Source organism: Schistocerca piceifrons, chromosome 4 (assembly GCF_021461385.2).
Source record: "Schistocerca piceifrons isolate TAMUIC-IGC-003096 chromosome 4, iqSchPice1.1, whole genome shotgun sequence".
NCBI lineage: Eukaryota > Metazoa > Arthropoda > Insecta > Orthoptera > Acrididae > Schistocerca > Schistocerca piceifrons.
This window is the reverse complement of record NC_060141.1, coordinates 296054377-296126465: the sequence shown is the minus strand read 5'-3', so window position 1 is coordinate 296126465 and position 72089 is coordinate 296054377. Positions and strand designations below refer to the sequence as shown.

Genomic DNA, 72089 nt, shown 5'->3' with positions numbered 1-72089 from the left:
GTAGCCTCCTGCCCAGGTGCTTCGACAGAATTTGTCTTGATCGCAGCACACGCAATAGTATATTTTTCACTAAAAGATGATTTCTCTAACCATAGTGTACACTCGTCAAAACAGCAAGTCCAAGGAGCTCGTAGTAACAGAATCGGTGCAATAAATTCGCCGACCGGAGTGTGTCTACGGAAAACTACCACGAATTTTGGCCCCGATACTGCACTCCAACACTTAGTAGCAGACCTATGGTGCGGCAACAAACCAATCATCTCAACGTAGATGAACGGTCTCCATTCAGTAAGCAGGTGTATGTCTTGCATCAACGACCCCGCATACTATTTTAATATCCTCCTATCAAACCGACAATTCAACAAATCGTGCTGAATCCACAGGGAAGAAGCTGCAGGGCAACGAAGTGGCCGCGGTCACCAGCTATTAACACCTGACTGACCAGACTGCGCGCTAAGACGGCACTCGAAGTCAGCTATTTATTCAAATCGACCCACAAATATGCCCAGCAAACCTTCGCCGGACTCCGTGCCCAAGACGCTTGCCCAAGTGCTCATTTTAGTGGCCTCAAACCAGAGGAACATCACACTACACATGAAGCTGGTGGCGCCCGGAATTCTCTCAAATTGGGCTGTGTGCTTGTGTGTGTGTGTGTGTGTGTGTGTGTGTGTGTGTGTGTGTGTGTCTTGCACACAGCGCTTCGCAAGGGTCAGTCCAAATGCCTTTCAGGCTAGAGGTTAGTGTATGATACATTTTCTTAAAAAGGAAACTTCCACTTTCACTGAATGTGTTGTGGATTGTAGTGGAGCCGTAGTTAAGGCTATCCATTACTGTTTAATATCAAACTAAATTTTTGCTTTCGAAATATTGTGGAGCCACGTAATGACGACACTGGTCCCAATAAGTGGTCTTTTGCTTTAGGTTAGACAAGAACCAAATTCATTTTTTTCCCTTCGTTAATATCTTCGTTGTTATTGGAACTAGTTGGGATAGCGCTAACTACAAGAGATCTGTTCGTTTCACGTGCATCATTTATTTAAATAAAAGGGTACAAATGCCAGGTAGGGGATTACAAATCTCGACATTAACTGTATGCTTATGCAATAAATGCTAGCTCCAAATGGAGAATTGGTTCCTTCAGCCGCGACCAGAATGAGTAGGTAAGTGTTTGAAAGTTGCTTTCAGACTAAGATTGCAATTCTGTCATAGCTAGTAACCATCAAAACGTATTGTTTCCCAATATTCTTGTAAAATGGACCTTAACAGGTCTGAAACGTAAGATGATAAAAATAGAACCATATATCATGATAGTTGTCACCTCACGACACAGAAAATTCTGCTGGAGCATTATGTGCAACTAAAGCTAAAGAGAAACCTAACTTGTTTGCCACAGAGGTACGCCATCGTAATAACCATAATTATGTTGATTTTTGTGAACTAGGTTAATGGATATAAATGACCACTCTGAGGTTCTTCATTGTTCTGTGACTCCATATAGCCCAAATAATGCTGACAGTTTAAAATACTTTATATAACAGAACCTTCTCTGGAGAAAAAAATGGATCCGCAAGATTCGCCTACTTCTTGGATCCCATGTTTGTACTCGAAAGCTAATCATAAGCCCAGATATATGCGGCGATTCTGTAGCTGTCCGAGATAAGTGGAACAGAGAAGGAAGTACCGGCAAAAAAGTCTGAAAACGAAGGATCACAGCTTGGGGCAAAATATAGTATAGCAGCTACAACAGCACATTTAAATATATAAACCAACATTTTATGTTTGTAGCAGACAAGAAATCGTTATGAGATTGCCTCAAGCAAGAAAAAACTGTTAAGGTTGAAATCACTTGAAACAGTGGAGATTCTTCAGCATAAAACCTAGAAGCAACTATTCAGATAACCATTTCGAAATTATACATTCACAGGGAACTTAGTGGCATCCTAGCACTTTCAGACTATTAATTATCGTCTCCTTTACACAATCCGTTATGGGAAAGCTTGCTTAAAATGTCGCTCCATAGCTGTAGTGGATTATTACATCATTACCGAATAACGAGAACTCAGAGTTGCAATTGCAAATGAAATATAGTCTCAGTGAAATATTCATGACCATTAATAAACGGTTCCTAGACAGTTCTCTGTCACTGAACTTTGAAAAAAACGAACCATGTACAGTTCAGAAGTTGTAAGATGTTTCCCGCCAGTGTATGCCTAAAATATGACAACAAGCAGATGCAAGAAGTTGACAATGTTAAATTCTTCAAATTATAGCTTGATAATAAATTCAACTTGCAGTATGCACCTAAACAAATCTACATTTGTAATGCAAATGTTGTGAAACATGGGTGATGTAAAAATAAAACCGGTATCACAGTTTTCTTACATTCATTCCTTGATGTCATACGGGATAATGTTTTGGGGTAACTCATTAAGTCAAGCTAAAGTTTACCTAGTACAAAAACGTGTAAAAAATGGCTCTGAGCACTATGGTACTCAACATCTGTGGTCATCAGTCCCCTAGAACTTAGAACTACTTAAACCTAACTAACCTAAGGACATCACACACATCCATGCCCGAGGCAGGATTCGAACCTGCGACCGTAGCAGTCGCGCGGTTCCGGACTGAGCGCCTAGAACCGCGAGACCACAGCGGCCGGCCAAAAACGTGTAATGAGAATCAGTTGTGGTGTGAATTTAAGAACAACTTGCAGAGGCCTGTGTAGGCTAACTAATGCTTCCCAATATATTTATTCCTTAATTAAAGTTGTTATCAAAAATATCTTTTTTTTTTAAACCAACAGTTGAGTTCATGGTATCAGCACTAGAAACAAGAGTAATCTTCACAATGATTTAGTCACTTACCTTAGTCTCGAAAAGTGTCCATTATTCAGGAACATATATTTTCAGTAGCTTGCCAGCAGCCATAAAAGTGTTACTACTAATAAAGTTCGGTTTAAGAAGAAAGTAGAAGATTTGTTGATGGACAACTCCTACAACTCCAGTAATGAATTTCTTTGCAGGGCCGACTGATGTTGTTGGTAATATCAAATAATGTGAATGTTTCTTAGAATCTGAATTTTGTACAAATTTATTACAGCAATGAGATCATTGTAACAACTTCCGTGAAATAACTTTTCTGTCTAACCATGCATTGGTACAGTAGCCTAAGTACACGGAAGTGCCAAAGAAACTGGTTCAGGCATGTGTAAACAGGCAGAATACGGCGCTGCGGTCGGCAACGCCTATATAAGACAACAAGTGTCTGGTGCTGTTCTTAGATTGGTTACTGCAGTTACAATGGCAGACTATCCAGATTTAAGTGATTTAGAACGTAGTGTTACAGTTGCCACACGAGCGGTGGGACACAGCACAGCGAGTCAGTCGGGATTTTCCCGTACGATCATTTAACGAGTGTACCGTGAATATCAGGAATCCGGTAAATCTCCAACATCGCTGCGGCAGGAAACACATCCTGCAAGAACGGGACAAGAATGACTGAAGAGATTCGTTAAACGTGACAGAAGTACAACCATTTCGCAAATCTCTGCAGATTTCAATGTTGGGCCATCAACAAATGTCAGCGTCCGAACCATTCAATGAAACATCATCGATATGAGCTTTCGGAGCCGAAGTCCCACTCGTGTACCCTTAGTAACTGCACGACAAAGATTTATGCCTCACCTGGGCCTATCAACATCGACATTTGACTATTGATGACTGGAAACATGTTGCCTGGTCGGACGAGTCTCAATTCAAATTGTATCGAGCGGATAGACGTGTAACGGTATGGAAACAGCCTCATGAATCATTCGACCCTGCATGTCGGCAGGGGACTGTTCAAGCTGGTGGAAGCTCCATGGTGTGAGGCGTGTGCAGCTGGAGTTATATGCGACCCTGATACGTCTAGATACGACTCTGGCTGGTCACACGTACGTAAGCATCCTGTCTGATCACCTGCATTCACTTATGTCCGTTGTGCGTTGCGATGGACCTCGGCAATTCCAGTAGAATAATGCGACACCCCGCACATCCATAACAGTTACAGAGTGGCTGCAGGCACACTTTTCTGAGTTTAAACACTTCCGCTCGCCACCAAACTCCCCATATATGAACATTACTGAGCATATCTGGGATGCCTTGCAACGTGCTGTTTAGAAGAGATCTCCACCCCGTCGTACTCTTACGGACTTATGAGCAGCCCTGCAGGATTCATGGTGCCAGTTCCCTCCAGCACTACTTCATACATGTTCGAGTTCATGCCACATCGTGTTGCGGTATTCTTGAGTGCTCGCCGGTACCCTACACGACATTAGGCAGGTGTACCATTTTCTTTGGCTCTTCAGTGTGTCGTCAAATGAACCCTCGTGTACTAGCCATTTACAAGTTTGTGTCAAGTTTGTTATTATCTATTAAATGATAATATGTTCAACACTTTCTGACTGATACCAAATTTAAGAGGACCATTTTAGTTGGGATCTGAAGGAGGTACTTTGGCATCTATGGTTTTCTTTGTAAATATTTATTCTGTGTTCTTATTTTTGACACGTTTTGCATCCTGGATGATCTCCTCATTATGGATTCACTTGAACAAATACTACATCTAATCTAATCTAATCTCATCACATTTTTGACAGTTTCATTTCCTTTAATAACACTCTACGTGTTTCGAATGACAGAATCATGTTAAGAATTGTAAGGTAGGTTTTTATATTGTACCCAATGTTGTTTTACCGAGGGAAGTGGGACAGTAGTAAGACGCTCGACTCACACTCCAGAGGACTGCCTTTCAAAGCTCCATGTGGCCACGCAGTTTTAGGTTTTATGCCCAATGGTAGAATGGAAACGGAATGGCAGATTTCATTCTTCATGAATCCCCAGTCTGATTTCGTGCCCTGTCGATAATAATCTCGTCATTGTCGGACGTTAATGTTCCTCCCATCCTTCCATTGACTTTTAACGTGTGCATAGAACAAGTACGTAGTCAGTGACAAAAGCTTCGAAGAAAACAAAAAGTATCAGTGAGCAAATACCAATGTTAATGCCATTTTGCTCCTCAAAATACTATCACTGAGCAGCCAAGTAAAAGTCAAGATGTCTTCGCCGGTAACGCGAGAAGGCACGGAAGGGAGAAATGATGAGGAATGACCATGTCCAGGGCACTGAACCATATGGTGACAATGCAGCAAAACGACGTCATATGAAGAGAGGTTCTGTGAGAGGTTCCATCAGTTTGGTAACGATAAACAACTGATCAAGAAGTTTGGTGACGATACACAACTGACAAAGAACATGTAAGATGGACATAATGTAACTACTCAGTACACCTGCCAGAGCGCCTGAAACGTTTAGTTGGGAAATCGCGAAGCGTTCAGGGAAGTTCACTATAAGGGAAAAGCAGGCCAGGTGATGTCAATTTCGTCTTACGTCCAGGCTCGTATAAATATTGCTAGTTTCCAGTGGATATATCTCAGTCTACTGGCAATCACCCCAATTGAAGATCTTTGTTGGTCTGCCATATGCTCATCTAGTCGTCAACAAGCGTCTGTGGAACAGCAGGTACCACCGTGGACACTTATACAATGTTAGCCACAGTGTTATCATCTTTTCTGATTCTGATGAGAAAAACTTAGGCCTCTTTGACCAGTAGCCAACTGGAGGGCCCCGCTACAACTGCTGCTGTCTTCAATCCTAAGGGCCTCTAATTCTCATGCGGGATGTGCAGCTGCTCTTCTATTAACATGAGGGTCAAGCCTTCATGCATACCTGGCAGACTCTGCTGCTGGCGGGTGTTTTCCCTGTTTACAGTCTACTGCGTGGCCATGCAGACCCTGCCCACTGACTTCAAACCTGCTAGCTGCATTGGACAGTGCTGATAACACTGCGAGATAGCTGCGAAGGGCCAATGGCCTTACGACGTCCCTGGATCTGACCCCACTGCTGTACCTGTGAGCTGTCCCTCGGTCAGCACATACCGGACGTATTCCTCCTTCAAGTCATCCCATAGACGCATGTTACCTAGAATGTCAATACTTCAAGCTGTGTATTTCATGAACAATTAATTTTTGGTGTTTGATTACTGTTTTACTCACATCCATGGGTGTCAGACTGGAATCCACTCATCAAGCCACTGCCTACCCACCCCTGACGTGGTGGTCGGACAGGCTCCAGACCTCGACCTGCTCTCAACTGCCATCCGACGTTACTTCTGGCCCCATAGGCCTTACAGCTCGCAAACGATAAAGCCATTCCGGGCATTCTGCTGTAAAGGGATGCTAAATGTTATTGTTGCCATTGTGGTCTTCAGTCCAGAGACTAGTTTCATACACATCTCCAGACTAGTCTATCCTGTGCAAATCTCTTCAACTCTGCGTAACTACGATAAGATTTATATTCAATATTAACAAATTATCTTCTTCAGAAACGCCGTTTTTCCTACTGCCACTCTGCATCTTAAATCATCTCTTCTTGGGCCATAGTGATATATTTTGCTATCTAAATAGAAAAGTACTACTTTTAGGGCCTCATTTTCTAATTCCATCATTATCAGAGTTATTTCTACAACTATCCATATTTCACTGATATTAATCTTACAATGTCGTTCCAACACACTATCCATTTCAAGTCGTTCTTCCAAGCCCTTTGTGCTCTCTGAGAGAATTTCAATGTCATCGGCAAACCTCCATATCTTTATTTCTTGCACCCGACATTTGATTCGTTCCCCTTTATCCATTTCAAGTCGTTCTTCCAAGCCCTTTGTGCTCTCTGAGAGAATTTCAATGTCATCGGCAAACCTCCATATCTTTATTTCTTGCGCCTGACATTTGATTCGTTCCCAGCGATTTTTTTCTTTAGTTCGTTTGAATACTTGTTAAAGTACAAACTAAATAACGTAGGAGATAGGCAACGCTACACCACTGCGCCCCTTTCACGTCCTTCGGCTCTTACAACTTAGTCTGGCTTCTGTAAAAGTCGTAAATATCATTGTCAGAATACAGTACTGTTAAATGTAACGATTATCGTAAGGGATGCGAGTGCAACATATGCTATTATATAAAAGTTATCTCTGCGACAACAACACGTTAAAGAAGGAGCAGCAAAGAAGCCATACAAGCCACATCTCTGCGAACCACAGCCTGGTTACGACGAAAATTTTCAGTAACTTATCTGTACTTTAATAATTTCAGTCGTACAGTTGTGGCTCATAATAAGTAACAGCCAAGATATATAAATGACGTATAAAATAAAGCTGCACTCTTCATTAATAAACAGTGAGTCAGTTGAATTTGTACTTTATCCACTGCGCCTAGTCAATGTCGGGTTTAAAAGCAGATCACTAAAAAATGTAAAGAGGACATCACTTATAGCCACTATAGAAGGTTTAAGTACAAGAGGAGGAGGTGCTATTATAACATTTCGCTCCCTGTATTTTATATCTGCTGCCTTCAGATTTCCAGATATTCCAGTGAACAGTGTCAAAATCTCTCGAAATCTAGAGATGCTGTAAAGCAGGTCTACCTTTCTACAGCCCACCTTCCACGATCATCCCGAGTTTCAGCTTCAGCCAGTTTTATCCCAAGTTTTATTGACAGGTAAATCACGAAAAAAAGAGTTCTAACAATTAGTAGACAAGAAATGATGCTGGAGCAAAATACTGTAGCAGTAACCAACATAGAAGATAAATCGCAGGAAAAAAGAATTAAAGCATATGGAAAGAAGTTGATTTTGATCCGATGGCAACATATGCCGCCTTGTGGATAGTAGATGTACTTGCAATGGTTTCAACGTCATCCGCCAACAGATAGTACAATGGCATAGCTACTAGAGCGCCATCTGTGTCTACCCTTTAGTAGGGAATGCTCACTGCCAGAAGGCTCAGTGTGCTGTGAACGAGTGAAGCAACAAGACAACCATGTCACGGAGATACACACATGCTTCCTGCAACCAACTGTGCGAGTTTGAAAAGGGTCAAACTATGGCCTTCCCAGCAGCGGGATGGTCTTTTCGGAGAAATGCCACACAAGTTGGACTTGGTGCGTCAGTTGCGCTCTGATGCTGGTGACAGCTCTCACGTGAACATTCTGACACCCGTGGACGGGGTTCTGAACGTCCCCGCAGCACAGCTGCCCGCCAGGAACATCATATTGTAAGGGTAGCAGTGGAATATGGTACATCTACCACAACCCAGGTGAGAGGGTTTGTGAACCGCGACTGTCAGCACGAACCGTTGCGAACTGGTTATCACCTGTGGGACTATGGGCATGCACGCTTCTCGTGAAACTCAACGTGCTCTGCAAGATGTGCAGCAATATCCCTGGCCAGCACGATCTTCGAACTTGTCTCCAGCCGAGCACGTGTGGGATATGATGGGGTGAGAAGTGACTCGTGCGACTCGTCAGCCAACAACTCTTACAGAACTACGTGAAGAAGTCGAGCAGGCTTAGCGTAACATGTCACAGGACAGTATTCGCCATCTGCATGATCGACTTGATGCCAGAGTCAGCGCTTGCTTTGTCGCCTGTGGAGGCTACACCACATACTAAATTGGGTATTTCAGCAGGGGTCGATACTGGTACCTCATAATTTCATGTACTCCGTATGCTCTGTTCCATCAAGAAAGCTTGAGTAAATTGGAATCTTCTAAAAGGGTGTACTTGCTTTTTAGTTTTTAGCGTAGGTACGAGGACGTGCTAAAAACTAAAACAGATTATCAAGGATGTTGGTCGTAGTGGATACCAAAGATATTAAAGGGTTCCCAAAAGACAGGAGGTGGCGCAATAGCCGCATGAAAGTTGATACGTTGCCCTGATGCCTAGTCCACGTTTCCAGTGCCTTTACGAAGACCTGGCCAGGGGTATGACCACAGCTAATATCCACCAGCGTTGATTAGTGCCTCTCGAGCGCTGCACCTCTTCAGAGGCTGTAAGCGGCAGCCGCGGCCGGTGCCGGTGTCTCCAACCGTCACGCCTCTACCGTACTGGGCAGCCGCCGCCGCCGCCGCCACCGCAGCAGACGTCGCTGTGTGGCCGCCGAGGAACTCGCGGACCGCTGTCGCCGGCGGACCGTGAAATTGGAGCCGCGCACGCAGATACGGCCACGCAGACTCCCGACGTGAGCAAATAGCTGCCGCGCTCTCCTAAAAGAACAGCGCAAACCCGAAACCGTCTGCTTCTTTTTCTCTGAATCCACCACGAGTATATCACAGCAAGAAGAAACATACGTCGGTTTATTTTTGAGCGTGCCATTTCATTTATTTAATGAACAGTACTGAACTGTCCTCTTTGTTCTTTGTTTTGCAATTTACGTCTCAGTTCCTAATGGATGAGGCGTAGTCGCCTACTGGACATCGATGGCTGGAAATCCTAGCTTTCAGGCTGGGGCAACACATAAAGTGTAGAAGAAGGATATACGTGGTTCACAGTTAGAGAACATGTGATCTTGCCACGAGTCACCAGCAAGCCGCACGCCCACGTTGATACCCTGCAGATATACAGGGTGAGTCACTAACTATTGATACCTATAATATCTCCGAAAGTACGACTGTAGCTGAAGGGTTTGTGGGACTGAAGTTGCGTGGGACAACGGGGGACCATAATATGACGTTGGTTTTTTGTTGCTAGGTGGGGGCGCTTAAGAGATATGAAGGTCACCTTTGTTTTTTTGAATGGTATGCTTCAGTTTGGGACTTATTTTCTGATAGCGGCTATCGAGACGAATGGTTCAAATGGCTCTGAGCACTGTGGGACTTAACATCTGAGGTCATCTGTCCCTAGAACTTAGAACTACTTAAACCTAACTAACCTAAGGACATCACACAAATTAATGCCCGAGGCAGCATTCGAACCTGCAACCGTAGCGGTCGTACGGTTCCAGACAGAAGCGCCTAGAACCGCTCGGCCACACCGGCCGGGCGAGACAGGATTCGAACCTGCGACTGAAGCGGTCGCGCGGTTCCACACTGAAGCGCCTAGAACCGTTCGACCTATCAAGACGAATCAAATGTGTAAGGTCTTTGAAAGTTAACGAAGGTCAAAAGCCGGCCGATGTGGCCGAGCGGTTATAGGCCCTTCGGTCTGCAACCGCGCGACCGCTACGGTCGCAGGTTCGAATCCTGCCTCGGACATGGATGTGTGTGATGTCCTTAGGTTAGTTAGGTTTAAGTAATCCTACGTTCTAGGGGACTGATGGTCTCATATGTTAAGTCCCATAGTCTTCAGAGCCAATTGAACTTTGAAGGTGAAAAATGTAGCATGAACGCCCATTTACAGAAGTGTTCGAAGTGATGACCATTGGTATCAACGCAGTGCTGCAATCTGCTTATCATGGATTGAGTTGTATTCCTTATGACTTCGGCACTTATCGAAGCACTTACGGTCGGCTGGGGTTTGGCAGTTTTGGTGGGACTTTGTGTGGTGTGACAGCTTGCTTTAGGCTACCACAATATTATTGCACCTGGGACTCTCTTTGGTCGTGATGTTAATGGTGATATTACACGAAGACACGATGAACCACTTGATAATATATGCACATCTGTCTTGGAATCATTCACAATGAGATGCGTTTTCAGTAGTCTCTACTGGTTTATTGTAACATCACCTCGTTTTTCTGATAATGGCCATGGGTGGTTAAGTGCAACAATATTGTGGTCGGGTAGTGCTTCGGAGCCATTTTGAATGTCCATCGTTGATAAATGTCGTGTGACTAGTGCCTCCCGTTGGGTAGACACTTCGCCAGGTGCAAGTCTTTCGATTTGACGCCACTTGGGCGACTTGTGCGTCGATGGGGATGAAGTTATGACGATTAGGACATCACAACACCCAGTCCCTGAGCGGAGAAAATCTCCGACCCAGCCGGGAATCGAACCCGAGCCCTGAGGATTGACATTCTGTCGTGCTGACCACTCAGCTACCGGGGGCGGACGATGCTCATCGTGTTAGTATTGTTGATGTATACTTTGCGGATCGAGCCTTCATCTACTGGGGAGTTGCAACTATATCTGCCTGTGGCGTGACGAGCTGTAATCTAGAGTTGGGCTTCGAGCATACACTTTTTTTTTTTTTTTGTAGTGTTGGTCTGGATTCGCCTCCATGTGCTATCACATTTGAGTATCAGTTGTTATTTTGACATCAAACTGATTAAGATTCTTCTACAGGCCATGTTTGGCCGATGCCATTATGTATAAGCATCCTGGCCATAATAATCTGACTCAGACAAATACTCATTTAACTGTAAGAGGGTATAGGTTTCAGGAGGCGTATGTGTTCACTAAATTAAGGGTTTAGTGTCTGTTACCTCCTGTGTTTAAGTGCCTTTTAATATTTATTTTCTTATCTGATACTACCAAACCAAATGGAGTCAGTTGTATGTCCTCATGATTGTGTTGTATAACACAGCAAGAATTTCTACACTGTGTGTGTGTTTTGAATATAAGGTCGGCCAAAATCGAGTCGTTACTGTATTTGCCTAATTTGTATGCTCCAGCCGCTTCGCTTGTCTGAGAATTCGTAGCTCATAAAAGTGCTTGGTAAACCCCACAGTTTGCTTTACTGTCGAGTGCATTTTAAATTCTCTACTTTCTATGAACAGACATATTCATGAAATAGACTGATTCATTATCCTGTGCATGAAGTTATAAATTTTTTGTCGGCGTCAGCTTTTTAAAGTCTGTCTTTCATGTAACTGATTTTTATTGATGAAAATGTCGGCCTTCACAAACGTGTAAACTAACTTAAATTTCTGCTTTCCCTGATTGTCCAAACTAGTGCTTGGATTTTAGCTGTGCGTGTAAACCTTTTTTAGTTTTTGGTATTTATGATGTTGCTATATATTCTGTATTCCCTGCTTCACAAACGTGTATATATACAGCGCGATTCAGCTGAATCGTCTTGTATATTATTTCCTGTGTCACCTGCTTGCCGATGTGTATTTTGAATCTCTTTGAGTAAACTATGATAAATTTTTGGGGATTTCTCAGAACCTAATGATCTGTTTCCAAACTAGGTCTCTGGAATAGATAGATAGATTGATAATTTTACTACTGATGTAAGGTGGCAGATTCAAGAACCTTACAAAAGACTGAATCAGAAAGTAAATGACAAATGCCACGCGGACAGGTATAGCCATTAGGCACAATAATACTAATAACAAAACCAAGGTTCATACTGGCACGTATGATTTTGAGAACTTTGCCTGCTTTCATTGGGAAGATGGTTTGGACGGACACAGGCAAGAGCTGTTTTGAGCTGTAGAGCAAGCGAGGTGGCGGGCGGCTGGCCGGAGCTTCACACGGCGGCTGCTTTATTGGCAGAGTGTCACCTGTGGCCGCGGGGGAACCGGGCGAGCCTGAGACAGGTGGAAGGAAAGAGAGAGAGAGAGTGCGTACATGTGAGACAGAGAGAGACAGCTTCTCAACGCTGCGGCTCTACAACGGTTGGAACGGGACACAAATACGGCGCGCCCATGAAAGGTGGGAGAAATGTGCGAAATTTCAAAGTCCTGCTTGGCCGAAAACGCTTTGGGATACATGTGAGAGGAACTGGAAAGTTTGGCGGCAACGAGAGGTATGGGACGAGGCTTTTTCTGGTGTCGTACTGGGTAAACACGTAGTGTCTCGTCTGCGAGTGGAGGCCTAGATATAGTTAGGTTTGGAGATATTGCAGGCATTGCGACTTGTAATTCCTCTCCAATTTTTCAGAGTTAGTGCATACATCTTCACAAATGCAGAAACATCTGTTGTTCTGAGAAGAGAAATTTGTGCTTGCTTGAGGCGATCGAATGCAACAGTCTAGCAACTACTCCTGGCATTTGTACAGGTAGATTGTGTATCGAATCGTGACGGACTCCGCAATTGAGCAACTTACAGTCAGGAGTTTTCTGATGGAAATCACGTCTACGTTTTTAGATAAAGTCGAGATTTTACAGGGGAAAGACGATATCACACCGGTGCCTGGGACGACCTTCGTGATCTTCACACTGAATTACGGTATATTAGCGCAAACAGCTGAAAAAATAGGGCACTGTAATTGTAAATGAGTACGTGTTCCACTAGCTCTTTGCTTGAGCTCTCTGATTCTGTGTCCGTCTAGGTGGAGCTTCAGTGGAACAAAGACTTGCGTGACCAGTAGCAACCAACATAAGTTAGAGAAAGGGGCGCGACAAGGAACAGAGTTTCCATTGTGCCAACGGTAAGGCAGTTAGTTTAAGAAGTTTATTTGATTGGTGTTGTAATGTCTTAGGTTAGTAACATTGCTCATCCTGTTTTTAACTAATAAATTTGTGATTTGATTACATACCATACCTAAATTTATTATCATTTCCGTAGGTTAGTACACCACTTATTGAGAATAAGAGTTTCTGTTATTCAAAATTGATGCAAACGGTATTGGGGGTATTATTCTCACAGTTAAACAGAGTCAAATTCGGATAGTACTAAATAAGTAAGGCTGTTGTATATACATTATAACCCCATAGGTTGCGCTGACATTTTATTTTTCCTTGGCGTCTTGCTACTCCCAGATCGTAAATCCCTACCGGTTCAGGGAACATCAGTTTTTCGACTTGTTTCTTAGTGTTATGTGTGTTACATATCGTCCATCTTTCCTACAATTCGTTCCTATGATTAGGTGTTACTCTTCAAACACGGAGACTTGTCATGAAACCTGTATCCCAGATAATGACAATGACACGCAACAAGGAAGAGTATTCACCTGCTGTAACTTTCTGGAAGCCGCCAAGAGATAAGCCTCGTGGACGACGAGGAAGGATTTCCTGACATCGTGACGGCCATCTACGAATGTCGCCTTGGCAGCTCAGCGGTACAGCCCCTCTGAATACTGAGTAGCCCCTCAATGTTCCAGGCTCTAAGGCTCCAGACAAATGAGTCACCTGGTTTCGTTCTCTTACCAAGTACAGTAGTAGTAGAGTGTAGTGCAGAGATTAGTTGTGCAGCATACTGTAGTCTAGAATAATAAATTAGAAAATAATCATGTAGCATTGTAGCATAGTAAAGTAGAACGGCAGCATGAGACTTCTGGATTCCAGTCGAGCATAATTATAACTGTGCATCAAATAGACAAAGGGTAGTATGTAGATTTTCAGAATTATTTATATTTTAAGTATATATTTTGTGTACTTTTTTTCTTAAACAGTATAATGCTTAGTTATACTACCTCATCCGAAATTATGTTATATGTTATATTCATATATACGTACTTACTCGTGTAGTATATGATCCGCTCTTGTTTCTAGATAACGGACTAAACGAAAATCGTAAAGAAATAAATAAATGAATATCTAAGTAAATCATAAAGAATCGTCACCGTGCATGTCTCTTCCATCTGCTGTGCTTTCTTGCTCATGCAGTCAAACTTTGCAGATTGGCAAGATGAGGCATTCCTTCTAGCACACTCAGCTAAAGACCAGGAGGCACGGTCTACCCAGTCCCAATCTTCTCTTGTTAAGGAAGCTGCCATGTACAGATGAATGTGTAACAGCTCCCTGGCCACAACATCTAACCTGTGGCGCATATCTCGAATCCTCTCTCTCACCAGTGCCATGCTAGCTCTGCGTTTTATCTTGTTCGCCGCTCTGGAGTTGATGTGATGTTTAATTCTGGCAAATACTGGTACCACTTCTCCATCTCGACACCTCAGCAAAAAACTGAGAGAACTCAGAAACTACGGGAAGACAACAGCATTGTGGTACTGCCAGCAGACAAAGGGAACGCCACTGTCATCTTGCAGCGAGTGGATTATGATGAGAAAGTACGCCAACTTCCGGAGGACCCTGCATACAGAATTCTGGAGTGTGACCCCACGGACAGGGTGGCCAAGAAGACTAGTGCTCTCTTGAAGGAAACAGGGATGCCCGATAAGATCATCAGACAACTACGGGAAAAAGCGCCAGTACCACCTAGACTGTATGGTGTGCCTAAAATACACAAGGAGGGTGTGCCCCTACGTCCTATTGTCAGTAATATTGGGGCACCTACGTACACAACAGCCAAGTACTTGAAAGGTTTCCTGACTCCATATGTGGGGAAATGTATTCACCACATCCGCAACTCAGAAGATTTCCTGCAACGCCTCAAGCAACTGCACATAACAGATTCGGACATCATGGTTAGTTTTGATGTGGTATCGCTGTTCACCAGGGTCCCACTGAAGGACTCACTAGAACTGATGGCAGAGAAATTTGATGGTGCTCTGTTGGACCTGTTCAGTCATACACTGACATCCACGTATTTCCTGTACAGAAACCAATATTACGAGCAAACTGAAGGTGTAGCTATGGGCAGCCCACTGTCCCCTGTGGTTGCCAACATGTTTATGGAGAGTTTTGAGGAGAGGGCATTGGAGACAGCCACATTTAAACCCACATGCTTCTTTAGGTATGTGGATGACACTTTCGTGATCTGGCCACATGGGATGGACAGGCTCAATGAGTTTCTTGAACATCTTAACTCATGCCACCCTAATATCAAGTTCACCATGGAACTGGAGAAGAATGGCCAGCTGTCATTTCTGGATGTACTAGTCCAGAGGAAAGCAGATGGATCAATTGGCCATAGTGTGTACCGAAAACCTACACACACTGATTTATATCTGCAGGCCAGCAGTTGTCACCACCCTGCACAGAAGAATGGGGTTCTGAAGACTTTGGTCCACAGAGCACGTGCCCTATCAGACCAAGAGAATCTACCCATAGAGATACACTCCTGTAAATTGAAATACGAACACCGTGAATTCATTGTCCCAGGAAGGGGAAACTTTATTGACACATTCCTGGGGTCAGATACATCACATGATCACACTGACAGAACCACAGGCACATAGACACAGGCAACAGAGCATGCACAATGTCGGCACTAGTACAGTGTATATCCACCTTTCGCAGCAATGCAGGCTGCTATTCTGCCATAGAGACGATCGTAGAGATGCTGGATGTAGTCCTGTGGAACGGCTGGCCATGCCATTTCCACCTGGCGCCTCAGTTGGACCAGCGTTCGTGCTGGACGTGCAGACCGCGTGAGACGACGCTTCATCCAGTCCCAAACATGCTCAATGGAGGACAGATCCGGAGATCTTGCTGGCCAGGGTAGTTGACTTACACCTTCTAGAGCACGTTGGGTGGCACGGGATACATGCGGACGTGCATTGTCCTGTTGGAACAGCAAGTTCCCTTGCCGGTCTAGGAATGGTAGAACGATGGGTTCGATGACGGTTTGGATGTACCGTGCACTATTCAGTGTCCCCTCGACGATCACCAGTGGTGCACGGCCAGTGTAGGAGATCGCTCCCCACACCATGATGCCGGGTGTTGGCCCTGTGTGCCTCGGTCGTATGCAGTCCTGATTGTGGCGCTCACCTGCACGGCGCCAAACACGCATACGACCATCATTGGCACCAAGGCAGAAGCGACTCTCATCGCTGAAGACGACACGTCTCCATTCGTCCCTCCATTCACGCCTGTCGCGACACCACTGGAGGCGGGCTGCACGATGTTGGGGCGTGAGCGGAAGACGGCCTAACGGTGTGCGGGACCGTAGCCCAGCTTCATGGAGACGGTTGCGAATGGTCCTCGCCGATACCCCAGGAGCAACAGTGTCCCTAATTTGCTGGGAAGTGGCGGTGCGGTCCCCTACGGCACTGCGTAGGATCCTACGGTCTTGGCGTGCATCCGTGCGTCGCTGCGGTCCGGTCCCAGGTCGACGGGCACGTGCACCTTCCGCCGACCACTGGCGACAACATCGATGTACTGTGGAGACCTCACGCCCCACGTGTTGAGCAATTCGGCGGTACGTCCACCCGGCCTCCCGCATTCCCACTATACGCCCTCGCTCAAAGTCCGCCAACTGCACATACGGTTCACGTCCACGCTGTCGCGGCATGCTACCAGTGTTAAAGACTGCGATGGAGCTCCGTATGCCACGGCAAACTGGCTGACACTGACGGCGGCGGTGCACAAATGCTGCGCAGCTAGCGCCATTCGACGGCCAACACCGCGGTTCCTGGTGTGTCCGCTGTGCCGTGCGTGTGATCATTGCTTGCACAGCCCTCTCGCAGTGTCCGAAGCAAGTATGGTGGGTTTGACACACCGGTGTCAATGTGTTCTTTTTTCCATTTCCAGGAGTGTAGAACGTATCAAAACAGTTTTCTCCAAGAATGGATACATGGACAGACAAATTGAGAGGGCACTCCGACCAGCCACTATACCACAGGTTCCTGAAGAAGACCAAGATGAAACAAGGAAGGTGGTATATCTGTCCTATGCTGGCTCTATTTCTGCCAGAATCAGTAGGATCCTGCGTAAACACAACATCAAGTGTGTTTTCTGTCCATCCAACAAGATCGGGGGACTGCTGGGGAGTGTCAAAGACGACCTGGGGTTACGAAAACCAGAGATTTACAATATACCTTGTCATTGTGGCATGTCCTACATTGGCCAGACGACAAGAACTGTGGAGATCAGGTGCAAAGAACATCAGAGGCACACTAGATTAAGACAGGTGACTAAGTCAGCCATTGTTGAACACTGTCTAGAACTAGATCATGCCATGAAGTATGAGGATACCAAGATTCTAGCACAAACACCCAGATTTTGGGACAGTGTTATAAGAGAATCGATTGAGATTAAAATGGCTGACGATCTTATGAATCCTGACACAGGGTACCAGCTAAGCAGAGCCTGGGATCCGGCTCTGGAATTGTTAAAGGAGCAACGGGGCCAGCTGCAACACTACACAAACAGAAGAACCAGAGACATGGAGATGGTAAACGAGCCCCTGACGGACTGCCAGGAGCACCAGACCGAAGATGGAACACCCAGAAGTGGGACTGGTGGGCGCGGACCGCAGAGGGAACATCCAGAGCCGCAGCAACGCTCCAACAGGTCGTGGTGAGCGGGCGCGGACCACAGGGGGAACGCCTGGTACCCCAGACCGTAGATGAAACCCCCAGGAGCGGGTTTGGTGGGCGCGGACCGCAGAGGGAACACCTAGAACCGCAGCGGACGGAAAACGGAGCAGCAACGCTCCAGCAGGTCACAGGGAATGGGCGCGGACCACAGAGGAAGCGCCTGCAGCCGTTGGTGGAGGGGGAGGGCCATAGGCGTAAATACTGGACCAGGTCCACTCGAGGAGCAGATTCCCGCTCACGCCGCGGTGAGGTACGCATAGCTGACTGTCGCTGTTGCTACTGGAGATGGCTCGACGCGGAAGGGGACGCAGAGCTGCTGCCTTGGCGGAGTTGCTGCTCACGATAGCAGGGACTTCCGGCAAGAAGAAGAGGAAGACTGCAGCGCAGTGCTTTCGCTGCCAAAAGCTTGGCCACGTCGCCAAGCACTGCAGCGGAGCAGTTGCGTGTTTGAAGTGTGCGCAAGCACACGACACACGTGACTGCAAGAAGCAGAAGGACGCCCCCTGCACCTGCGCCAACTGCGGTGGCGCACACGCGGCCAACGCCCGTTCCTGCGCCTACAGAAGAAATTGGCGCGGACCGGAGAAGAAGACGCAGAAGCAAGTGACCACCGCACACGAAGAGGTGGTCACTTGCACAGAAGACGTCGTCACCAGGCGCCTTAGCGACGCCGTACAAGAAGCCATGTCCGCCTTCAAATCCGCCATGGCGGAAGAGAGGGCGGCCATGCTGGCGGAACTGGGCGAGGCTCGGCGTCAGATTGCTGTGCTGACGCAGGAGCTTCGCTCAGTCAAAGAAGTCCCCGCCACAACAGAGGACACCGCCACCCAGACGACTCCTCCACGCGAGAAGAGTTCGCGACGGTGGCCACGCAGACAGACGAGCCTGCCGAAGGGAAGCACAGGGAAGCACAAGGACACCGAAGCAGCAGCGCAAGAAGAGGAGTGGGAAGAAGTCCCATTCCTGCCGCTTCCAGACATGTACAGCGCAAGCGCTGTGACGAAGAAGATCGCTGACTCGCTTCGCGATGGTACATATCCGCACCACGACAACCCTTATTCTTTCGTTCCACCTAACCTTTCTAAACCTTCATCCCCACACCAACCAGTTGAGTATCCAGAAGGCCTTGTTGGTCTTTCTAGGGAGGATTACGATCTGATCAATTCCTTCCCTATCTTCACAGAGTGGCAAATGCGCTACGTCATCTTCGCTCTGGTCCACGGAGAGTATGAGAAAGCAGGATACACTATATCCACTATCCCAACCGAGGGAGAGCCCTCAGCAACAAGTAAGAAGAAGAAGAAGAAAATTCGTCATATCGACAAAGTCAAGAAATAGGACATCGTCACTCCTTGCCAGAATAGATCCAACCAACAGTACAGACAGAAGACTCTACAAGATTCCCAGGGGAGTAAAGGCCGACAGGCCACAAACTTCCACACGAACCTCCTCACAGTAAGGAAGTCACAAAAGGAGAGCAGCACTCGAGGAGCAGTCTCAGGTCGCACCTGATGAAGGTCTCGAGCTACGTGACCGAAATATCGTGCAAGTACGACGCTGACATCCGGCAGAACACCCGACAACCCAAGATGTCATTAGATCGCCGGGAAAGCCTGAAGAGTTACCTCCAGTTATTGCTTCCATAGATCGCCCTCCTCATTTAAATTTGTACTCTACCTTTAATGACCCAACATTCCCGTTTTTTTTCCTTTTTCTCTCTTGCGAGAATCCAGTTATTAACGGCAACATTCCGTAAATGTAAAGGCGCCACGATTGCAAACTTTTGCTGTTGGTAATTGTCAAGTGAACAGCTTACCTTACCTAGCGAACGCCATTTACATTATTAGCGAAGTATTGTGTTACTTGTGTGTCTGAAGGATTGTACTAGATTTATAAAAGTTCTGATTGTCTTACTTTACGTTAAACGCAATTATAATTACCCTCTTAACGATTCAGATGTAGTGTTTCCCTGAAACATGTCAGCCAACGCATTTTAATTTAAAACAGCAAATTCTAAGAAGCGTGGATTCATCTTGGTGCAAAAATCTGTTTCAGTATGGTCTTACAAATAGCACGTACAACTACTCGTCAACCTTAATCTTCTAGTTCTCCTGCAACTCTTCTTTATTCTGTAAAATTTTCGTCTTTCTAGAGTGCATACATTTTTGAGTTTGATTCCTTTCAAATCAGATGTTTTGGCGTGGACGGAAGATTGTCTATCTGCTGTCTGTATTTAACTCTTATAGTTTCCAGCGAATGAATAGCGGTTTGTATCAGTTTGGGCCTTGACTAACCATTGTACATTGATTTATTGGGTCCTTTATCTTAAATATTTTGTGTGTGAATCGAAGGTGTCCATTTGTGCTACACTGTATGTGGGCAAAATTTCGGATGCCTTTTCTGTTCCGTTCTTTTACGGAATTCAACTCAGCTTTTGCTTAACCATGCTTTGTACCTCGGGCTCGAATATTTTCCACATCTGCCGTTCTATTACGATGGCACTGCATAGAGTGCGTCTGGTAGAACAGCTGTCTGGTAGCGGTGAAGTTTGGCTTTGGTGTAAAGGAATTTACTGTTGTAGATATTCCAGGTTAATCATTCACTAAGTAATTGTCTGCTCAACTTCTGTCTGTCTGTCTTTCTCTCTCTCTTTCTCTCTCTCTCTCTCTCTCTCTCTCTCTCTCTGATATTCACAGTAATTTCACCTCAATAATGTAAGTGTTTAGCCAATGCGATATCGCCCCATCTCGCCACGAGGCATCCTAGATCTTTCTGCTGAGAGTTCAAGTAAGTTTGTTTCTCTTGAGAGATTTGGTGGCACGTCTCGATTTCATGACTCTTGTCTATGGCGTGTCTGGAAAGCTCATCAACAAAACAATAGCATTTGATATTAATTAGTTCACTTTTTTCATATATTGTTCCAGGTGTTTTTTTCTGCCACGTTCCGTGATCATGTCCAGCACCATATTGAAATTTAGTGCAGATAGTTCATCACACTGACTTACGTTCTCTATACTTCGAAAGATTCGGAGATACTGCACATTAACATTACTTTAAAATGTTATATTTTAATAAAATCTGTTGGAATAAACATGTTGTTGTGTTATACTCACCACTTTGATGTAGTTACTACGGTGTAGTACGCTAAAGATGATAGTTCGGTCATTCGAAATATAAGCATTTTCCAAATCTACAAAAGAGACCGCCATGCGAATCGACTGACTGTGCTGTATACAACAGTGTACTGAGATTCTAGATTCGTTCTGCCGACTGGTTCTGACCTACCTTCCGCTCTGTCTGTTGTTCTGTTCTGGAAAGCGGAGCACACGAGAACACGTTGTGATTTAAAATGCCTCCAAAACTATTTGGGTATAACCTGTAATTTTGTACGTGAACTTATGTTCCGTCTAAATAACTAATTATGTTACTTGGTTTCGCAGTGAATGTTTTAAGACTAGAGAAAATAGCAAAGATAAAACTGTACTTCCACATGAACTTGAATTAGCTTGAACCCGGTTTCGCAAGATAAACTTCAGATTGTGTAGCCGTAAGTAAACACAAACATGGTACATGTCAGGTGTGAATTTGGCGTCCTGTACAACTTCACATTTTAGGGCCGGAGTTAGGTTCATTTGTGCGTGTAACAGAATGTCAATTATTTTTGTACGAAATAACATAAATATTTATTATGCAGAAAAATAAGTAGTAAAAAAAATAAATATTGTCCGTGTACACCATGGTGCTGCCAATCGGATCGCCTTTCTTCTGCTGACTTGCATAGCGGCATCAACCTGTAACAAAAGTATTCATTCACGTAACGAAATAGATTTTACATTAAATGCTGTGTGATGCACAGTGCCCTGCGATGCCGCAATGATATACTAATACCTGCTGTTGTCTGTCGCTAGTTCTGCTGACAAAAGTTCTGTTCGGTTCACTGATCTAAGTTGGAAAGTGCTGTTTCTAAAATAGTGTGTAAATTGTAGAAAATTTTAGCAATTAATTGCGCACCAGGTCAAGCCAGTCATTTCAGGTCTTTTCATTCTGTTCGCTTCTGAAGATATACTGGAACAATTAGAAACATGTAGCATTCTTTTCGCATTTATTACGTACCGGAAAACCATGTAAGGTAAATTCAGAAATTGGCGACAGTCGTCATATACCATTGATTGAGATTTTTACGGAATCTTTGTAACATAACCGAAAGATACATAAATTTCTGTATTCTGTAAAAGCTATGCACCATAAGGTCGTATCGTAACTCTTGATAACACTCTGGTAAATAAGACAAAGCCTCGAATAGCTTTTAGTCAGTATTGGCTGAAGGAGAATTAAATCAGTTTTCCTGAACGTGTGACTGGATTTAGGTTGACAATAACAGTGAAGATCTATAAGTCGCAATTGGTATAGCAATCTGATACACCATTTTAAAAACAATAAAAAAGGAGAATGGTTCCTTCTCTTAAGACTGCAACCATTTTTGCTGGGGCTAAGTACAATAGATCTGACGAGGACGACGATGAAAATGTTTAAGATTGATATTTGCATGTCGTGGTCTGAGAAGGGAGATGATAATTACAGAAAAGCAATGGAGGTCGCATAAGTCGAACAACACACAAATTATTGACAAAGGGAGATCGCTCTTGTTATTCGTTACAGGTTAAAATAGATCAGATACTTAATTTTTTTATTTTATACTCTTAGGAAGCTGCATTTTGAGGTACCGCAATGGACCTTATTGTGAGTTACTTTAACTTTGGCGCGTCTAGCATTGCCCAGCCTCGGTACGATAGGAGTCTACTGTACGGCTTCTTTCCATACTACCAAACGTAGATGTATAATTAAAGAAAAGAGCTTTTTGATGCAATAGCTATTCTTTAGTGCCAAATTTAAATAAATTTCCCAGTTTTAGTCTCTTTAGTTCAGCGAAAAAGTGCCTCCATGTGCTACAGCATCTTACGTACAAATTACTTGTCTAGAGACAATACGAGCACATATTTTGTGCAAAAGATCCTTCCCAGTTTCCAAGTACACTCCTGGAAATGGAAAAAAGAACACATTGACACCGGTGTGTCAGACCCACCATACTTGCTCCGGACACTGCGAGAGGGCTGTACAAGCAATGATCACACGCACGGCACAGCGGACACACCAGGAACCGCGGTGTTGGCCGTCGAATGGCGCTAGCTGCGCAGCATTTGTGCACCGCCGCCATCAGTGTCAGCCAGTTTGCCGTGGCATACGGAGCTCCATCGCAGTCTTTAACACTGGTAGCATGCCGCGACAGCGTGGACGTGAACCGTATGTGCAGTTGACGGACTTTGAGCGAGGGCATATAGTGGGCATGCGGGAGGCCGGGTGGACGTACCGCCGAATTGCTCAACACGTGGGGCGTGAGGTCTCCACAGTACATCGATGTTGTCGCCAGTGGTCAGCGGAAGGTGCACGTGCCCGTCGACCTGGGACCGGACCGCAGCGACGCACGGATGCACGCCAAGACCGTAGGATCCTACGCAGTGCCGTAGGGGACCGCACCGCCACTTCCCAGCAAATTAGGGACACTGTTGCTCCTGGGGTATCGGCGAGGACCATTCGCAACCGTCTCCATGAAGCTGGGCTACGGTCCCGCACACCGTTAGGCCGTCTTCCGCTCACGCCCCAACATCGTGCAGCCCGCCTCCAGTGGTGTCGCGACAGGCGTGAATGGAGGGACGAATGGAGACGTGTCGTCTTCAGCGATGAGAGTCGCTTCTGCCTTGGTGCCAATGATGGTCGTATGCGTGTTTGGCGCCGTGCAGGTGAGCGCCACAATCAGGACTGCATACGACCGAGGCACACAGGGCCAACACCCGGCATCATGGTGTGGGGAGCGATCTCCTACACTGGCCGTACACCACTGGTGATCGTCGAGGGGACACTGAATAGTGCACGGTACATCCAAACCGTCATCGAACCCATCGTTCTACCATTCCTAGACCGGCAAGGGAACTTGCTGTTCCAACAGGACAATGCACGTCCGCATGTATCCCGTGCCACCCAACGTGCTCTAGAAGGTGTAAGTCAACTACCCTGGCCAGCAAGATCTTCGGATCTGTCCCCCATTGAGCATGTTTGGGACTGGATGAAGCGTCGTCTCACGCGGTCTGCACGTCCAGCACGAACGCTGGTCCAACTGAGGCGCCAGGTGGAAATGGCATGGCAAGCCGTTCCACAGGACTACATCCAGCATCTCTACGATCGTCTCCATGGGAGAATAGCAGCTTGCATTGCTGCGAAAGGTGGATATACACTGTACTAGTGCCGACATTGTGCATGCTCTGTTGCCTGTGTCTATATGCCTGTGGTTCTGTCAGTGTGATCATGTGATGTATCTGACCCCAGGAATGTGTCAATAAAGTTTCCCCTTCCTGGGACAATGAGTTCGCGGTGTTCTTATTTCAATTTCCAGGAGTGTATTTAAAGGAAGAATACACAACCCCGAAGAAACTGCAGTGTGGCTATTTATTTACAAGTGGGTTCTACTGTACTATTGTCGTCTGCTTGAGGTAATCTATTCTTTATGGCTCACTATAGAGAGCCGTCACGATCATATTCCATGAAACGATGTTGCCTGGCAACGAGTGCTATTGAGCTGTGCTAGAGTATGCGGCATGCCCCACTAACTCAATATGAAAGTGCTGCATACAATGTCTCAATGTGTGTTTCTCACTTAGTGTCTTTAAATCTAATGAGCCACAAAACTGTAGCAACTGTGATTCAAGTGCTTTGTTGGAGAGAGCAATGTTTTTCTTTGTGTTGTATGTAAAGCCCGACATCATTGTCTGCCTTCTGTCAACTTGAGGCACACAAGTTCGATGCTTCCACCTCCTGGCCCGTTGGAGAAGACACACGCGGTATGCTGCATCTGAGCTGACCTCTGCCTGAACATGCTGTAGTCTGAAGGTTCGGGCAACTGGGACTCGAACAGCAGCTGTCCGTAAACCGGCGGTAGTTCTCTACTTCGTTCACTGCACCGTGAGTGGAGCACTGTAGAAAATTTAATCCGTCGAGAAAAATTTTGATACAAAACGCTTTCAACTTTCGTGTCTGTCACACTAGAGTCACTTGTGTGTGTCTCTGTGGATTGTTGTTGCAATAGTGACCTTAGTTGACTTTGTATTTCCCCAGCTTCATTTAATCTTTCAGTGTCTTACTGTGCTGTTTTCGGCATTATAATGGTTGTAGTTCATCTGTCAGAGTGTAAAAAGGAAAGTGTGTTAAGTTCTAACTGATTTCGTGGGGATTAGGAGCACAAGTTATTATAACGTATTATGTATGTCATTGCTTACTACCAGTGGGTTTAAGCAGTGTTTCTATATACAGGGTGAATCTCCTAAGACTTGCACCGCAGATATTACGGAAATGGTAAGTGCTATTGATGTGTGGTTTTCACAGAGTGGGTTGGTAGTCAGGGGCTCGCATTGTTAGCCGATCAATATATTGTAATAATACGTAGAAAGTGTATTTTTGTGCAGACATGCACTCCTGAAACCGAACAATGCCTACTGGCATTAAAAAACTGAATGTAAGCTATATTAGAACGTCAGTGATGTCTGTTTCAGGATTCTCGTGCGAGTCGTTTCGAGATATCGTAGTCTGAGAAGTTCCCACACCGACGCTTGCACAATACCTTTGCTAGCACACACTAAAGAACAGCACAAGTTCATCCACTACCTATGTGAATTCTGACCAGTAACGAGGTAGTTAAGCATCACAAGTTGCGTTCAAAATTACCACCGGCAACTCCAGTACGCGCTTTCACTCTGGTGGAACGACGGGTTACACGTGCTAGCATTTCCGTGGAGATGTCCGAGTAGGCTTAGTAGTATGTCGCTGAATATATCATCGGGTGTAGTTCGTTGGTCTTTGTAGACGGCGTCATTCAGCTTTCTCCCGCTGAAAAAATTCTACAGGCGTCAAATACCGGGAGTGGGCCAGCCAAGGTACAGGTCCTATGAAACTAATCCAAGGCTGTAGAAAGATTACGTGAAGACACGCTGTAGTGCTTCCTACACCGTGGGCTGGGCAGTCATCATGTTGCAACCATAGATTCCCTTCGTCTGTAGTGTAACGCCTTCTAGCTTCCATGGAAAACTGCCTTTTAGAAGGCTGCTATTGCGATACTTGGGCTAGTTCAGTGGGCCGTCTACGGAAAACGAACCTATGAGCAGATGGTTCACTATTCCATACCACACCTTTACATTCCCTGGACTCTTACACTCCATCTGACGAAGCCAACGGGGATTGTCAACAAACCAATAGCGCATGTTCCAGAGGATTACTTTGCCATGACTGATGAATGGGGTTTCATCACTAAGCAAGATACGTGATACAACAGTAATATCCTGCCTTAGTGGCCACGTAGAGGACTTGCCATAATCATTTCCATGCAACTCTCGATGGAGAGAAATGTGATAGGAATGGAACCTATGTCGATGAAGAATGCATAGGGAACTTGCCTGAATCTGCGCTGGAGCTAACGTGTGGGTCAACTGTAACAGCAGCAAGAACATTAATTTCCTCTCTTCTTTCGTCATTTGTTTCCTTCTGTTAAACTGTCTAAGTGTTACACTACCACTTTCACGTAATTGGATGAGGAGGTTGATAAATAACTGCCAAGGTGGTTGACGTGTATTGGGATATCTTGCCGCATACACCGTATCAGGAATAACTTCATTCTTTCTATACTCTCCATACACTATGACCATATCGACTTTTTCTGCATTGGTAAATCCCACCATCCACTCACGACCTGCTGCTTGAACTGTCACGCACTAGCTGACTAGCAAGTCAAGCAAGTCACAATATACTCACAGAATACACACACACTCTGTAAGCGAACATAACATCGTACCTAGCAACTACGCAGGTTGAATGGCACGAACGAGTGCCGGTGTGGAATCTTCGCACAATACGGTATCTCGTAAACGACTCGCACTAGAATTCTGCAACAAAAACCACTGGCATTCTTGTTTACTACACTTTTATGTTGTTGACGTTAATAGGAATTGTTACATTTTGAAAAGTCTACTTTTGCACAAAATTCACTAAGTATTATTACAGTCTGTCTGTTGAGTAATGGCACGATCCGCGGACTGTCAATCCATTCTGTGAAAACCGCACATCAACAGCACATCATTTCAATAATATATGCGGTGCAAGTGCTAGGTGTTTAGCCCTGTATACACCCATATACATGTAAGCATGTGTTTTTGATGTCAGCATTAATTATAGCCAGTGATTCTAATTCTCATGTGCAGGAGGATTATAATGAAAGTTCTAGTTTCAGAAAGCTGTTAAAAAGAGGACCGCTGGTCAGAATGACGTCAAATTTGAATGAAATAGTATCGAATAACGGAGAAACGTTACGGAAACAAAAACAGCAAAAAAGTTGCAAAATAGAATATGGTTGAGAGGCAGGATACACGGCTATTCCTCAGTTTATGTCTTAAATGCTTGGCATAACTGCCACAATACAGGACCGCACGCTGCTGGTTAAGCTCTCTGGAGAAGAGCTATGTTGGCTCTATAGCCGTCCACAGTTGCGGAAGTGTTGCCGCTACAGGACTTTGCGCAGTAACTGTCCTCTCTGTTATGTCCCATAAATGTTCGGTGGCTTTCATGTCGAGCCGTCTGAGTGGCTAAATCATTCCCTCGACCTGTCGAGAATATTATTCAAACCAGTCGCGAACAATTATTGCCCGCTGACACGCCGCATTATCGCCCATAAAAATTCCATCGCTGTTAGGTAGAAAATTGTCTCCAAGTAGCAGTGCATAACTGATGATCGATTCAGTGCGGCCAAAGGACCCAGGCTATTCCAGGTAAACACAGCCCACACAACTTCAGAGCCACCAAAAGCTTGAACAGTGCCTTGTTACAAATTTGGGCCCATGGCTTCGTGGGGTTTACGCCACACTCGAATTCTACCATCAACTCTTACCAAATGATATCGGGACTCAACTCACCAGGCCACGATTTTTCGGTCGTCTAGGGTACAACCAATATGGTCACAAGCTCAGGAGAGCCACTGCAGGCACTGTCGTACTGTTAGCAAAGGCACTCGCGTCAGTCGTTTGCTGCCATAGCTCATTAACGACAAGTGTCGTTGCACTGTCTTAACGGGGTCGTTGTGGTACGTGGCACATAGATTTCTGTGGTTATTTCATGCAGTGTTGCTTGACTGTTACTCTGACAACTCTACGCAAACGCCGCTGAAGTCGGTTGTTAAATGAAGGCCGTCGATCAGCGTGTTGTGCGTAGTGTGAGATAATGCTTGAAATTTGGTATTCTCGGCACACTCCCGACACTGTGAATATCGGAATATTGAATTCAAAAATGGTTCAAATGGCTCTGAGCACTATGGGACTTAACTTCTGAGGTCATCAGTCCACTAGAACGTAGAACTACTTAAACCTACCTAACCTAAGGACATCACACACATCCATGCCCGAGGCAGGATTCGAACCTGCGACCGCAGCGGTCGTGCGATTCCAGACTGTAGTACCTAGAACCGCTCGGCCACCACGGCCGGCGGAATATTGAATTCCCCAACGATCTTCGAAATGGAATGTCCCAAGCGGTCAAAGTCTGTCAATTCCTGTCCTGCGACCATAATCACATCGGAACCCTGTTCACATGAAATCATACGAGCGCAAATGACAGCTCCGCCAAAGCACTGCCATTTTATGACTTATATACGCGATACTATCGCCATCTGTGTATGTGCATATCGCTAGCGTCTAGCTCTAACGACCATTCCGCGGTCAAAGTCTGTCAATTCCTGTCCTGCGACCATAATCACATCGGAACCCTGTTCACATAAAATCATACGAGCACAAATGACAGCTCCGTCAAAGCACTGCCCTTTTATGACTTATATACGCGATACTATCGCCATCTGTGTATGTGCATATCGCTTTAATCATACCTGGTGTTGCAACATTAATGACCAGCGGTTTAGGTATTTGGGGAAACCCTTTCCGTAAATAACTGCGAGTTGAAGTCTATTCCTGCACCTAAGACGGCATGATCGAATGAATGCTGGAGAGCCGGCCAGTGTGGCCGAACGATTCTAGGCGCTTCAGTCTGGAACCGTGCGACCGCTACGGTCCCAGGTTCGAATCCTGTCACGGGCATGGATGTGTGTGATGTCCATAGGTTAGTTAGGTTTAAGTAGTTGTAAGTTCTAGGGAACTGATGACCTCAGATGTTAAGTCCCATAGTGCTCAGAGGCATTTGAACCATTTTTGAGTGTTGGAGGCGCGAAACCTACCTTTTAACCATAGAACGGCCCGGGCAACGGGCGACCATAAGCGGGCCGTTGGCCGTAGACACCTCGCCCGTAGCCGTAGGCTGGGCGCCAGCGGCCGTAGACAGGGGACCGGCGGCCCCCGGAGGCGGCGGAGGCGGCGGCTGCAGAAGCAGAGGAGCCCCAAGGTCCGGATGAAGCGGAGGCGGCGGCCGCCGCTGCGGACGAGGACGCGCCGCGTCGGCCCAGCCGAGACACCTGGCGGCGGTGCCTGGAATGAGTGTCCGGCGAGTCCTTCGTGTCCTGCGCGTCCAGTTCATCTTCTGCCGATACGGGCTCGTCCGCCTGCTGTTCACCGACCTCACCCCCTGGGAGCTGCATAATCAGCTGCGCCGCTTCCCCGAGATGCGGCGGCAGAGATGTCGTATATGTGGAGGCAGAAGCATCGCTTTCAGGGATGGCTGTTTCGTCCCTGATGGGGTTGTTAGGCGACGGATGTTCTTGAGGCTGTTCCTGGACATGACTACACGCCACTCCAACTGGAACGCTCACAGCTGTATTCCCTGGACGGGCTTCCCACCTGCATCTGTAGCCCGTTCTGAGATCGATAGGAGCTCTCTGAGTCGGAATTTCTCTTCTTTTGACGGCCGGTTTCCAGTTTGCCCTGCCAAAGTAAACATCAGTTATTTCGATGGATAAGAAATCGTGAAATAATCGTCATGTGCATCAGTCATGAACAATAACATGAATGAACTAAGAACAACACATTAACACGAATGCATTAGGCGTAAGTTCGTAACGTTTTTGCATTTTTCGTGTTGGTATTCCGGTTGGTATTGGTTTATCTATCAGTTTCCTTTTAAATCTGTAGTTCACTGTTGCCATTTGAGTTTACGCACTGGCATTTTGTCATTTGCAATAATGAGCGTAACTGTGGACTCTAGAACATTGATTGTCAAATGGAGAAATCGGAACATTTCCGCCATATCCTTCTGTTTGAGTTCAAAAGAGGGGTGACAGCAGCGAAGACAGCCAGAAACATTTTCACTGTGAACAGGGATAATGCCACTCGACAGAGCACGGCAAGAATTTTTTTTTTTTCGTTTCGATGACGTTCGTTTGAAATCAGGAAGACCTTCGAGGATTGAAGAAGATCGTTTAAACGCAGTAATTCACGATGGGCCATGTCGGTGTACTCGAGAACTGGCAAGAGTGATCAACTGTGACCACCAACATCGTGCGACATTTGCATGCATTGTGCAAGGTTAAAATATGGGTACTATATACCAAAATCCTAAAAAATCAGCGGCTGGCCTTGCTACTTGTCATGAATTGGTTCGTGAACAACACTGACCATTCCTAGCCGGCTACACCAACCGTGTAGTACGTGCCGACGTTATGGACATGAGGCACATCAGTGCTGAGAGTGTCGATGGGCTGTGATCCATCGTAACGGTATATCGGTTTCTTGTATTTACGCCCAACATTTTATAGAATCTGTCCCTCCGTAATTAATGTGTAATGTACTTTAGGTAGAAATGTTGCTAAGCAGATATTGCATAAACGTCAAAAATCAATCATGACGCAAAAAGCAGTTGAAACTTTTCTGAAGTAGTCAGCAGGTCGTGATCTTGTGTTTATCGTTCCCTACTCTCGGTCACGGGTTCGATTCTCGCCCGAGACAGGGATTTTCCGCTTGGGACTGGACGTAAGTATCGTCGATGTGCATGTCGCCGAAGTTGCGTCAAATAAAATTTGCTCCAGACCGTCGAACTCTCCAGCAATGAACTCCTAGCCAAAAAAAGCTATACGCACGTCTTTCAGTTTGGCTAAACAGATGGTCGAACTCTCGGAGCCGGCCGGAGTGACCGAGCGGTTCTAGGTGCTACAGTCTGGAACGGCGCGACCGCTATGGTCGCAGGTTCGAATCCTGCCTCGGTCATGGATGTGTGTGATGTCCTTAGGTTAGTTAGGTTTAAGTAGTTCTAAGTTATAGGGGACTGATGACCTCAGAAGTTAAGTCCCCTAGTGCTAAGAGCCATTTTTTGAACTCTCGGAGAGGAATGCCATGCTACAAAGGCAAGGGGAGATTTCATCAGCTGATAATGTGCATAGGTAGGGTGAACTAGCTACGATAGTAGAGGCAAATGCTTCGTTAATGTACCTGTTCCTCCTGTGGACTCTATTGAAGCTAGTATAGTGGTATTTTTTCTTTCTTATAAAGAGATTGAGGATGTGTCAGCATTTATTGACAGTCTAGAAGCTACTGCTAGTCTGGATCGTTGGTTGAACGAAGTAAGTTTGACACAACCAAGTTAGATTGTGGGTGAAACGTCATGAATATTGTGCGGTTGAACAAGGTGCTCACATTTCAGTAACTCAAGAAAGGACTCTATCAGCGCTACTGCATGCAGATTAGTGTCAGATTCTTCAGGCAATAACTCAATGGGCTGTCTCAGAAACGAAAGGAGTCGGTTGAAACATTATTAGACAGAATTAGGAAAATTAATATGAAAATGTATGAGTTAACGCAGAATGAGGAGTCTCATAGAATTATTCAGCACGAAGTAAAGCACGTGTCCGGGAAGGTATGAATGGAGAACCTAAAGGATCTGGCTGTTATTTACATCTACATCTACATTGATACTCCGCAAGCCACCCAACGGTGTGTGGCGGAGGGCACTTTACGTGCCACTGTCATTACCTCCCTTTCCTGTTCCAGTCGCGTATGGTTCGCGGGAAGAACGACTGTGTGAAAGCCTCCGTGCGCGCTCTAATCTCTCTAATTTTACATTCGTGATCTCCTCGGGAGGTATAAGTAGGGGGAAGCAATATATTCGATACCTCATCCAGAAACGCACCCTCTCGAAACCTGGCGAGCAAGCTACACCGCGATGCAGAGCGCCTCTCTTGCAGAGTCTGCCACTTGAGTTTATTAAACTTCTCCGTAACGCTATCACGGTTACCAAATAACCCTGTGACGAAACGCGGCTGCTACGCAACTGGAAGAAGCGGACATGATGACTCGGTTGCCGGATAAGCAGAGCATCTTTTCTGAGCATCAAAGTGCTATAGATATGAATATGCGTGCCACATTCGGAAACAATATAGTCCACCACAATGCTGTGGGTGTGGGGCAGTAGGACGTCGGGTGAAGTATAGGAAGCACTGGGCGACGTCGGAGTAAGGATCCGTTAAAAACCAACGGAAATTCATCTGCCAGACGGCGTTACCAGTAAGGAATAATGCTTCTAAGGCGTATGCAGAGGTGAAGTGTTTCGTGGTGGGCATGGTGAAGGGAATGGGACATACGTTTTTAGTGGACGTACGGACTCAAATGTCGGCATTCATTCCGTACGTCTTGGAGACGAAAAAACAAATTACGTGGAGTATACAACCATGATGTGGTATCATTGGAATCAATATTGCTCATTTTCTGTATTGGAGCAAAGAATTTTCGGGAATATATGGAAGTATCTCCCCACGTAACTGAGCGCTACTGCGCAATGCAAGGGCTGGATTTTCTGAAGAAGCATCATACAATACTCAGTCTTTCACAGTACACCACCAAACTCATTGCGAGAGTGTTCCACCTAGGTACGACTGTCACAAATGACACTTTGTCGCAAGGCACGTCGATCATGAAGGTGGAACTGAACAAACTGCGTACACCTACATAAAACTCAATTTGCGTGATAAAGAACTCATGTAACGCTTTCGAGTGAGTACATCATGAGTATTACTCATCAAATACACCTCATAATGACAAGTTCAAAACACGTGCATTCCAAACTACGTATTATGAAAAGCACAAGTTGTTACGTGCTCGCTCTACAAAAGTAAAATTGTTCTGCTGCTCATGTTTGCCCTTAACCACAAGAAAACCTGTGTCATACGCTGAGGCTTTCGAAGATCTCAAGAAAATGTCTAGAGGTTTAGCAGGGCATTCTGCTTTGAAAGACAATCTAAGCAACTTAATTTCATTTCTAGAACTAATCAAAGAAGCGTTTAGTATTTCAGAGCTCCTTCATGAACGCCATAAAGTGATGAAAACCAACACAACAATGAAGTAAAAGCCAACAGAAATCACAAGTGTTTTGTGCAACAGGAGCTACATAGCTTTCAGACGTCATGATGAGAGCCAAGATTCCTAGAATACCAGCACTTGTGGTAAATGGAAACGGAAGATTTTAAAGCATTCTGGAAGAAAATGGGCAGTTTCGTGGATTTCCAAAAACTGCGGAGAATGAACTGATTGAATGTATAGCAGAGTCCATTTTTGAATATACACTTTGTATTGTGAACGATGCAACAGTCGTTTTGGACAAGTCAAATGCTCTATTATTGTGGGACTTTATAGTCCACCAGCAAAGGCGACATTTAAGAACATTTTCAAGATTTTCATGATTTTAGCCAAGTTGCTTTGCTTACTGTTCTGAGTGGCATGTTTCAGAGATAGGATATGAAAAACAAACTAGTGGCCCAAATCTATGAAGGTCCTTCCGCTCTGATAGGAAACTAAATGACCTGAAAACTACGGTCCGTGTAATTACCTCCCCCCTCCCTCCCCAAGTTCTTTTTAGTCACTTTTCGCATATCTTTTAAATTAAGTTTTCAACAGGGATGGTCTTGTATAAAACCAGTAAGGATTTTTTTCCGCTCTTCAGGATATGCCTGCTTTCTTCCGTATCTTCTAAACCGACAGGATTTCTCGCCAATGTGGTTGGTAAACGCATTCCTTCGAATAGCGAAAAGAGATGGAACTGTAACTCCAGAATAGTATGTAATTCACGAAAATCGTCTGGAGAAAACTGAGGTTTTAAGTGAAATAATTGACGGTTCAGACTTCAGTGCAACAACTACGAGAGAAGTCTACGGTTTCAAAAATAGCCTCCTAGACTTCAACTTTATATTTTTTTCTCTGTGTTTTTAAAAACACATTTCAACATTCGCAAGGAAAGAAACTGATACACAGTTTTTCAACAGAACTGTCTCAGCATGCGTAACTTGCACGAGAAGCATAAGAAATTGAGATAAACTGATCGAATTTTTAAATTCTACTAAACACACGACCTATTCCCAACCTGAATCTTCCATGAATAGAGCTAAAAGGATGAATATATTGGCAATCCACTGATGTCAAAATACAAATGGGTGTACCTCAAGGTACGGGATAATTCTGTACCACAAATGGAAAGAAGATTTTTCACATTATGACAAACAGCCCTTTTCAAAATTTGTCGGTACTACTCAGTTCGCTAGTAACACTCAGCATTTGTCCGTACACGGTGTAGATTCTGTATTACAAACAAATGATTCGTCCTTCAGTCGCCCGCAACTGCGTGTAGAGCTGGAGACTGCATTGCCTTCCCAGCACAAAGAAAAGTTTCACTCTGTAAGTCTGGAGAAGCAATCAAAAGAAATCTTTCAAATTATTTCGTTTAATTGCCACCGTTTCTGCAACAAGTGCTTTTGTATAAAGGAGTTTTTCTTGTCTGAAACATGTAAAAATTTATTTCAGAAACCGTATAGCCCAGGATCGCTTATCAGCTCTTGGTTGTATTCAATAGAAAAACGAGCACTGCGAATACTTCAAAGCCGAGACATATTGTAAGAAGATGTCATCGAAAGATGTGGGAAGAAGAAGAACCGTCGAGTTAACTTGTTTTACAAGTAACAACGCTCACACACCCAGCCTACCAGTTTGTTTGTATATAAAAGTGAGTATCAGTATCATTATTATTAGTAATAGTACTCGTAGTAGTAGTAGTAGTAGTAGTAGTAGTAGTAGTAGTACTAGTCGTAGTCTTTGTAGTCGTCGTCTTAATAGTACTACTACTAGTAGTAGTAGTAGTAGTTGTTGTTGTTGTTGATGATGATGATGACGACGATGATGATGATGTGGTGGTGGTCGTCGTCGACATCGTCATTATTTTTGAACGTTGGGTACGCATGCATTACAATGGAAGGAATGGGGATTTTCCAATATGTTTCCTGGCCTTCCCAGAGTTTAGGCCCATGATCCGCCACTGAAAATGCAAGAGATAGCGGAAGCGAGTGACTTCGGGCTGATCAGTTGAAGAGGCATCAAGGGCTACCTTATGATATGGAAAGTACTGCCAGAACATGCCGAGCAGTCATCACATTGCCCACCACAACAGAGGGAGAAGGGCATAACAGCATTGACCCAGCAGAAAGGCAGAGCGACTCTGGCGTTGGCGTCTGATTGCTTCACCCTGAAGCTGTAATTACGTTACGGCTTATTTGATTGATACTGATACTTCAGCAAAACAAAGACTGACCAAGCTTATATAAACATTCCTGTTTGATAGTAGTATTGCCGTCTGCCAGCCACCAACTCCTCGTAGCTATAATTATGTAATGGCTTACGTGATAGAAACTGTAGTTTTCCCAAACCAAGGAGTGGCCTAGCCTGTACAAACACTGATCATTTCCAGTAGTATTGTAGTCTGTAAGGCACCAACTCCGAGTGGGGACCTGAGATGGTCTATTGTCTACGTAGGTCAACCGGTCTCCATCTTTGGATTCTGCTGAAGCTATTTGGGGCGCTGCTGCTCGCGCTGAAACCAAAGCTGTGGACTTGGTTCTCTCCAACCGAAGGGCCACCTGATGGCCTGCAGTTGGAACCTAGGGCAATGCAGCCGTTCAGCAAATCCTTCCTGAATGCTCCTTCCCATGTGAGTGGGTGCTGCTGCTGCTGTTGCTGCTGCTGTGAGCCGTCTCATCCACAATGGGTCCACGACATGATTATGTGTGTCTCAGCACGCCCCCTCCTATGTAGCCGGGAAGCCTCTAGTCAGCATTGTGTGCTGCTGTGCTCATGAACCTTGCTGAGTCGCTGCCATCACCACTCCACCATCCACACGACGCTACAACGCTGCATACCGCAGGGCCGCTCCTCCGAGTTATCACCTTTATTGTGTAGTTGAACAAGAAATGAATGTTTTAACAGTGATGTTTTCATGACGATATCTGTCGGATCAGCAGGCATAACCGCTCAAGTGTACCACGCCATGGTAGAGGTAGCTGTCCTGTCTCTATAGCACCAAAAACCAAAAAAGAACATATATATATATATAAGGGTTCAGGTTCCTCGCTGTCCTCTCTTCTGACATTATAAGGTGTTCCCTCGACCTTGTGCATTCAGAGCTCATTCGACGTGAATAAGATGTTGGTCTGACACTGCTTACAATTTTAAATCAAATTTGTAGAAGAGTTATGTCGGATACGAAGTACAAGCTTCTTCCAGGTTTCAACGAATAATGTCGTCAGAGTGTTCATAGAAGTGTAGAATCACATGGCATTTATACAGAGTACTTAGTATGCTTGGAATATTGTCCGATTGGAATTTCCCTGATGGTTTCTTCTGTTTGATAGGTATCGAGGTTATCCATGTCTCAAAAGATGTTTCAATAAGTGTAATACGTACTTTCACAGCCCAGCAATACAGTTTCAGATCCCCCAACAACCCGGAAATAGAATCCAGCAACCTGAAATACCTTATAAGATGCAGTAAGGCGAGATGAAGGGTAAAGGAAACGAAACAGCAAAGTTGTCAGAGCAATAGCTGGTATGCAAAAGGAGTGTTCAAAGCGGATTGAGTTAGTTTCGAACTACTTCAATACTAAAGACTAAACGTCTGAACTACTGAAAACAATATCAAATACAGATAAAATTTATGAGTAACTCAACCAGACCGCTACTACTGAACTTCGTTAGACGAAACCAGCTGTTACTGAGGAATGATGTCATTCAAAACCATACCCCGCTAAATTTCTAACACTCGCAAGGAGACCAGAGTCTCACGTTGGCAAATAGAGACGACATACTTTGCACGTTAAACCATCAGAAGTTGTCCCAGACACTCTCTCTCCTAAACGACAAATGCTGGACACGTGGTTCTCCCGTCGAAACTGGATCGCTCCTGGTTGCAAACACCTCACTTAAAGAAGACTATTTCAACAGACACAGTCAGTTACTCAACATACTACATGAGTATATTGCAAAGACTTAACGGATTTGGATTGTAATGCCATATCAGAAGTAGGTGTTAATTTACTATTTTAGATATACACTGAAGCACCAAAGAAACTGGTATAGGCATGCGTATTCAAATACAGAGATACGTAAAGAGGCAGAATACGGCGCTGTGGTCGGCAGCACCTGTATGAGACAACAATAGTCTGACACAGTCGTTAGAGCGGTTACTACCGCTACAACGGCAAGTTATCAAGTTGCATGTGAGTTTGAACGTGGTGTTATAGTCGGTATACGAGCAATGGGACACAGCACCTCTGAGTTAGCGATGAATCGGGGACTTTCGTGTACGACCATTTCACGAGTGTACAATGAATATCAGGAATCCAGTAAAACATGAAATGTCTGACATCGCTGCGGCCGAAAAAAGATCCTGCAAGAACAGGACCAACGACGACTGAAGAAAATCGTTCAGCGTGACAGAAGAGCAACCTTTCCACAAATTGCTACAGATTTCAGTGCTGGGCAATCAACAAGTGTCAGCGTGGGCGAAACATTCAACAAAACATCATCTATATGGGCTTTAGAAGCCGAAGGCTCAGTCGTGTACCCTTGATGACTGCATGACACAAAGATTTACACCTCGCCTGGGCCCGTCAACACCGACATTAGGAAGTTGATGACTGGAAACGTGTTGCCTAGTCGGACGAGTTTCGTTTCACATTGTATCGAGCGTACGAACGTGTGAGAGTATCGAGCAAAACTCATGAATCCATGGAGCCGGCATGTTAGCAAAAGATTATTCAAGCTGGTGGAGGGTCTGTAATGGTGTGAGGCGGGTGCATTTTGAGTGATATGGAACCCCTGATACGTCTCGATACTACTCTGACAGGTGACACGCACATAAACATCCTGTCTGATCATATAAATCCATTTATGTCGATTGTGCACTCCCATGGACTTGGACAATTCCAGCAGGACAATGAGATACCCCACATGTCCAGAACTGGGGCTCCAGGAGCACTCTTCTGACTTTAAACACTTCCACTAACCACCAAACTCCCCAGACATGAACGTTATTGAGTATATCTGGGATGCCTTGCAACGTGCTGTTGAAAAAACATCTCCACCCCCATCGCACTCTTACGGATTTATGGGCAGCCCTGCAGGATTCACGGTGTAAGGTCCCTACAACACTACTTCAGACATCATTTGAGTTCATGCCCCTACGTGTTGTGGCGCTTCTGCGTGCTCGCAGGGACCCTATAACTTATTAGGCAGGTGTTTTCTTCGGCTCTTCATTGTATTCTAGATAGAACTTAAACACCATACTACAAATAGAATCACCTATCGTCCAAAATACTTATGTCTCCTTATATGCTGTTCTTATAGTTCTAACAGACAAGTGGAACACAATAAGTCCTTATTATTGTAAAAAAGAAAATTAAAGGAAAACTGCTTTTGTAATTGATATATCAGTTGAGAATGATTGATATGGCGTGTAAATTGCATAAAAAATAAAGGACTACAAAACAATTAGCATTTTCATAAGAGGTTCCCTTTTGTGGAAGACACCGGATGTTGTAATCCTGGGAAGGACACCTTAGTACTCGAAGATACTGGATAGAGGAACACAGTGGTCGGAAATCACCGATAGTAGATGTGCTTAGATCCCTGCCCAGTTGTGTTTCATTAAAAGATACCACTCTTTTATTCGAGCTGCAATCCCACAAACGACGATTTTATAGAAGAACAATTAGCTCTGCCGATATGAATACAGAGAAAGCAATGATTTTTAGATGCTACGACATTGGTACGCTAGCTGATACTGAATATCTAAATAAGTAAAATAATAAACGGAAGTGTTAAAAACCTATTGGAATTTGTTAAACTCTGCCGAATTATTTTCGAATATGACATAGCATGTTTACAGATCTTACAGTAATTACGTGATAAATGTGGATTTAGGAAGCTTGTGTAGGTAAAGCATTGCTCTTTATAAATTGTAGTACTTTCCGTCAGCTATTAAAGAAAGAACTGAAATAGCAATTAAAAGTTAGGACAAAAACTTTGTCAACTAAAGAAATATGCAATTACGAGAATCTGTAACCAACATTTCTTGGAAGCGAAACCTGGCAGAATATGACGTGTCATTCCATAGAATTCTAATGATCTGACAATTAATTAAGTGATGTAATGTTAAACACCAAAGCTAAGCAGGGGCGGTTGTATAACTAAAAATTCAATGTCGCTCACTATGTAACACGCTGAAAAATTACAGTTTACAGGCCATTAGGATTGCAGCTTACTCAATAAATAACGTAGAAGGGTATCATAATAGAATGCTTTGCTAGAGCGCTGGAACGTTGGAAATATTTTGTCGATATCGCACAGCACAAATGCGGCGGAAACATTATCCCCCATGGCTACGGTCATCCGTTCCAGTAACGTTATACTTCATATTTTTACGACCTTTCAAGGTCCAGTGATTAAAAACGACGGAATTGTAAAATGTATTTATATTCTGTGTTCACTGGTGTTTGACTCCATAAATGGACACATAAAACTCAACTGTTATTGACAGCAATTTTCAAATACAATGTCAGATCTTTCTGCAAGTAAATAGTGCTGGTCAAATCAGATCTGCGTTCTGCATCCTTCGTTCCAAAACTGTGTAACGTAGACAGTGTAGTTAAATAAACACAATTATCGAAACATTGTAAAAATGTGGACGAAGTTGAAGAGTAAGAGAGGAATCATCGTTATCTATTCGTACAAACAGAACTCGTTACGGAACCAGTGATTCATTCAAGGGGTGTATGTTTATCCTGATATTGCTCGCTGATCTTAGGTGCTACTTTTGTGATGCCTCCCTCTGCTGCTGCGTGAAGTGAAGTGGCAACCATTGTCGCCCTGTTGCTGTCCGGTGCCCCTGTCACACTGTTCTTCTGGATACGTGTCTTGCTATAACCAAAACCGTTTCCTGATTCAACGTAACTGACGTGGCTACGCTATCGTACACAGCCGATAGAGCAGTGTGTCCCCTCGGGCGCTAGTTGTGTGGGGCCGTTGAGATCCCACATGTCGTTAAGTATGGTTCTTTAAAACCCGTCGATTACATTTTCTCATAAAGTCTTCGGATCGCGATCAACGCGAGGAACAATATCGCGCCGGCCGAGGTGGCCGAGCGGTTCTAGGCGCTACAGTCTGGAACTGCGCGACCGCTACGGTCGCAGGTTCGAATCCTGCCTCGGGCATGGATGTGTGTGATGTCCTTAGGTTAGTTAGGTTTAAGTAGTTCTAAGTTCTAGGAGACTGATGACCTTAGAAGTTAAGTCCCATAGTGCTCAAAGCCATTTTTTAACAATATCGTGCAGCTATAAGCAGCAGTTACGATTGGCAACAATCATACCGCTGTCAAATTCTGACAAGTGTTGACTGAAATCTCTCCTACTTACATGAAGCATAACATGATCTTCTCACAAACAAAAATCATCCACATGTTATTTCTGAATCAGAGTGCGTTAATCCTACCTACGTTCTGAAGTTGCACTGAAATGTTAATCATTTGCATGTATAAGCATGTAGTACACTTCAAACAAATGTGATTTTTGTTGTATTTCTCCTTCATGGCGTTGCAACTTTATGAGCGTGATGATGACTATTACTACCCATTTGAAAGAAATAGTTGTTCCCTTGATGCAAGGATTTTCAGGGAAGAGATAAATCGTGACTAGCCACGCAGTTTTACTCATAGGCCCTTACGTCCTCCTTCATGTTTCCCTGCTGAATCTAAAGTTGGCCGGCCGGAGTGGCCGTGCGGTTCTAGGCGCTACAGTCTGGAGCCGAGCGACCGCTACGGTCGCAGGTTCGAATCCTGCCTCGGGCATGGATGTGTGTGATGTCCTTAGGTTAGTTAGGTTTAATTAGTTCTAAGTTCTAGGCTACTGATGACCTCAGAAGTTAAGTCACATAGTGCTCAGAGCCATTTGAACCATTTGCAGGCCGGCCGAAGTGGCCGTGCGGTTAAAGGCGCTGCAGTCTGGAACCGCAAGACCGCTACGGTCGCAGGTTCGAATCCTGCCTCGGGCATGGATGTTTGTGATGTCCTTAGGTTAGTTAGGTTTAACTAGTTCTAAGTTCTAGGGGACTAATGACCTCAGCAGTTGAGTCCCATAGTGCTCAGAGCCATTTTTGAACCATTTGCACCATCTAAAGTTGACAGTATCGATATACAGAGATTTGGCGAACTGGCAGGGGTTGTGCAATGCTCAGGCGACATCAGTCGCCACTTGAGGCGTGAAGACGAGAGCGACTCCAGAGGTGACACAGTTGTAAGGTTTTCGTGAAAGACGCGTAACAGTAGCGGCCGCTTGGAGAGTCAAGTTGAGAGGGGGCCCACGTGTGTACAGTGCCTAACATAAACTAACGCGGGCTACAGAGTGCGAGGGAAAAGTGGGGAGGGGCGACACCACTCATATGGAAAAGTTATCTACAGCCGGCCCCGCCAACTGGACATTTTCAACCATTGGCACGAGAGTGAACTGAAAAAATCGTTCTCAGTGACTTGCCCGCACATAGCACATTTATGGGCTAACAATTGGAGATCAACAATATCTAAGTTACCATTGTCCGTAAAACTTAATCCAACCAAGCACATAACAGGAAGCTCTGCGTCAGCTCCCACCTAGCGTTCATCTAGTTGAATGCTGACATAAACGAGGAAAGCACGTACCATACCTAAAAAGCTTACCCGTCCTATTTTCTACCAGAAATGTTATTTAATTTGATACACTTTCATGGTTTTCTTGTATGTGTGCCAAACTGTAGCCCTAAGAATATATGTATATATAATGTTCAGAAAGTGAGTGTATTGTGACCACAAGTCTGCGATTTTTGTTCCTGAGGGTTGGTAACACTGAGTGGCAGAGGGAGTGGCGGGGGGACCCTGACCAGAGCTAGCATCGCAGGAACACAGTGCTACGAGTGTCCAGTTGCGTGGAAGATGGTAAGAAATCCCGCCAAGTGAGAGCCACTTGCTGAGATCCAGTTCCTCCTCGCGGAAGGAATAAAACCTATAGAAATTTCTTCGCGAATCAGAAAGATTTACGACTTAGGTGTTATGAATAAAACTAATGTGTCTGACAAGGGGAGGCCGCCAATTGTGAAATTCAGATTCGATTCACACTGCGCATAATAAAAGCTCATGGCCAGAGGTGTAATGTGGCAAAGCACCAAGATGCACTTCTCAGCCGTTGTCGAGAAAATCGACAGTTAAAAGAAGCCGTTGCGGTGAAATACTCTCTACGATTAATAGATTTCTACAGCGTCGTGGTGCAGCGGTAAGCGCTCGGGTTCGAAATCCGATGGTCGCCAGATCGAATCTCGCGCCATGTAACTTTTTTTTAGTATTTGTTTTTTGTAATTAAAAAATATATATATATACATTATTATATATATATAAAATTCCCGGCAATCAGTTGCAACAATTATGCATATAATAAGTTCTTGAAAGTCGTTTGTCATGGAAAAACTGGCGACTTCGAACATGATTATGTTTTCCGCAAACAAAGTTGTATTTCACAAGTGTTATTAATTGTCTTCATAATGTTTACCACGTATAGTTAACGGAAGACGTAGAAACGATATTCCGAAACGAATACGTATAGTGTAAGTCAAACGTTCGAATTAGAATAGAGACCCCACGATATATATATATATATATATATATTTGAATTACAAAAAACAAATACTAAAAAAAAAAGTTTCATGGCGCCAGATTCGATCCGGCGACCTTAGGATTACGAACCCGAGCGTTTACCGCTGCACCACAACGCTGTAGAAAATTGTTAATCGTAGAGAGTATTTCACCGCAACGGTTTCTTTTAACTGTCGATTTTCTCGACAACGGCTGAGAAGTACATCTTGGTGCTTTGCCACATTACACCTCTGGCCATGAGCTTTTATTATGCGCAGTATGAATCGAATCTGAATTTCACAATTGGCGGCCTCCCCTTGTGAGTAGTGTAGGAAGTTTAGTGAAGGCAGAACATACGATCATGACGAGTAGAAGAGCAGAAGGCCTTCCATTTTGACTGTTGATGCAAAAAATTGAGAAAAGTGATCCTGAAGATCGCCGATTGAAAGTGGATCAACCTCCTTTTGTATGTTCACGATACTACAAAACTCTCTTATGACAGACACTCACAAAAACACTGGGTTAACAGAAACTGTGCGCAGGATTGATCCGAAAACAGCTGACAGAGCAGCACAAGAAAAGTCGGGTCAACAGCAACCGCGAGTTTATTGGGCGAATCGAATTGAAAGGTATAGATTTTCTAGGCTCTTTTGTGACTTGAGATGAAACGTGGCGGCTCGTTACACGCCTGAGATGAAAAGACAGTAGTCACAAGGCGTCACACCGATTTCCATATCCACAAAAACAATTGAAAAAAATTTCGGGCAAAAAATTATGGCGTTGGTGATCATCAGACAACAACGATATTGTGAGATCCTGAAGAAAATCAGAAGCAGCGTTCGAAACAAAAGGAGCGGAATGCTAACAAAAGGAGGGTGCTTGTTTCACAACCCCTCCCTCTCTCGCTCTTAGCCACCAAGGCCCCATTGGTGTCTTTTGGTTGGGATGTTCTAAACCACTGCCTGTATTTTTCTGACTTGGCGCCTGCAGATTATCATCTTTCCAGTTCCGTGAAGACACACATGAGTGGATGTGCGGGAAGGAGCTGATAGGAGAGTTCTTCGAGGACAGCACAAAGAATCTTGTTGCCACGGCTGAGAACATGCACTGAACGGGATGGCGATTTTTGGGGAAATAGTCAACAATTATATCAACAGTATACTGTGATTTTTTCATTTATAAAAGCTAGAAAAATCTAGTACACTTACTTTCTGATTAGGGTGTAAAAAAGCTGTGTACAAAACTGTCACAGGTTCTTCACTAGAAAATCGTGAAGCTTTTGACACTCTAAAACGTCACATACATAATTTTCTACATATTTTCTTGATACTTTCTCTACGTATATGCTCTGCCTTAAGGACAGTAGTGCTATTTTATGAAGCAATCAAGTTTCGAATGACAAATTGCCGATTACCATTTTTTATTTTCATTTTTTTCTTTGTTCTGGAAGAACAAAAGGAGATAAGGAAAAAGGAGACAAAGAGCTAAGATTCGTCTATCGTCTCGGGTAGTAGTATTGAGAATACAGATTATTGTTCTTAAATGAGAAGGAAAGGAAAAGCTACAGTTAAAGCAAAACATAAACATTGGTTTACTTATGAATGTGAGAAAATTGATAACTCTCCTCAGTCGACAAGGTAGTTTAGTACTACGTCGAATGCTTATAGTAACAACTAAAAATATTTTGAAACGAAACGGTATTATCCTCATAGCTCTAGAACACAGGCTGCCAAAGTGATTTACAGTATGAGTATCTATCTCTTTTAATAAACCATAGTTTCTCCTGTTCACTACAAACCGAATAAAACACTCTGTAGAAGTAAGATAGCACACAAAAATTAATATAATAAGAATCTTAGTGGGATAAATTTGATTCTGCACCATAACCACTTCTCATGAACAGGAAAAGATAAAACAAAGTCCCATTCGCTTCTGCTATATACCTATCAAGTATGATTACTATAAGTCCTGAGGTAGCGTCCGCTTGTGTCGCAACAGATAAAAAATTTTCATGATGTTTATTAAAAGGAAAGTGTACTTCAAAGCTCAAGAAGTGGAAAAACTGTAATTCCTAATTAATCTCCTATAATTGTGAGGCATATAAGAGAAATTCGTCTATAAAATAAGATATCGTGAATTAATATTTAAAAGTAGCTCAGCTGCCTATTAGTATCGACGGAAAGAAAGAAAAAAGTGGTAACTTTCAAAACCAGGATGATTCGCCATAGCACTGTAGTCGTACATTAATTCCCCACAATCCATTCCCCAGAACGTTCTCCATATGATACCTGAAAGTATTCGTTGACCGCCAGAGAGCTAGTTTTGCGCCGTTCCAGAGTCCGTCCGAAGGCCAGAAGCTGTGCAGAGGTTCTCCAAAGCTGTCGTACATTGTGGTGTACACTCCATTCTGGAAAGTCCCCGCACCAGCGTACGCTAACGCCGGCATCTCCTCTCCAACCGCTACACCTGGAACACCGGGTTCTAAGTTAGTCTTTCCCGAGACGAGTTCCAGTATACAGAGCTTGACGATTTACTTGCCACAGTTAAATATGCTGTAGAATTCCATTACAAGTAATTCTGAATAGCAGGTAAAAAATTAAAATCTGCTTGGTGAAGATATTTGCTTCCAGAAATAAAATATAACAGCGGACCACTTCTGCATTCTTGGCTAGTAATTGAAGAGAGAATAATAAATATTCAGATATCTTCATAGTACTCGTACTTATGATCCTTCGTTCAGCCACACTACGGTAGAAAGTGATACCTTGAAAATCCTGATACTATCACAAAGTTCAAAATCAGTCGAATTGTTTGCAACACCTACCAAAAGCAACTGACAGTAACATACATGGAAGAACATTAAAGACAAAATTGTATCGTGGAGAGTGTAGAGCATGTTTACAGATTATCGCAGGTAAGTTTGGCTTGCGTGTCGAAAAGGAGCGATTAAGCGAAGAAAAAATTCATACGAGGAATGAAATTACGTGGGTCATGAATAGTAATGCAGACGATATAGCACGAAATTAAATGAGACTCAAAACACCTCTTTAAAGAAGCGCATTATCAGTACATAATGTGTTAAGAACAAGCAGTGATAACACGAATAAAATGCACAGTATTGTAAAGGAGCATGGGGACTGGCTTAACAGGACAGAAGAGACACAGCAATACAAAAAGTGTAGTAGGAATACAGGGTGATTCAAAAAGAATACCACAACTTTAAAAATGTGTATTTAATGAAAGAAACATAATATAACCTTCTGTTATACATCATTACAAAGAGTATTTAAAAAGGTTTTTTTTTCACTCAAAAACAAGTTCAGAGATGTTCAATATGGCCCCCTCCAGACACACCAGCAATATCAACCCGATACTCCAACTCGTTCCACACTCTCTGTAGCATATCAGGCGTAACAGTTTGGATAGCTGCTGTTATTTCTCGTTTCAAATCATCAATGGTGGCTGGGAGAGGTGGCCGAAACACCATATCCATAACATACCCCCATAAGAAAAAATCGCAGGGGGTAAGATCAGGGCTTCTTGGAGGCCAGTGATGAAGTGCTCTGTCACGGGCTGCCTGGCGGCCGATCCATCACCTCGGGTAGTTGACGTTCAGGTAGTTACGGACAGATAAGTGCCAATGTGGTGGCGCTCCATCCTGCTGAAATATGAATTGTTGTGCTTCTTGTTCGAGCTGAGGGAACAGCCAATTCTCTAACATCTCCAGATACTGTAGTCCAGTTACAGTAGCACCTTCGAAGAAAAAGGGACCAAAAACTTTATTGGCTGAAATGGCGAACAAATGTACAACTAAATGAAACTTTATAGCTCCCTTAATTCGCCGACAGATAGTGCTTAGCTCTGCCTTTTGTCGTTGCAGAGTTTTAAATTCCTAAAGTTGTGGTATTCTTTTTGAATCACCCTGTACTATACAAATGGCATAACAAAATTCGTACTACCGTTAAATGCAAGAAACAGCGTGACCACACTACTGCCAAGAACGATGGAAAATTGTGTTAGGAACACAACGCAGAAAAATGCACAATTATGAAACTACGAGCTGCTGAAGATCGGTATAGGTTTTAAGAGAAGAATCATCGATAAGAAACAAACTACAAAGGCGTGGATATGGTCACAGCTCAAAGTTCATTCCTCCACCAGTACCTTAACCAGATTAGCGCCATGAATACCAGCGTATATATAAAAAGCGGACGAATTTTGAAAATACCAAGTATAAGATGTTTCAGGTGCTGACAGTGTTCGATTGCATGCAGTCTATCGACCTTTTTCACAGGAAACTGTCCATCGATATCGTATCAGTGCACTTGTCAAATCGTGTAACAGGGTTATTCAAACAACTGGTTATGTTACACGAAATATGCTTATACGCCCGATTGGTCGATTTCCTGCGTCGACATATGATGACGGGCACACTTTCTTAGAACTCTTCCTCTCCGGTGTAAGGAACGAAAGACGAAAGGTTAGTGTTTAGATTCGGGTGAATGCTGACATTATTAAAGAACAACAGGCCTTCTCTCATTTGGGGTAGGGCGGGAGAGGAATATTTTGTATCGGTCTCTTCAAAGAAATCATTCTGCTTTTCCCCGAGGTGACATACTTAAACGGTGGGACAACGTAATGTTGGAATGCAGACTGATTTCTCCGCATTAGAAAAAAAAAGATTAAAATAAAATAAGTAAACGGAAGAAAAAGTTAGATAAGAAAGAAATTTATCGTGACATCCTCGTATACAGTGATTGAGTTACAGTGGAAATTTGATGTTTATTGTAATTTGATGCTGCAAGGTTACCGAGAACACTTTATAGAAGTAAGGTCAGAGTTTAGTATCCCCTAGATGCTGGAGTCTTAAGACGCGGGATTCTAGCTCCAGCCATTGACTTTTTGAAAGATCCATCCCAGACTTCACCTTGTGTTATTTACATAAATCACAGAACAAAAAATACAAATAATCAGGGGTGACTTCGGATCCCTTTCCTCCTGAATGTGATTATCTAATTTATTTACAAAGTACAATACAAACTATGAAGTAAAATGGTCTCGTTATAATGGATGTTGCACTGTTTTGCTAATCAGAACTTAACCCAACATTATTTGTCTCCTATTTAACATGTCATCAATTTTAATTTCTCTCTGTAATCCCAAAAGGTTCACATTCCTGTTAAGGCTAATCCTTAGGAACACACGTGACGGTGTCTTCTTCAGCAGGTCTCAGAAGAGACAAGGCACGACCATAACAATACATAATGTGATTATGTGATTCTTATGGCTGTGGTTTGTGGACCAGTTGTCATAAACTGCTTGCATATCATGGTCTTTTCGCTGCTCTACCGTTTTTTACTGTATCGTAAATAATCCACAACATTTAGAGCTACCCTTCGAGATTATGTTAACAAATGAGTAAAATAACCACACAAGATTACGGTCCATATGCGCTACTGCTGCGAGTACCGACTGCAAAAGGCAGCGAAAGAGGAAAACATTTTACTGTCGCACACACGCACGACTGAATTAGAGGAAACGTTAGCTACATACAACTCATTATAATGAAATGTGAGAGCGACGCTGTTACCGATGGCACTGTTTTCTTTGATATCCTTGTAGCGTTCCGGCTTCACAGTTCAGTGAAAGGCAGCCATAAACAGGAAACAGAAAATGTATGCTTCGGTTTCAAACGAGTGCCTTTGGTTACTCTTCAGTTTCTCTCGGCATAATTGGTGACAAAATAATTCACTCGCGCATAGCTGCCTCTACGGCTTCAATGGGAGGATTTCAGCGATCAACCACGTTCACATCATCACGTCCGCTGTTGAACTGGCTCCCTATGGGCGAGAACGCTGCTTTTACCTCTTTTCCCCCATCCCTGCTGCTCGCCGCTTCGCCTGAGCTTCGAGTCTTATAACGCTTCTCGGATACATACCCGCAGTTACTTCGTCTACCTAGGAAGACAGTTCGTTGTTGTTATGTAGTAGCTCCTTCCGACGCGTTGTACCTCACTGAGATCGTAACCGCAGTTGTTCAACCGTCCCCCAACGCGCATCTCAACAGATTCGTTACTGACACAGTCACAATAGGAGACTGTGCCTGAAATTTTGTGCAGTTCTAATCCGTTCCGTGTCTTTAGGTAAGGTGCTCTGCGACAGTAAACTCGTTCTGCAGCATTACTCGAGCGGTCACGGAAGCGACATTCAATTGTACGAGTATTCTGCCGTATATTTTTCACGTCGCGTTGGCAAAGGATTTCATAGACGTCAGGCTTACACAGTCAGAGATCGCCCTTGATACTAATAGGTAGATCTTGTGTTTCAGAAAGCGTCCTATTTTCCCGAATAGTGCGCCATCTAATGGGGTATCGACAGCATTCTCCAGGTCTTGTTTACATCTGTACTATTTTGTCAGTGAAGTGTGCGGTGTTCGCTGTTCTTACGGCGAGACTTTCCGTGTCAGGATGCAAGCCCTGTACGGTGCTATAAAGCTGTGTGTTGAGCATTTCATTCCTCTGCGAAGCAAGGTACGAGGGTTATTCGGAAAGTGAGGAACTATCGGTCGTGGAATGGAATCCACGGTGACAGCCCGATGAAGTTTTGCACAGATGTGTTGGGCAGTGTCTCCATTATGCCCGTCGATCGCGTTACTTCGTTCTTTTTAGTTCTGAGCACACAGGGAGCATATAAAGATACCTAGAACAATAGTGTCTCCCACCAAGTAGGAGTGCTTGGTGAGAAATTTCGTCTGAAGCTATGCAGCCAACATTACATAACTGTCGTATATTTTCTTCTTCAAGACAATTCTCAGCCGCATTCTGCAGGGGCAATGAAGAGCCTCCTGCAACGTTTTCAATTGGAAATGTTTGATTACTCACAATACAGCCCGTAATTTTCTCCCTCTGAGTTTCATCTCTGCTGACATGAACCGCTTGCTATGAAGACAACATTTTGGCACAGACAACGAGCTGTAGGCCAGCGTAGAGAATTGGCGGAAAGCACTGGCAGCTGCCTTCGATAACGAAGGTATTGGAAAGTTGGTACAACGCTACGACGAACGTCAAGTCGGATCGGCGACTGTAGAGATAAGTAGCTGGAAGTTGTAGCTACTGTTGCAAATGAAACAGTTTGGGTTTTCGCTGTGGTATCCATTTCGCGACTTATCGTTCCTCACTTTCCGAAAAGCCCTCTAATAACTGTCATGGTGCAAACCTTGGGTTCCTTTTGTCACCTACGCCCACGCTTGTCCTAATTACAGTTGCACTTCGTTAAACATGTTACTGCCGGAAAAAACTCTGTCAAGGACAAGGTCATTTTATTAACAAGTGATGCGAGAAATTCAGACCAAATGAAACACACATGTTTCAGTAATGCGTGCCTTAACGGTTGCATCAGTACATCAATACACAGACGAAATTTCATATACTCAGTACAACCAACTGGAAACTCCACAAAATCATTATTGCAAGAAGAACATCCAGGAGTCCTTATCACAAGGGGAGCTGTACCCAAGGGCTTCGACCAAGACTGGCGACTGTGGTAAACGTTGAACTGACTTCGTACAGGCACAGGGCGATCAAAACAACTTATGGGAAGGTGGTGTTACCCAGAACTTATAAGTTCTAAGATGCCCATTAGAGGAGGCAGCGACAGTGTTCACCAAGAGGACCTCCTGAATTTTACCGAAACAGTTGCAGCCTACACCGAGCGAAATATATCTTATGTTTTGCATTTGACTTGTATGTTTTTATAGAAACATACCTATTTTGCATTTTAAATTATATACATGGGTTTTTTAGTATCTATTTATTTTGTGATGTATTTCGCACACGAATAAACAAAAAAAGTCCCATACGTATCAATTGGTGACAGATTGGTAATCATGTGGCCAGGGCAGTTGCACACCACCAAGAGCAAGTCGTGTCGCAGTAGCTGTATGTGGGCGTGCATTGCCCTGCTGAAAAAGCACATCACCTCTCTGCTGAAGAAAGGGTAACAACCTGTGCAAGGTAGAGGGCACTGGTTACTTTACCCTGCAGAAACACCAAATGTAACCGCGTGTTGTAACTGGCGGCCTCCCATATCAGAAATCTGGAATGGGGACTGTTATCGTGGGGGAATACACTCCAGAATAGGCATCACACCACGTCTACGATATACACATGCATGTTCATCGCTCGCTTGTAGACAGAACCTACTCTCATCAGCTGACAGATCAGAGTGCCACTCCACTCTCCAATTAACACCTCCACTACAACAGCGTAACCATGCTTAGCTCTGTTATGTTGCCAATTGTTGGCTAACCAAAGACATAAGTGAACTTAATCCTTCTACAGGTATACGGTTCCCAATAGGCCCTGATGAAACAGCAAATCCAAGATGTGCCCGGATTTCGTCCCTGGACGATGTTCGATGGGTCACCCTTGCCCTTTGAAGTGTATCTGAGCTACGCTGACATCCAGAATCGTCTGTAGATGTGGGAATGATCCACAGACGACTGTTGAAAACATCGACACAAACCGATACACTATGACCATCATGTGTAGCAATCCGTCAATATGTCCACCCAGCTTCCCGTAGGCCAACAACGCGACACTGTTCAAATGACTGAAGCTGTTCTGCTTGATGGAGCATGATTGTTTGCAACCACTGTTCAGCTCTTAACTCAGAAAGCTACTGCCTGAGCAGCCAAATGAATTGTCTATAGTCAGGCCTCCAGAGCAGCGTCTGAATCACTTAATGCCTAACGATTACTAAAAAGGTGCATAATTGTGAAATGAATAAATGTGTTTCCAAGTGCTAAAGTTCTTGAGATATTCTGCAAGCGAGTCACTAGTAGTACAGAGGATGTATGAGCTATAAATGACTAACTAATGTGGCTTTTCACTAAATTATAGTACAAAATGATTAATTATTAAACAATATTTCTATGAAACCCATCAAACTTTTTTTCATATCTTTTCTCACTGATAAAGGATCGCGCCCTTAGAATTATATATCGGGAAATGCGATCAAATTTGACAAAGTCGACGATTCTGAGTAAATTGGAAATATTAGTCTCACATGGGCATTTCCTTTTATACCGTTCTAATTTTATTTTTATTTCATGTATGTTATGAACGCAATTATGCCACCGAAGTGAAGACATGTAACTCATTGGAAAGGAAGTTAAATAAAAGTAAACTAAAAGACCGACACATTTATAAGCTTGCATCAGCAAGAAATATCATGCAAGGAGACGGTTTCACAAATAAATACAGTGCAAATCTTTTTGTTACTTAACGTCAAAATCTAGGGCAAAATAGGACAGGAGTGAAGGAAATAATTCCCCTGTCTACGAAATTAAGTTTAACAATAACAGATTGGCGTAGGCGAAAAAAGTTTTCTTCAGTAAAAAGGCTGTACTAGTAGGAAATTTGGAGATGTGGATATACTTCTTGAAGGTGTGCGTCTTCAGTGCAGCATTGATCGAAAGTGAAACTTGGACCATTGGAGTTAAGGAGCTGGAGAAACAGTAAGTTTTTGAAATAAGGCGCTATTGTCGAAATTTAGTAATTAAATGGATACATAGAGTACAGAATGAAAAAGTACGAAAAAGATTATGTGAGGAAAGAAATCTGTTGAAGACTTTACCAAAAGAAGGGAGACGTTGATGGCATATGTGATTGTGACAAGTTAGTGGTACACCTGATACGACATCCAAGAATGGTTAATTTAGTGACGGCACAAGCAGTAAAAAGTGTAAGCAATAGGAACAAATAACAAAGTAATACGAACATGTGAAGAATACGCAAAACAAACAGTAGATTTTGAATGTCGTAGTTACGTGAAGATGAAAAGATTACTGCAAGGTGAAGTTCAGCTCGCTCTGTTTGTCCAGAGAGTAGTCGATACCGACACTCAAGCTGAAGACTTGTTTGTTGACTTCCGGAAGGTGTTTCATCCAGTTCCACACAGTCATCTAATGAACAACTTAGGTGACTGCGGAATAACAGACCAACTTTGTGACTAGACTGAACAATACCTAGGAATCAGAAAAAGGTACATCATTGTCAACGGAGAGAAATCTTCGGATGTAAAATTAACTTCGGGAGTACACCAACGCTCTGTTAAAGGACCACGACTGTTCACTGGCTGTTGCATCTAATGAGGTGGCAAGGCCAAAAGTTGTAGCGAAATGCAGGGAGACTTGCAGAGGATCGATCCTCGTTGCACGGATTAGCAGTCGGCACTGAAACGGATTACGTTTGCACAGGAGGAAAAACGCGTTATTATATAATAACACCACTGTCAATAAAGCGCTGGAAGCAGTCACATATTATAGAGGACGCAAGACAGATTCACTGGAAGAATCCTCAGGAATTTATAACAACTTAATAGTATTTTTTTCCTGTGCCAGTGAAATTACTTTTTCTCTAAATATAATGATCTAATTCTGCACTGTGCCACTGACGATTAAGGAAAAAGTCTTATATGTAAAGCAAGAATCCCTAGTGTTTTAAAATTTAGAAGAATAAGTCGAAGTTACGAAGTATTTGTGAAGCAACATTTGTCTGACATTCTTCTTTTTTTACTAACTTCGTTAACTTTGCTCCTCCTGGCCTTGGTCTGTTAAGGTATACGCATGATTGTTAACTCATGTAAGTGAGGATAATTACTTACTTTCGTTCAAGTACTGACTCATGTCTTACTATTTAATACCACTAATCTCTTTAATATGTTATTGACAGTTTCTCAAGCGGAAATGTGGATGAGTCGTATTGTATGAATGCGAATAACTAGCTTGGGCGATACCCGTTCAGTTGCAACTGCAACCATCTCACCGAGGTAACTACGAATTGTAGTAATTGCTTAGAACCTGTATATAATTTAATTAAAAAATCCGACTGCCCAGTGAGAATCTAACAAAATAGCGACAAAAAAGATCAAGTGAAAGTCCAAGTTCATGTAGGCAATGAACTGCTTGAACAAGTTGATAAATTTACTTATCTGGGCAGTAGTATTGGCAACGGCCTTGGCGCAGTGGATACACCGGTTCCCGTGAGGTCACCGAAGTTAAGCGCTGTCGGGTGTGGTCGGCACCTGGATGGGTGACCATCCAGGCCATCATGCGCTGTTGCCGTTTTTCGGGGTGCACTCAGCCTCGTGATGCCAACTGAGGAGCTACTCGACCGAATAGTAGCGGATTTGGTCAAGAATACCATCATAACGACCAGGAGAGTGGTGTGCTGACCCCACCCCTCTCCTATCCGCATCCTCCACTGAGGATGACACGGCGGTCGGATGGTCCCGGTAAGACACTCGTGGCCTGAAGACGGAGTGTGGAGTAATATTACCAGGCATGGAATGTGTAGTAATTCATGGCCAACGAATAGATATGATAAGATATGCCGATGATATAGCTGTCCTAGCTGAAAGTGAAGAAGATCTTCTAGTCCTAATGAATAGAATGGATAAAGTTATGGGGGAAGAATACAATATGAGAATTAATAAAGCAAAAATAAAATTAATGGCATGCGACAAAAAAGATCAAGTGAAAGTCCAAGTTCATGTAGGTAATGAACTGCTTGAGCAAGTTGATAAATTTACTTATCTAGGCAGAAATATTACAAGGGATGGAAGAGAAAGGCAGAAGTGAGATATAGAATTGCTCAAGCAAAGGCTGCTTTTAACAAGAAGAAAAACATCTTAACATCTAAGAGCATCAGCCTTGAAATCAGGAAAAGATTTTTGAAACCATATGTGTGGAGTGTGGCATGCTATGGTTGTGAAACATGGACTCTCGGGACAGAGGAAGACCAGAAGCTAAATTCTTTCGGAATGTGGTGCTATAGACGCATGCTCAAAATAAAATGTATCGACAAGGTCACAAACGAAATGGTTCTGGAAAGAGCGGGTGAGATGAGAAGCTTCTGGAGTTTCATTGTTAAAAGAAGAGTGCAATTTACAGGCCATCTATTGAGACATAAAGGACTCCTGAACACAATCACAGACGGATATGTCGAGGGAGGAAGACCAAGAGGAAGACCACGGTTGAGGTACATGGATCAAATCGTGAAAGATGTGGGATGTAACACCTATAAAGAAATGAAGAGAAAAGCTGAAAGACGCACAGAATGGAGACAAGCTGCAATTGTAGCTGTTGCAAACCAATCGTTGGATTGACCACTACAGAAGAACTGTGAAACTAAGAAACCCTGTATAAAACCAGTCACAAGAAAGCAGCGCAGAAACTAAAGCTTCAGTAGGCGCGTTCAGCGGTGGGTAATCACATCCCGCCAGTGGAGGCTCACCAGTGCTGAGGAAGGCCGGCGCCGGCAGCCCCGAGGCCCCGCGCAGTGCAGACACGGCGGCGGCTGCCAACAGTTTCAGCGTCCAGAGAGACCTCATGTCGCTCTGCCTGTCCGCTGGCTGAAGCCCCCTGTTGTGTGCGGTCCCTTTATATTGTATCGGGAGGCGGGCGCACTATCTGCAGACAGCGCACTGCGGCACTTCCGGCGAGCGGGCCGGCGCTCAGGAGCACTTCCGGCGTTACGCACCCCGGCGCTGACTCAGCCTGGCCGAGCAGAAGACTGCACTCTTCGCCTTCAGGTGACTCCGCATGGGAAGCCCGCACTACAAGTTGCTCCATAGTGAGCTGTCTAAGAGGCAAAGAAGCAACCTACTGCGTCAGTGTCAATTACGCAGAAGCAGTAGTGTGGCTAATCCTTCGATGCTTCTGGTTTGTAGTCCTGATACTGACTAACAGAATCAAGTGCTTGAACTACGCTTTTCATCTACACTTATCCTTCCGTAAATGTCCTCCCAATAATCCAGTGATCCAGTAAACAGTTTTGTTCCAAGGGTTAACAGTTCGTTACTATCTCGAAGTGTCGCAAACGAATATCATTTTAAAAATAATAATAAACTGAATTTGTTTCTGTTTGATTTTTTGTGAGTAATGAACCAGTTCTATTGTATAGGCTACAGACTTGAACGACGATTGAAACATCAGAAATGGTTACAGACACGTCAGTCGGATGAAAATAGTGAAATCAGAAATGAACCGTGTGCCAAAAGGACACTTTAGAAAACAGAGCAGTGTAGAAAAAATGGCATGAACACATCTAATGGATATCAAATGAACGAATACCTAAATTAATATATATACACTTCAAGGGAAAGGAAATTTTCGACGCCCTAAGAATAAATGGAAAGAGGAGCTGCAGTCTACTTGAAATTGCAACAGGCAAACATGACTAAACAAAAATGAATATTATGATGATCAATCTCTATCTGCAATGCCAGTCAATGCTAACGTTGCTGTTCAGTATGCTCGTACAGCTTAACGCAGAGCGAATTAGCTTGCGATATAAGGAGGTGAGTCAGTACGAAACGAATCTGCACGGTGGATTAACTATCGTGGATGGTGTAAATGTCAGCCTATTCTGGTTTTAGGCGTTTTTCCACTCTCGTTTGGGCAATGGTCTCCAATATTCACCTCAGGAAAAACTATAAAAACATTTTATATACTATCATTATCATAACGAAATTAACAAAATTCAGAGATGTGTGGAGCAATGGAGTTACTTCCCTCAGGTAACTGACGACGGCGGTGACAGATAGGTCATCCGGCGGCAAAGTTAAATACACACATCAAAAAAAGTTTTGCATCACCTCGGTTCCGAGTGTTCCGGAACCTGTACGGAAAATTGGAATAGAAATCAACATAAACATCATTTCCGCCCTTTTTATTGCTCGTGAAATCCACACATTGTATGTTGTACCACCATATAGCGCGACCTTCAGAGGTGGTGGTCCAGATTGCTGCACACAGCGGTACCTCTAATACCCAGTAGCACGTCCTCTTGCACTGAAGCATACCTGTATTCGTCGTGGCATACTATCCACAAATTCAACAAGGCACAGTTCGTACTGATTGTCCCACTCCTCAAGGGCGATTCGGCATAGAGTGGTTGGTGGGATATGTCGTCAGTAAACAGCCCTTTTCAATCTATCCCAGGCATGTTCAATAGGGCCATGTCTGAAGAACGTGCTGGCCACTCTAGTCGAGCGACGTCGTCATCCTGAAGAAAGTCATTCACAAGATGTGCACGATGGGGGCGCAAATTGTCGTCCGTGGAGGCGAATGCTTCGTCAATACGCTACCTATATGTTTCCACTGTTGGTCAGTTTTGTGGCGGCGTTCGTAGCGACAAGCAATTCGCTGTAGAAACGGCTTACGAAGTCACCGCCACACTTTTAATAGCGGGCCGACCGGTCCGCTGGAACAGTGAACAGAAAGATGAAAACCCAAACACTCTGATTAAATAAAAGTCGGTACTTATCTTTATTAACGAAGATACAGAAACACAGTAGTGAACTCCGTGTCTACAGAAATCTGTCTAGTTCGAGTCGGAGCGGCTAGGTCAGCGTCGGCTGACGACAAACAACAACTCTGCTGCGATGAACACACAACTGACTAGCAAGTACACAATTCGGTGGCGAGTATACAACTGAGCGGCGAATACAGAACTGTCCTAGCGCTCGCGACTCCAGCGCTTAAGAAGCCAGAAGCCAGCGGTGGCGGGCGCAGACTTGCGGCGATTTCCTGTCTCGCTGGCGCTGCTTATGCGGACAGCGTCCGGACTTTGATGCTGCCAACCTTTTGGCAGCGGGCTCGGGTTGCATTACTGGCTAGGATATAACACTCCTCCCCCCCAAATCGCCGCACCGTCGTTGAATAATGACGTGGCGAGCGTCGACGGCGGGGGAGGGGTCTGGCCGCAGGCGTAGCAGAAGAGACCGGGGCGGAGACTTTTGTCGGTGGCAGTCCCCGGTCCGCACCCCAGCATTGGCTGCGCGGGGCCTCAGGAAACACCGACTGAAAACCGTGGTCAGGGTGCGCGCCTGTGACCACGGGCGCAGCTTCTGGTACTGGACGCGACGGGGCGTCGGGACCCACGAAGAGAGGCAGCGTCTCCTGACGCTGCGTCGACGGCTGCTGAGTGGGCGCCGGACAAGGCGCTGCGGTGTCAGACTCCTTGGGGGTGCCCAAGGAAAGCGGCTGCAGGACAGGCTGCACAGCCACCGCTTGAGAAGGCGGCCCGGCTGAGGGGTCGACGTCCATCAGCTCCGAAGGCGGTGGCGACTGAAGAGGGACCGCAGGCGCCGGAGCGACCACCTGGGGCGCTCCCGGATGAAGCTGCGCGGGAGGCATCAACGGGACGGGCTGTCGGCGTCGTAGCGGCGACGGCTGCTGCTGCTGCCCTGTGGGCGGCAGCGAAGTCGGAAGGCGCGGCTGGAACCCGCCGCGGACCAAATCTGTGGACAAAGAACGAGCGGCAGAATCCGGGCGGCCAGCGCGGCGCAACTGGTTCTGATGCCTCCTGTGCACCCCAGTAGCACCTTGAACAGTATAAAAACCGCGACCCTGGACACTTATCACGGTACCACGTTCCCAACGACGGCGACCGTGATAAACTCTGAAAAAAACGGCGTCGTTGCGCTGAAAACGCGTGCGATGCTCAGAAGCGGTGGGTCGATCGGGGGGGGGGGGGGGGGGGGGGGTGCAACAACCGTAGTAGGGTGCGATGACGACGGCCGTGGAGAAGCTCCGCAGGCGAAGGGCCGTCGCGTGGCGTGGTCCGGTACGACGACAGGAACGTGATGAGGGCCTGCTGACGAGAGTGCGTAGCACGAAGGCGGTCCATATGATCCTTGAATGTGCGTACAAAACGTTCCGCTGCACCATGCGATTGAGGGTGGAACGGCGGAGTAAGAACATGGCGAATGCCATTGGCAGAACAAAAACTTTCAAATTCAGCAGAGGTAAATTGTGGACCATTGTCAGACACTAAAACTTCTGGAAGACCCTCAATACAAAAAATTGAAGTCAACGCCTGTATAGTTTGTGCAGACGTTGTAGACTGTATGGGCACAACAAACGGAAAATTACTAAATGCATCTATCACGATGAGCCAACGAGAATTCCAATATGGACCAGCGAAATCAATATGTACTCGCTGCCAGGGACCGGCAGGGCGTGTCCACTCAAAATAGCGTTGAGGCGGAGCAGCTTGGTGTTCGGCACACGTCGAACAATCTGTAGACATCTGCGTAATCTGCTTATCAATGCCGATCCATGTACAATGACGGCGGGCAAGCTGCTTGGTGCGGACCACTCCCCAATGACCTTGATGCAAGAAGTCGAGGACCTTGGATTGGAGCACTTGGGGAACCACTACACGAAGCTGGTCATTCTCGGTGCGTAACAGCAAAACTCCGTGCGAAACAGACAACAGATGACGTTGCGGATAATAGCGACGAACCACAGGATCCGATATGTCCTTTGCCTTTGCCAACCACGTTGAACAAAACGTAATAGTAAACTCAGATGAGGATCCGTAGCTGTCTCACGTGCCACCTGACGATAATCAATCGGAAAATCCCGGAGGGATTGATGCTCATCGGCGTCAATCTGATGGCAAGAGTCGTCAGAGGAATCGAAGACATCATCCGCAGCAATCGGCAATCTAGAAAGCGCGTCAGCGTTTGCATGCTGAGCTGTAGGGCGATACAGTATCTCATACTGGTATTGTGATAACAAAAGAGCCCAACGTTGTAGTCTCTGAGCTGTCCGCTGAGGAACTGGTTTAGACGGATGAAACAGTGACGTCAGGGGCTTGTGATCTGTTACTAAATAGAATGGTCTACCATAGAGGTAGTGATGGAATTTTGTGACACCGAACACAATAGCCAACGCTTCCTTGTCCAATTGGCTATAATTACACTGAGCTTTGTTTAGCAATTTAGATGCGAACGCAATAGGACGTTCGGTGTTACCGACTCGGTGAGACAACACAGCACCGAGGCCGAAAGAAGAGGCATCACAAGCTAACACCAGAGGCTTGTTAGGGTCGTAATGGACCAGACAACGATCATTCAATAAAGCCTCTTTAAGCTGCTGAAAGGCTATTTGGCAATCAGCTGACCACAAAAACGGAACATTCTTACGGCGGAGACGATGCAACGGTGCAGCAATCTGTGATGCATTAGGTATAAACCTAATATAATATGTCAATTTGCCAAGAACTGCTTGCAATTCATGCAGATTACGAGGGGCGGGCAAATCACGAATAGCTGCTAAATGTGACTGGGAGGGATGAATGCCTTGAGCATTAATAACATGTCCCAGATACTCCAGCTCCGTAAGGAAAAATGAACATTTATCGATGTTGCAACGTAGGCCTGCCTGAGACGACACTTTAAACAAACACTCCAAATTACGGAAATGCTCAGCAGGCGTCCGACCGGACACAACAATATCGTCTAAATAGTTGCAACACGATGGCACATTAGCCAGAAGTTGTGACAAAAAACGCTGAAAAACAGCTGGAGCTGACGCACAACCAAAAGGCAAACGCAGAAAACGGAACAACCCCAACGACGTGTTTATGACAAAATACTGTTGTGATTGCTCGTCGAGGGGCAATTGCAAATATTCTTCACGGAGATCAATTTTGGAAAAGAAACGAGCTTCCCCTAACTTGTCCATAAGCTCGTCCGGTCTAGGCAAAGGAAAAGAATCAATGACAGTCTGAGGATTAACTGTCGACTTAAAATCGGCACACAAACGTAACTTGCCAGACGGTTTCTTTATAATAACTAAGGGAGAAGCCCACTGGCTTGCTGAAACGGGTTGAATAACACCGTTGTTTTGCCAACGACGAAGTTCATCTTCTACAGGTGCCCGGAGGGCGTGAGGCACTGGACGAGCACGAACAAATCGAGGCTGAGCATTATCTTTTAACGTAATATGAGCGGCAAAGTTCGCAGCACAACCTAGTTCGTCTTTAAATATGTCATTGTATTGTTTACACAAATCGGTTATGCTGTCTTGAGGAACAACAACAGAATTAATTTGCAACACATTATCTTGGATAGACAGGCCAAACAAGTCAAAACAGTCTAATCCGAAAGTGTTTACACTGTCTGTAGCGCGGAGCACTGTGAATGAAACTGTTTTTGTATTGCCACGGAATGTGGCTGGCACGCTACATACACCTAACACAGGAATTTGTTCTCCACTATAAGTAGCCAAAGAATGTTTTGCCGCTGAAAGTTTAGGGCGGCCGATAGCCGCATACGTAGCACTATTTATGAGAGTCACAGACGCACCAGTGTCTAATTGAACATTGAAGGTCTTATCCTGGATGCGTAGCTTCACAAATAGTTTATTACACTGTCTCTGGATCGGTGCAGTGGAGGCGGAAGACACAAAATCAGCGCGTTTAGCGCGTGTTCGCTGCTTACGACAACTCGTGGGTTGGGCGGGTGGAACAACAACTCCCGCTTCACTTGCAGTCTGTACATTACTTTTTACAGCGTTTGAATTACGCTTGGGTCGCATAGCAGAGGGCTCGGTGGGTGGCTTATTGCGAACAAGTTTATTACCCACACGAACCGTGGAAGAGTCTTTAAACGCGACCTTCTGGGCGGGCTGGCTTTGAAGAACATGAATATCCATGGGCTGGGCAGCACTAGAATTGTTCTTGCGTTTACGCAAACAAACAGTCTGGATGTGTCCTTTCCTTTGACAAAAGTGACAAACCGCGTTTCTTAACGGGCAACGTTCACGAGGATGAGCAAGAACACACTTAGGGCAAGACTTAACTCTATCATTTTGCACACGCGGCTGACGAATGTGTTTAACATGACGCGGCCGGCTAGTGTTTACAGTCTGACTCTGCCGGTGGGGCCGCGGGCGTGACATAACTTGCTTAGCACAGGCAATTTGAGAAATACATGGCTGATCTAACTCACACTCAGCATAGTCAAAAGTATCTTGGGCTTCAATGATGTTCATCACAGTCTCTAATGACGGGTCAGGCAACTTTAAGATAGCTGCACGAATACGAGAATCTGCAATGTTTTGAGTAATAGCGTCTCGTAACATGACATCACTGTAGGAAGCTCCACACACACAATTAAATCGGCACTGACGGGTGAGGCCCCGTAAATCTGTTAACCACTGTTTATTAGATTGATGTGGCAGTTTCTTTAATCTGAAGAACTTGAATCTGGCTGCTGCCACATGAACTCGCGACTCGAAATACTCAGCAAGCTTGTTAACAACAACGTCATAGTCTAAAGCTTCTGGCTGGGATTCCGGGAACAACTTACAAAGTAGTCGATAGATTTCCACGCCTGCAGTGGAAATTAAATAAAGCTGCCGCTCAGTACCTGTGATTTTGTAGACTGTCATGTGCGCCTGCAACTGCGCGAAATATTCTCGCCATTCTTCTCTTGATGCATCAAAAGCACGGAAAGGTGGTGCTGCCTGTGCCTGTTCCTTTTGTGGTGGAGGATTAGCCGCTTGTGTGGCGATTGCTTCCACCAGACTTTGTATTTGCTGACTCTGTAACAAGATCAACTGTTGTAATTCGGCAGACATAGTGAACACAAATTAAACCAGCCCCCAAAATTTTATCGCTATAATTAGTATAACCAGAAACAAGCTGAACCAGCCCTGCACACGAGTTCGGAAGTCCTCGTCGCCAGTTTTGTGGCGGCGTTCGTAGCGACAAGCAATTCGCTGTAGAAACGGCTTACTAAGTCACCGCCACACTTTTAATAGCGGGCCGACCGGTCCGCTGGAACAGTGAACAGAAAGATGAAAACCCAAACACTCTGATTAAATAAAAGTCGGTACTTATCTTTATTAACGAAGATACAGAAACACAGTAGTGAACTCCGTGTCTACAGAAATCTGTCTAGTTCGAGTCGGAGCGGCTAGGTCAGCGTCGGCTGACGACAAACAACAACTCTGCTGCGATGAACACACAACTGACTAGCAAGTACACAATTCGGTGGCGAGTATACAACTGAGCGGCGAATACAGAACTGTCCTAGCGCTCGCGACTCCAGCGCTTAAGAAGCCAGAAGCCAGCGGTGGCGCGCGCAGACTTGCGGCGATTTCCTGTCTCGCTGGCGCTGCTTATGCGGACGGCGTCCGGACTTTGATGCTGCCAACCTTTTGGCAGCGGGCTCGGGTGGCATTACTGGCTAGGATATAACAGTCAGAGGATGGCATTCACGTATCGTACAGCCGTTACGGCACCTTCCATGACCACCAGCGGCTTACGTCGGCCCCACATAATGCCACCCCAAGACAGTAGGGAACCTCCACCTTGTTGCACTCACTGGTCACTGTGTATAAGGAGTTCAGCCTGACCAGGTTGCCTCCAAACATGTCTTCGACGATTGTCTGGTTGAAGGCATATGCGACACTTATCGGTGAAGGGAACGTGATGCCAATCCTCAATGGTCCATTTGGCGTGTTGTTGGGTCCATTTCTACCGCGCTTCACGTTGTCGTGGTTGCAAACATGGACCTCGCCATGGACGTCGGGAGTGAAGTTGTGCATCATGCAGCCTACTGTGCACGGTTTGAGTCGTAACACACCGTCCTGCGGCTGCACGAAAAGCATTATTCAACATTGTGGCGTTGCTGTCAGGGTTTCTCCAAGCCATAATCCGTAGGTAGCTGTCATCCACTGCAGTAGTAGCACTTGGGCGCCCTGAGCGAGGCATGTCATCGACAGTTCCTATCTCTCTGTATCTCCTCCATGTCCGAACACAATCGCTTTGGTTCACTCCGAGACGTCTGGACACTTCCCATTTTGAGAGCCCTTCCTGGCACAAAGTAACAATGTGGACGCTATCGAACCGCGGTATTGACCGTCTAGGCATGACTGAACTACAGACAACATGAGTCGTGTACCTCCTTTCTGGTGGAATGACTGTAACTGATCGGCTGTTGGATCCCCTCCGCTGCACATGCATGGTTGTTTATATCTTTGGGCGATTTAGTGCCATCTCTGAACAGTCAAAGGCACTGTGTCTGTGATACAGTATCCCCAGTCAATGCCTATCTTCAGGAGTTCTGGGAACCGAGGTGAAGCAAAACTTTTTTTGATGTGTGTATATTTGCCAAATCCTTGAATACGGCGACGCCCTTAGTTGTCGGGATTGGCGCTAACGAATACTAGAATAAAATCACGTTGCTACTCAGATTATTATTCTCCGGCACTGTGACCTGGCCTGCACTGTACTATTGTACCTGTCGGACGACGCGATGCTAACTTTACGCTTGTCTTAAGAGGAGGATAATACCGGGAGGCTGTAATTAAATTGCAGTTTCTCACGAAGGTCCAGTGTGGGACGTAATTATCGTATGGCAGCGAAGTTTGGTAGATACATAACACTTTAATGCGGAATCGCTTTACGCTGGAAAACGAATTAGTTCCAAATGTGGCCACCAGCTGGAAATCCAGCATTGGGCACTTTTTGTTTGAGTGTATGACATCCACACTCTCATTTGACAAGCCATACCAAGAGTTAACAGTACGGCTATCGAGAAGAGTGGCCTTGTGCTGCTAGTGGAAGGCAGCAATTACAGTGCAGCACTGAGACACTGTCGCCGACTGAAAGGTCTCGACAAAGGCCTGATTTCATTAAATGGTTTCAAGAAGATGACAACAAAATTCTCAAATACGGGTGAGCTTGGTGTGATACCTGGAAGAGGAAGGCGTCCTATCCTGGTGGAAGCTATTGACGAGGTTGCTGTTCCTGCGACTGACCGTGCAGCACGTTTGCGGGCAGTGCTACTGCTCGTACTGTGTCACGAGAATCGTCCAGCCCATGGTTAATGCTACGGAAGTTCTGCCGTCTACTTTACACTGGTGCCCGCACTAGATCCAGGCAACACAGCAGCTGAAATCTCATGATCCGCAGTAACGTTCTCAATTTGCTCTTTGTTTTCTGGCCCGGATCGAAGCTGATGACATCTGTCTGGGCAATATTATGTGGAGTTAAGAGGCACATTGTGCGTTACAGAGTGTAATGAATTCCCAGAACTGGCGAGTTTGGGGTACTGTTAAACCACGTGTTATGCACGAGGAGGCACTGAACTAGCCGTATTTGACTGTGTGGTATAGATTCACAAACACCTTTATTCTCGAGCCGTTCGTCTTTGAAAATAGATCCAGAGAGCCTGTCAATTGTACTGTAACGTCTGCACGTTATCGAGGCCTCCTTGTGAAGCATGTGTCCCCCCGTCGGAGGTTCGAGGTCTCCCTCGGGCATGGCTGTGTGTGTTGTCCTTAGCGGAGGTTGGTTTAAGTTACATTAAGTAGCGTGTAAGCCTAGGGACCGATAACCTCAGCAGTTAGGTTCCATAGGAACTTACCACAAATTTCCAGTTTTGTAGCATGTGAATCGTGCTTTGGAAGAGTGCAGCTTTGTGGAACCCACCGTTTTTACCCAAGATAGGGCAATACCTCACGTCATTCGCCCAGTGAAACATCTGCCTAATGCAACCTACCACGAACGAGCTACCTCCAGAGGTTTCCCAGGTGCATAGCTTTACAGGTATCTAAAAGAACGAGTTTACCATCGGTATGTTCGGTTTCTTCCTGATCTGAAGGCCACTGTACTGGAACGCGTAGCTCAGATTCTGCTGCGAGCAACAGTTGATCACGTTGTTTTATGGATACAGCATCTTGTCGAGGTCTCTGGTGCTCATTATGAGCTAACCGAGTAAGCGGAGGTAAATAATAAAATCAACATTATGCCTTTCTCGCTTGTTTGACCTTTTCTGCCCATGTCCCGTTCGTAATTCATTATAAATGGAAATACACCTATACATCTTTCATGCATTCACAGCATATTTGCAGCTGTTGACCTAAATTTGAAGCTATTTTGTCTCGGGCATAAATCGGTTCCGCATTAGCGGATAGGAAATCTACCAAGTTTCGTTGCCATATGATAATTACAGCCCACAATGGATCTCTACGAGTAGCTACGCTTTAATTACAACGACCCAGTCATAATTTCTTCTGTTTTGTTCATATAGATATGTTCCTTCACATTTCAAGCTCATGTTTTTTGTGAATATATTTATTTTTAGGATTTATTGTTTACAAGATGCATGTTTCCCAGAGCTGTATCTTATTTACCCTCTCCTGACATATCTGTAGATAGTTATTATGGACCAGAATCGATAGTTTCACAGCAGCTTGTGATCACCGCCTGGAATTGAAGAAACAAATTTTGTACCTCTAGGTTTACTACCTTTATCAATAATAAACTAATTAAAATTAAATTTATCAAACGTTTTACTATAATAATAATTTTTTGACTTCAATAAACTGGAATTCACACAAATACAACATTTCTTAAGCATTCGACCAAAATATCGATGCTGATCCATTATTTTCTTGTCAGGAGAGTGCAAGTAGCAGGTACACCAACAAAGAACTTGGTGCAAGCGATCCAGATTCTTGCAACAGGTACGAAGGAACAGTGTGTTACGCCCCATACTGAACCATAATAGCCATTACTTACTGTCGCCGGCCGAAGTGGCCGAGCGGTTAAAGGCGCTACAATCTGGAACCGCATGACCGCTACGGTCGCAGGTTCGAATCCTGCCTCGGGCATGAATGTGTGTGATGTCCTTAGGTTAGTTAGGTTTAAGTAGTTCTAAGTTCTAGGGGACTTATGACCACAGCAGTTGAGTCCCATAGTGCTCAGAGCTATTTGAACCATTTGAACTTACTGTCACTCCATGAATATACATATCATACGTAATATGAAATCATGTCCGGTTGCAATCAGGTGTAAGTCGCTAACTCAGAAAATACTGAAATATTTTCCTTTCCCCCCGGTGTTATCATGGTGGTGTAAGTTGATCAATCTTGGAAATAAATGTCTCGCCTCTGTAAACAACATTCCATGTGCAACGCTGTCGACCATTATCACACTTCAACTAATTTAGAAAGATCACACCGGATGTTTTGTATCTCTGACCGAACAGTCGTAAAAGTGACGATGCCGTTCACTGTGCACAGCACACTCCAGCGACACTCTCTCGCAGAGGGCACATCCATTTTACGGAAAGCATAACAACGCATGTGAGTGTTCCCAAGTATAGCTGAGTGTAAGACTAGACTACTGATGCACTGGGTCCAAACTGTTCCACGGTTTGACCTCCTACATAGCGTTAATTCACGATCCGTCTGGTTCAAACATCATCGTCAAGTGTCAATTCCGCATTGTAATCTGTCTACTGAGAATTGTCCGCCACTTCTCGTTTTTGGCAGGCTACACGTGATTGATTACTATGTTGTTGCATCACCAACACGCTTTCGTAACCTTCTGAATTTTACACATCAAGCAACACGAATACCCTCTATGTTCAACGATGATGAGTATGCGTGCTATATGCTTCGTGAACTAATAAACTGTTTTTCGTTTCTTAAATCTTCCTTATAGCGAAAAGGTCGCAGTGAATGGGCTCAGTGATGAAATTGTATTTGAAGTAGCCCAAACACCCCTTATCGTCCATTCTGATTAACATTCTTGCATGGTTTAGCTAAAATGCTTCAAACGAACTAATATTTAAAACTAATGTATGATTAGTTTTGCAGCACATCCATGACCAACTTCTTGTTCGGTCCTGCTAGTCACACCAATAGCTTCATGTCTTATAATGACCTGCATTAGGTGCTAAATTAGTTTTGCAGCACGTCCATGACCAACTTTTTGTTCGGTCCTGCTAGTCACACCAATAGCTTCATGTCTTATAAAGACCCGCATTAGGTGCTAAATCCTCATTAATAGAATAAAACTTTGTGTGGTAGCAAGGCACACAAAACCACAAGATGCTTAATTAGCGCCCCAGCCAAAACCAAAAACAAAATGCTTGTCTTAAAAGGCGCAGCAGCATGTACAATGATCTGAGGCGAGTGCTTTATTATTCTTAGACCCTTGGCTGTACTCACAAGCTCAACCCGCATGAAAATACTCATGGCCTTCCATGGAAGATTGCAGTGCATTACCTCCAGTTAAGGCTTTTTAAGCATGTATTCAGAATCCATACGCCTTGATAAACTGTTTACAAAATTTCCGAGGTTCTTCAAAGAAATTGACAGTAAACTTCCAAGTAAACTGAGTTTAGTTCTGTTTATTTACATATTTATTTTCTTATTTACGCCCAACATTTTCTCGAACACTGACTGTTGCAGGCACGTTCTTCATTAAAGAAAAGTAACATACTATCATACCTAAACACACTAATAGTATCTTTAAAGGAAAACCGCGTATATTCAGAGTGTTGGTCGTCAGTTTCATTAAAACAGGTGCAGATTAGTACGGCAAGTAAAATAAATGCGGATTTCTCATCGAACCATGAGATTCCGCTATGTAACAATCCAAACAATTTGAGGTAGAAGTAAGAGAACATACGGGGCACACCGCTTCCTTCTACAGTGCACTCCATCATATCGTGAGGAGTCCTATGCACTAACCAGAGAGTTCTGCTGAACTGTGTATTGTGTGACTAAGAGTACAAAGGGAAATAATACTTTTGTGCAGTCTCATCTACCACGGCAAGAGAAAGTCCATCCACTTTCTAACTACATTACAGAGATACTGGCGCATAGTAAGACACAGTTCTTGCCAAAGGCCATTTTCTTCTGTATTTTGCTTCCATTCCGTGGACTGTGCTTACAAAGAACTAAAATTTGTGGCATTCAATTTCTATAAAATTACTGCAAGAGACGGAGGTGGAATGAAGTTCACTCGGGTGGAATACCGTCCTCTCTCAAAATAATTTGCCTTCGCAGGTAGAGCAAAAGAGATTACACGCTTATAAGGCTCCTAATGACACTTCTCTACATAAAGTGTGATACCCGGCAGTGCGAGTACTAACATGGTCCTTGACGCCTTCGCCAAAATTATTGAGATATTTTTGTATTAATTATTGTTGAACATTGTTAATATATAATGTTAATGTTCACAGGGGACATTGAATTAAATATCATGATGAAGGTGTTCCTACTACGTTAGTCGTTTACGTATGCTGCTGTGACTGTCAATCTAAAGACTGATTTGAGGCACCTCTCAACGCTGGTATATTTTGTGCAGCCCTCTTCGTCTCAGCATAATTATTGCAACAGACAGGCATAAATATCAGGTACGCCAAGATCGCTTTTAAATCTTTTATTGATTACCAGTTTCCACAGATCTGTACTGTCATCATCGTATCTTCAAACATAAGTTCATTACCTTTACGAATTTTCAAGTCACATAATAGTGCTGCTTCACTATGTAACATGCAAATTTGTGAATATTATGAATTTCTCTTAATATGTTACAAGATCCGATGAAGACAGCACAATTTATGGAAATCAGTATTCAATAAAAGACTTACAAGCGATCTTGGCATACCTGATACTTCAGAGTTGTTGACATAATGTCAAACAAATAATCTTAAAACCCTCTTCGATACGATATCTGTGTCGAGACGGAGGTACTGTGCAAAAGATCTGAGGACACCCGCCAGAAAAATATAGAAGACGCAGCTCGCGGATAGGCAAGAAAAGAGTGCGTGCCTTTAAAATTTATTTCCCTACAAACATGCTTTTGACATCAGTGGGAACAGATTAAGAGCTAAGAGGCATTAAAGCAAGAGGCAAATATGAAGAATCAATTCGTTGATTCTAGCGATGTTTGCTAAAATCAGGCTGATTAGTGGACATAAGCTTCTCAGTCTCATGAAAGTTTAATATACTCGAACTGAGAATATGTTCAAGAATTCTGGGGCAAACCGAAGTTACATCTTTTGCTAAAGTAGTCGCCGTATGCTTCGCGGCGTAGATCTTTTCATACACTATGTGATCAGAAGTATCCGGACACCTGACTGGTAATGACTTACAAGTTCGTGGCGACCTCCATCGGTAACGCTGGAATTCAATATGGTGTTGGCTCACTCTTAGCCTTGATGACAGCTTCCACTCTCGCAAGCATACGTTCAATCAGGCGCTGGATAGTTTCTTGGGGAACGGCAACCCATTCTTCACGGAGTGCTGCACTGAGGAGAGGTATCGATGTCGGTGGGTGCGTTCCAATACATCCAAAAGGTGTTCTATAGGATTCAGGTCAGGACTTCGTGCAGGCCAGACCACATTACAGGGATATTATTGTCGTGTAACCATTCCTCCATAGGACATGCATTATGAAGAGGTGGTCGATCGTGTTGAAAGGTGCAGTCTCCATCCCAGAATTGCTCTTCAACTGTCGAAAGCAACAACGTTTTAATGGTGTTTTTTTATTATTTATTGGGTTTTGAAATTATTTAATTTTTTATTATTCTGGCTTTAGAATGTTTGAACTCAAATACAAGTCGGAATCAAGAAAAATTACTTACTTGAAAAATCATGTAAAAATATTTTTAAACATTGAAATTGGAATTTAATTACCACTATCACGGTCCATTCTCTTTTTAGCTAGGCTTCTCTACCGGGGTTGACTGCTAGCGAATATAGGTTTGGGACGTGATTTACGCCTAAAAGCTACCGGACTTCGCTTTGTGAAAAGTAAAACTTCAGACGCAGGTTCTATTCTGAAAGCAAATCAAACGTATTGTACTGATTGGTGCCGCTAATACGCGATCATTCACTAACAGACATCCACACACCAAGTAAGCCACATTTAACTATCAAATTCATGAAAAAAGCTAAGGAAAAAAGGTATGTTTAGTCGTAGTAACAAACACAATGAAATTAAATAGTTATTATTATGCAAAATGAGCACAAACAAAAAATCTCTACGTAACATAAACCATGTAATATTTTTATGATCTTACTAGACAATGGCCGTCCAGGAAGAGAGAGAACAAATGGTTGCGAGTTCCTGTTCGCTTAAAATTACATAGATAATACAATTACAGAGATATTAACTTCATTGTAATCGCAGTATCTATTGCGACAAAATAGTCTCAGCGCTACAGCGCGAAAACACACAGTCCTGAAATCCGCTAACACTTGGGGTAATATTACACAGCCCCCTAAATTTTTAAAAGTTTGTCAAGTCTTTGTAAAATGTTTTAAAAATTTACTTCGCTTCATTACGTTTTAGTTTTTCATCATTTTATTCGTTTGAGCTGGAGCCTGTTTTAGATTTGCCAGGAATGTAATTTGCCTTCCCATTCGGGTGCGATCCTGCCGGAACCTGGCGAAACGACAGGAAAGGCATAGGCATCGAGTTCCTTTTTTGGCTTGTAATATTTTCTCATTACACATTGGCAAAATCAGATCTTTTAGTACACGTAACGAGAATTAACAAATTACATCGTTAAAAAATAAAACATTAAGGTAGGAATTTAGCTCTTTTGACAGTTATTTGTCCTTGTGATTTTAGTTCGAGTTTTGAAATGTTCATATTAAACACTTAAGAATCAACGTATGGGTTTCGTTACATAAATACGTGTGCTTTTTGAAACAGTTTGCAATAACCACTCAGCTGAACATTGTTCATTCTTGCTCGACGCTTGTAAAAGCGACGCATTGTAGGCGAAGCCAGTCGTGCTGCAGCATTCGCCGTTGTGTAAAACAGTTTAGGGTGGCGTGCTCGCGATGTTGACATATCTGTGTAATCCACTACGATCTGCGATGGAGCAAGAAGATTGCAGAGTTCTGGACCGGTTGTGCCCGACGGGATACAGTCAGCTCAGGATACAGGGATTACATGAACATTCGTAGATTGGGGCCAGTAACAAAATTTTTAATACACATTCCCTAAAAAGAATTTTGATTAGTAGGTAATTGTAATCACTTGCAACACTAATTTACATCAGTTTGTTCGGTGATAGCTGTGGGTTACATAGTGTACATGTTTGCGTTGTGATACAAAAAGGTCTACTGTATGGTTTTTGTCCACGCTCTTTACTGTCCGTTGACATCGACACCGTTACTGCACAAACACGTTCTTGTTAGTTTCGATTACCACACATTCATTAGTGTCCTCAGAATACCGTACATTACACATGTTTGCAAAGTGTTTATCAAAGTTTTGGTTTCTTAACCGCTTAGTTTCGCGTCGGCGTGTAATAGTCACACGTGGCGTCACATTCATCTAGTTCCAGTGCTACAGTCTGTTCCACAGTGTATGAGTTTCAAGTAACAACACTTCATTGTGTTCCACTTCAGCGGATCATCGTATCACTTCAGTGCTGTCGTGTGGGTGAGTACACAAATTAAGTTCACTTGCCACTAAGAGTACTGTCCATATTCGACATTAGTGCAAAGTGCTTGTATTTATTTCACCAGGCGAAATGGTATTATCACGCGTATAGCGTCTCTTGATAATA

The 72089-nt window shown here is 44.3% G+C and overlaps 1 protein-coding gene across 1 annotated transcript; it reads right to left on the bottom strand.

The window, feature by feature from the left end:
* Positions 1-21574: 21574 nt before the first annotated feature.
* On the bottom strand, positions 21575-55302 carry LOC124796250. The gene is made up of 4 exons (XM_047260351.1): positions 55193-55302; positions 45186-45363; positions 29226-29865; positions 21575-21702 (listed from the first exon to the last, which is right to left on the bottom strand). The coding sequence occupies exons 1-3, from the start codon at positions 55287-55289 to the stop codon at positions 29229-29231; spliced, it is 912 nt and encodes a 303-aa protein (XP_047116307.1). The 5' UTR covers positions 55290-55302; the 3' UTR covers positions 21575-21702; positions 29226-29228.
* Between the last annotated feature and the right edge of the window lie 16787 nt (positions 55303-72089).

What these genes read in the sequence shown, in the direction of transcription:
- LOC124796250 (XM_047260351.1), bottom strand. Translation starts at nt 55,289, where the DNA reads ATGAGGTCTCTCTGGACGCTGAAACTGTTGGCAGCCGCCGCCGTGTCT. An exon ending in GCCGGCCTTCCTCAGCACTG is followed by an intron (nt 45,364 to 55,192) that starts GTGAGCCTCCAC and finishes CCGGTGTTCCAG; the next exon opens with GTGTAGCGGTTGGAGAGGAG. An exon ending in CGGTCAACGAATACTTTCAG is followed by an intron (nt 29,866 to 45,185) that starts GTATCATATGGA and finishes TTACTTTGGCAG; the next exon opens with GGCAAACTGGAAACCGGCCG.